This window comes from Nicotiana tabacum, chromosome 23 (genome assembly GCF_000715075.1).
Source record: "Nicotiana tabacum cultivar K326 chromosome 23, ASM71507v2, whole genome shotgun sequence".
In the NCBI taxonomy this organism is placed as follows: domain Eukaryota; kingdom Viridiplantae; phylum Streptophyta; class Magnoliopsida; order Solanales; family Solanaceae; genus Nicotiana; species Nicotiana tabacum.
The window spans coordinates 61807341-61879429 of record NC_134102.1 but is presented as its reverse complement, the minus strand read 5'-3'; the positions used below and the strand labels follow the sequence as shown (position 1 = coordinate 61879429).

Below are 72089 nucleotides of genomic sequence, written 5' to 3'. Positions count from 1 at the left end.
TGACGCGTATCTAGCTTATGTGAGAGCTGTCAGTATTGATACACCTACAGTTGAGTCGGTCCTAATAGTGAGGGATTTTCCAGATGTATTTCTAGCTGATCTACCGGGCATGCCGCCCGACAGAGATATTGACTTTGGCATTGATTTTTTGTCGGGCACTCAGCCCATCTCTATTCCTCCATATCGTATGGCTCCTCGTGAGTTGAAGGAGTTGAAGGAGCAGTTACAGGAGTTGCTTGATAAGGGCTTCATTCGGCCCAGTATGTCACCTTGGGGTGCTCTTGTCTTGTTTGTGAAGAAAAAGGATGGTTATAGGCATATGTTCATTGATTATAGCCAGCTGAACGAAGTTTCAGTGAAGAACATGTATCCATTGCCTCGTATTGATAACTTATTTGATCAATTACAGGGTGCCAGAGTGTTCTCCAAGATTGACTTATATTCAGGCTATCATCAGTTGAAGATTCGGGAACCAGATATCCCAAAGACTACTTTCAAGACTCGGTATGGTCACTACAAGTTCCTTGCGATGTCCTTTGGGTTGATCAATGCCCCAGCAACTTTTATGCAGTTGATGCACAGTGTGTTCCATCCCTATCTTGACTCTTTCATCATTGTGTTTATTGACAACATTCTGGTGTACTCCCGGACTCGGGAGGATCATGAGCAGCACCTGAGGACTGTGCTTCAGACCTTGAGAGAAAAGAAGTTATATGTGAAATTTTCAAAGTATGAGTTTTGGCTAGACTCAGTGGCATTCTTGGGTCATGTAGTATCTAGTGATGGGATCTAGGTGGATCCGAAGAAAATTAAAGCAGTGCAGAGTTGGCCCAGACCATCCTCAGCTACGGAGATCTAGAGTTTTCTTGGTTTGGCGGGGTATTACCGTCGATTTGTAGAGGATTTCTCATCTATTGCAGCACCTATGACCAGGCTGACCCAGAAGGGTGCTCCGTTCAGGTGGACAGAGGAGTGTGAGGAGAGTTTTCAGAAGCTCAAGACAGCTTTAACTACAGCCCCAGTATTGGTATTGCCTATAGGTTCGGGGTCTTGTACTGTATATTGTGATATGTCGCGGATTGGTCTCGGCGCGGCGTTGATGCAGGACGGTAGGGTGATTGCCTACGCGTCCAGACAGCTGAAGGTGCATGTAAAGAATTTTCATGTCCACGACCTTGAGTTAGCAGCTATTGTTCATGCCTTGAAGATTTGGCGGCACTATTTGTATGGCGTCCCTTGTGAGATTTACACCGATCATCGGAGTTTGTAGCATCTGTTCAAGCAAAAAGATCTTAACTTGCATCAGCGGAGGTGGTTGGAGCTACTTAAGGACTATGATATCACCATTTTGTACCATTCGGAGAAAGCCAATGTGGTGGCCGATGCTTTGAGTCACCGGGTAGAGAGTTTGGGGAGTTTAGCATATCTACCTGCAGCAAAATGCCATTGGTATTGGATGTTCAGGCCTTAGCCAGACGGTTTGTTATATGGGATATTTCTGAGCCAAGTCGAGTATTGGCTTGTGTGGTCTCACGATCTTCTCTTTATGATCGTATCAGGGAGTGTCAGTATGATGACCCCCATCTGCTTGTCCTTAAGAACACGGTCCAGCACCGTGACGCTAAAGAGGTCACCATTGGGGATGATGGTGCATTGAGGATGCAGGGCAGGCTGTGTGTGCCCAATGTAGATGGGTTGCGTGAGTTGATTCTCCAGGAGGCTCACATCTCGCGGTACTCCATTCATCCGGGTGCCGCGAAGATGAATCAGGACTTGAGGCAGCAATACTAGTGGAGGAGAATGAAGAAGGACATAGCTCAGTCTCTAAATTGCCAGCAGGTGAAGTATGAGCATCAACGGCCAGCTTGGTTTCTTCAGAAGTTAGAGATTCCGGAGTGGAAATGGGAGCGAATCACTATGGATTTCGTTGTTGGGCTTCCACGGACTCAGTGGAAGTTTGATGCAGTTTGGGTGATTTTGGATAGGCTGACCAAGTCAGCTCATTTCATTCCTGTGATGACTACCTATTCCTCCGAGCAGCTGGCTCAAGTTTATATCCGCGATATTATCAGGCTTCATGGGGTACCGGTATCTATCATCTCTGACCGGGGTACGCAGTTTATATCACAGTTCTGGAGGGTCGTATAGCATGAGTTGGGTACTCGAGTGGAGCTGAGCACATCATTTCACCCTCAGACGGACGGACAGTACGAGCACACTATTCAGATATTAGAGGATATGCTTCATGCGTGTGTGATGGAGTTTGGAGTTTCGTGGGATCAGTTTTTGCCACTTGTGGAGTTCGCCTACAACAACAGTTATCAGTCGATCATCTAGATGGCACTGTATGAGGCTCTGTATGGTAGGCAGTGTCGGCCTCCAGTGGGTTGGTTCGAGTCGGGCGAGGCTAGATTATTGGGTACAGACTTGGTTCAGGATGCCCTGGAGAAGGTTAAGTTGATTTAGGATTGACTTTGCTCAACCTAGTCCAGACACAAGAGTTTTGCAGATCGGAAGGTTCGCGATGTGGCATTAATGGTCGGAGAGCGGGTCCTGCTCTGGGTGTCACCCATTAAGGGTGTTATGAGGTTCATAAAAAAGGGCAAGCTGAGCCCAAGGTTTATTAGTGCCTTTGAGGTGTTACGACGTGTTGGGGAGGTTGCTTATGAGCTTGCCTTGCCTCCCAGTCGTGCAGGGGTTCATCCAGTATTCCATGTTTCTATGCTCTGGAAGTATCACGGCGATCCATCCCACGTGTTAGATTTCAGCTCTGTCCAGTTGAACAAGGATTTGACTTACGAGGAGGAGCCGGTGGCTATTCTAACCCGGCAGGTTCGTCAATTGAGGTCGAAGAGTTATTCTTCAGTTCGAGTGCTGTGGAGAGGTCAGCCCATCGAGGCAGCTACTTGGGAATCCGAGTCGGACATGCGGAGTAGATATCCCTACCTTTTCACCAGCCCAGGTACTTTTCTATGTCCGTTCGAGGACGAACGTTTGTTTTAGAGGTGGAGAATGTGATGACCCAATAGGTCATCTTATGTTTTAGAACCTAATTCTGTGCTTTGAAGCCTTAAATACCTCATTTTTAGCTTCCTCGATTTGCGTGCACAGTCCAGGTGTTTTTCCGAAAAACTTTTATGTTAAAAAGTGAGAAAATATGAAAGTTTTGCCTTAAAATCCATTTGAGTTGACTTCGGTCAACGTTTTGAGCAAATGGACTCGGATTCATATTTTGACGGTCCCGGTGGGCCCGTATCGTGATTTGAGACTTGGGCGTATGCCCGGAATCGAATTCGAAAGTCCCTAACCCGAGTTACGCATTTTGTTGGAATTTGAAAGTTAAAAGATTAATGACTTTGAAATGTTTGACCAATGTTTGACTTTTTGGATATCGGGTCCGTATTTTAGTTTCGGAACCCGGTATAGGTCCAATACTATATTTATGACTTGTCTGTCAAATTTGGTGAGAAACAGAGTTGGTTTGACGTGATTCGGACGTTCGGATGTAAAAATAGATGTTTCAAAGTTTTCTTGAAAATTTTATTTGATTTGGTGTTCAATTCATAGTTCTAGGTGTTATTTTGGCGATTGGATCACCCGAGCAAGTTCCTATGATGCTTTTAGACTTATGTGCATGTTTGGTTTGGAGCCCTGAGGGCTCGGGTGAGTTTCGGATAGGCTACGGAGTGGTTTGGACTTAGAAAACTCAGCTGGTTCTGCAATTTCTGGTAACTAGTGTCTGATCTCGCAATTGCAAGATCAGTGTTCACATTTGCGAACATTCCCCAATCCTGACAGGCTCGTATTTGCGAGAAAATTTTTTGCATTTGCGAAGAGTACCTGGGTCAGCATGAGTTCGCATTTGCGATCAAGAGGTTGCAATTGCGTGGAGGCCAAAGTTCGCATTTGCGAATAATACTTCGCATTTGCGAAGTGGGGCGAAGATCAATGTTCGCAATTGCGATGAAAGCAGAGATGTGAAGGTCTTCGCATTTGCGAACCCCAGGTCACAAATGCGACATGTGCAACTGATCAAAATGGGACTTAGACGGGATTTTGGTTCATTACATTTCCTAAGATTTCAACCAAGAATCTTGTGTTTTCATGGTGGAAATTGGGGGTTTTGGGTAGAATTAAGGATTTTTGTAAAATGGGGATTTAGACCTCAAAATGAGGTCGGATCCCAAAACAAATTACATAATCAGTCTCGTGAGTGAATGGGTGTTCATATTTGTGACTTTTACCTGATTCCGAGAGTTGGGACCGAGTCAACTTTTTGGGGAAACATTCTAATTTCTTGTCTTAGCTTTGATTTCATTAACTAGATTAATTTCTTATTATTGTAATTATGGTATGTTATTTTATTTTGGCTAGCTTTGGGTCATTCGAAGTCGGATATTCGTGGAAAAGGCATTGTTACCGATTGATTGAGCTTGGTTCGAGGTAATTGGCTTGCCTAACCTTGTGTGGGGAAAATCCCCTTAGGATTTGGTACTGTTGTGATATGTGAGTGCCGTGTACGTGAGGTGATGAGTACGTAAACGGGCTATTTGTTGTAAAACCCGATTTTACTGAGTAATAACCTGTTTTCTTTTTATTTGGGTTATACCAGTTTTCTGAGTAGTAATCTATTTCTCATTATTAAATTGCGTTATACCAACCTGTGTAGCTATCCTATTTAGTCTAATATCGCATGCATACGTGCTTTAACTACTTATTTGAACTCTGTGAAGCATGCCTAGTTGATTTTCCTGCTTTTCCATGTTCTTTATGTAACACTCCGAAGAATTTCGAAGTACTTAAGCACTATTAAGAAAGTAGATGTGCGCTAATTATATTATTTTATGTGCAGACAAGGACTATTATATTAATGATATCAATTAACCATGATAATATGTATGAGGTGCATTAATAATGGTTTATGGTCTAAGAAGAGCCCCAAGGCTAAGTCAAGTTGAAAATTTTATGATGGGATAAAGTTTCAAGTGAGTTCGCACAAGACCTAATTTCAAACGAGCCTAACTCTCTTGATATGAAAATTTATATGGTCTATTACCTATCAAAAGAAAGGTCTACATGTCTAGTTTCTAATTCTTCAAACCGTTTATTATTTGGAAATTCCTACAAGATGTTATGACCAAATTACCAAAGGCTGGCAAAATGCGATTCTGCGACCATTATGCGATCGCAGAAGTGGTTATGCGACCGCAAACTGATCGCAGAATGGACCAGTACAGCCCAATGTTTGGCACCAATTTTGCGGTGCATTTTGCGACCCGCATAGCCATTCTGCGATCCATTATGCGACCGCAGACCTGATTTCAGAGGGTTAATTTTTCTATTTTTATAACCCAACCCCATTTTGATAAATAGGCTTTGGGGCTTATTTTGGGGCAATCATCTGAGGTTTTTTAGAGAGAAGTGAGAGTGTTCTAGAGAGAGAAAGTAGATGAAGTGTTTTGTTCATCAAGATCTTTCCCAAGCTTTGAAATCCAACAACGAAATCTCACAAGATCTTCATGTAAGAGGTAAGATTCAAAACCCTAGTCTTCAATTTCAAGTTTGGGGTAAAAGATGGGTGATTGGGAGTATGATTCTTGGGTGTAAGAGTATTATTTATACATGCATGTACTAATAAGATTTGTGGGAAGATTGTTGAGCTTAAATAAGTAAATATTGGGTTGTGGAGTGAAGGAAATCTTGTAGAAGAACCTTGTAGTTAAATTTGCACACCTAGTATTTGATAAAATTCTCAAATGAGCTGAGACCATGAATATCTTCCTAATAATGGTACCATTTTCTTATGTCTCAAAATAAATTGGGATTGCTAGAATTTCCAGAACGTTGTAGTAATTTAAGAAAAACTCAAAGCAAGGTATGTTGGCTAAACTACTTTCTTAGAATTGAATTCAATGATGTTCTCATAAGTTTCAAGTATGGTTGTCTCAAGTTCCTTATTCTATGTTCCGAGTTATTCCCAATAAATTTGATTGTCCTGAATAAGCAAAGTGTCGAGAATTAAGTATTCAAAACGTGTTCCGAATGTTCCTAATACATTATGTTATCCTTTGGGAATGTGTTTAAGAATGATATGTGTATTAAAATGCTATGTCTTTGAGTTGTGTTTCAAACGAAGGTTATGATTCCAAATTATGTGAGAAAACTCAATATGCTTAAGACTCTTAATTGCTCATATGTATACCTAAAGTCTTGATTGGAAATATCTTACTGTTGATAACCTATAAAGATGGTTGGATGTGAAATAAGTGAATTGGGATATAAAGTGTGGCCTGCAAGAGTGAAAGTTATACTTGTGGCTAATGGCGCCAATGGAATTAAAAGATGTGAAAGAAGTATGAAATGCGATGATTGATATAAGTGAAAGTTATACTTGTAGCCAATGGTGCCAATGAAATGAAATGATGTGAGAAAGGTTATGAAATGAGCCTCGATTCAACTATTCCGAATTGACTTCGAAAATAGAATTGCCTAAAAGCTTATAAACTCAAGTCATGCCTATATGTGGTTGTTTTAACATACGCTATGATTTGTGAGTATTTTCAATGTGTTTTGCGTTCTTACATATTCGTGAGTGAAAATTGTGTATTGCCCTTTTTGGGGAAAAATATGTCAATAATAAATGGTGTGTTATTTGTTGATGATTTTAACTTGCGCATCAATTGCCAATTATTTTACTCCATTTCTCGGAAAGAAATCTATTGTGCTTAAATTGTTCATTTCTAATGAACTTAAAGTTGTGATTTCTGGAATATTATATGTATATTGATATTTATGATGATGATACGTGAGAGGAAAGAAATAAAAGTGTGGAATAACAAATATGACCACAGTGCCTTGAATAAAGAATATTGTGAATGGGCAAAAGAGCCAAGAAAATATTATTATTGTTATTGGTTGAAAATACTAGTGGAGATTTATATAATGTGGAAGATGATGAGGTAAATAAATTTGTACCTATGTTATATTTGTTAATTATTCCCCTTATTTGGGATGAGATTGATGTGATAAAATTATTCCTCTTATTTGGGATGAGATTGATGTGATAACATTATTCCTCTTAATTGGGATAAGATTGATTGATATAAAAGGGTTGATGTCTCGAATAAGACAGCCTAGCCGATCGGGTCGTGATCGGACACCATGCCGCACACATGGTGGTGATTGTGCTGGAAATTGTAATTGAAATTGTGATTTTGGTTGATGTCATCAAATAAGACAACCTAACCGATCGGGTCGTGATCGGACTCCGTGCTAGATTCACAGTGGTATAGTTGCACAAAGATTTTGATTGAGATTGTGGTTGATGTCTTCAAATAAGATGGCCTAGCCTATCGGGTCGTGATCGGACTCCGTGCTAAAAGTACGGTGGTATTGGTATTGATAGTGATTGTGGTTGATATCTCTAATGAGATAGCCTAGCCGATCGGGTCGTGATCGGACTCCATGCTAAAAGTACGGTGGTATTGCAATTGTGAATATTGGTATTGTAAACGGTGGTATTGGTATTGTGAATATTGGTATTGTAAAAGGTGAAATTGTAAACAGTGATATATCGGTGCTAAAGATCTCCCAACAAAAACAAATAATATTATCATCATATTTTGATTATCACTTCACAATGTTATCTTCATATTTTGGAAATTATTCTGTTTTAACTTGGCATTTGAATATCATTGATTGTTGATTGTTGTTTACACGATTTTCCCTTTCTTACATTGGCATTCTATTTTGAAAGAGGACAGTTAGCTTTACATACTAATACTATTCCATATGTACTAATGTCCCTTTTTCCGGGGGCGCTGCATCTTCAATGGATGTAGGTGATTAAGCAGCGGGCAACTTTGGTCCTCGTTAGCAATTACTCCCTATTCAGCACATTTTGGTGAGCCTACTCTATTCTGGGCCCGATGTCACTTGATGTTACACTTTGTATCTTGAGGTATAGCCGGGGCCTTGTTGCCGACACTTCCATATTATTCTTCTGTCATATTTAGAGGCTTCGTAGACAGGGTGTGGGTGGTGTATGATGTTGGGAATTGAACTAGAAATGTTGCTATTTGGCAAACATGTTTCTCATTATATCTATAAACTTGTAATACTTTGAAAATTATGAATGAAGTTGCTAATGGAATGAAATGGGAGTTGTTAATAAAATATTTTCAGTGTCTGATTAATGGAGTGCATCTCCTCTTTATTCATGGATGAGTTTGGGTAGAAGGAAATCAAATAGTCTTGCTCGGCCGGGTTCACTCGGTTGAGCACCGGTCGCGCTCCCCGAGTTTGGGGCGTGACACTTTATCAGTATTAACTGTAGAAATCTTGATGTTAACTGTTGTATTTATCGGTTTGAGCTGTATATTTACTTTTGAGACTACGAGGCGGTTCCTTGGGAGTTCTCCCTGTACATTTACTTTTGAGACTATGAGGCGGTTCCTCGAGAGTCCTCCCAGCACATTTACTTTTGAGACTACGAGGCGGTACCTCGGGAGTTCTCCCTATATATTTACTTTTGAGACTACGAGGCGGTACCTCGGGAGTTCTCCCTGTATATTTATTTTGGGACTACGAGACGGTATCTCGGGAGATCCCCTATTATTTACCCCTGAGTGTTATACTGTTGCCTTGTTGTGTTTCCTTTTGTTAAATTCTAGTCTCTTATTATATTGTATATTCTCCTGCCTTATTTATTATTTACCAGTGGGCCTGACCTGACCTCGTCACTACTCGAGAGGTTAGTCTTGGCACTTACTGGGTACCGTTGTGGTGTACTCATGCTACTCTTCTGCACATATTTTGTGTGTAGATCCAGGTACTTCTTATCATCCCTGCTATTAGCTGAGAGTGCTTGTTGTTGTACGGAGACTTCAAGGTATACCTGCCGCGTCCGCAGACCTCGGAGTCCCCTTCTATTCTCTCCTGTGTCATTTAACTTCCGTACTTCTTTTATTAGACTCTGGTGTATGGAGATATTAGTTTCCTTCTGTAGCTTGTGACTTATGATGTCCCGGGTTTTGGGAATACTGTATATTAGTGGAGTGATGGTTATTGTACATGCCAAGCAGCATTTTTACCAGTTATTTAGTTATATGTTGCAGTTAGTTGTTAAGTTTTACTTCCATTTTGTTATTTTCGCATTTTGTTCGGCTTACCTAGCCGTAGAGACTAGGTACCGTCACGACGTCTTACGGAGGGAGAATTGGGTCGTGATAGTAACATGGGAGTTATGGAATATAAGAAACACAAATAGAGATGGTGGATCAGTATCGGTTAGTAGAGTGATTCATGAGATCAACTAGACCTTATATTTCTTAGCAAAAACAAGATACAATTGGTGTAACGACCCGGGCGGTCATTTCGGAAGTTATAGTCCCATTTTCCCCATTTTTGTTTCCTTTATGCTCTTAAGAAATATTATGATATATCGGGTTAGTTGGTTCGGGTCCGGAGTAGTTTCGGAGTGGAATGAGACACTTAGTCTCTTATTTAGAACCTTAAGTTGGAAAAGTCAACCGGATGTTGACCTATGTGTAAACGATCTCGGATTTGAATTATGATGGTTTAGTTAGCTCCGTTAGGTGATTTTGGACTTAGCAGCGCGTCCGAAATGTGATTTGGAGGTCCGTAGTAGAATTAGGCTTGAATTGGCGAAATTGGGAATTTGGCGATTTTTGGTCGGCAGTGGAAAATTTGATATCGGGGTCGGAATGGAATTTCGGAAGTTGGACTAGGTTTGTAGTGTCATTTGTGACGTGTGTGCATAATTTGAGGTCATTCGGACGTGATTTGGTTGGTTTCGGCATCGGTTGCCGAATTTGGAAATTTAGAAGTTCTTAGGCTTGAATCCGAGGGTAATTTGGTGTTTGGATGTTGTTTTAAGTGATTCGAAGGTTCGACTAAGTTTGTATGTTGATATATGACTTGTTGGTATTTTTGGTTGAGGTCCCGAGGGCCTCGGGGTGATTTCGGGTGGTTAACAGATTTGTGAAAGTTGGCAAATGCAATTGAAGTTGCTGCTACATTTATTTCCGCACCTGCGGAAGGAGGAGTCGCAGGTGCGAGGTCGCTGGAGCGTTTGGGGAAGCCGCAGATGCGGAAATGGAAGGCCAAGGCTGGGAACGCAGGTGCAAAGAATTGGCCGCATCTGCGAGCCCGCAGGTGCAAGGCCTTGAGCGCAGATGCGGAAAGGAAGAGTTGGGCCGGTTCCGTAGAAGCGGAAGTATTACACAGGTGCGCGCCCGTAGGTGCGGAATTGAGGGCTTAAGTGGTTCTCGCAGGTGCGAGGATTCAACCGCAGGTGCGGTTCCGCAGGAGTGGACATATGGCTGCAGGTGCGACAGTGCTGGGTAGAAAAGCCCCAGCTCGTGTGTTTTGTCTTCATTTTCCATTTTTGGATTTGAGAAACTCGGGAGAGAGGCGATTTTTCGAAGGTTTTCAAGGAGCAATGTTGGGGTAAGTGATTCTAACCCATAATGGTATACATTTCGTGAATCTATGGCCTTGTTCATCATTAATTAGTAGGATTTTGGAGTGAAAGTAGGGGGTTAGGGCTTGGAATTTTTAAGAGTTTAATTTAAGTATTTGAGGGACCAAATGATGTCGGATTTGGATAAATTTTTTATGTATGGACTCGTGAGTGAATGAGCTTTCTAGTTTTATAAATTTTGTCAGTTTTCAAGACGTGGGCTCGGGGCCCGGGTTTGAGCCAATTTCTGGTTTTGGTCTAATTTTGTAGCTTTTCTTGTGGAATTCATTCCATTAGCGCATATTGATGGTATTGTACTGATTTTGAATAGATTCGGAGTATTTGGAGGCCGAGTCCATAGGCAAGAGCATTGCAGGGTAGAGATTTGACCGGTTTGAGGTAAGTAACGATTGTAAATCTAGTCCTGAGGGTACGAAAATCCGGATTTTGTGTCATTTTACTATTATGAGGTGACGCATATGCTAAGTGACGGGCGTGTGTGCGTGCACTGTTGGGGATTATGACTTGGTCCGTCCCGTAGCAATTGTAGAGTTGCATATTTTGTTGAAATTATATGATACTTATGTGTTTTAGAAAGAGTTTCTGTAAATTGGGCTGAATGTCATGTTTGGGCCTTGTGCCAGTGCTGTTTTGACCCTTAGGGGGCTGTTTGGACCCTTAGGGGCTTTTTCTTACTATCCTCTCATTGTCTTCGATTGAAAATCTATAACTCAGTTTTATGACTCTATTTTGATGCATATAAATATTTTGGGCCGAATGCCCTGTTTTACTGAAATGCCTGAGTGGCTTGAGAGATTTATGACTGAGTGAGGACGAGGGCCTGATTTGTGAGGATATTTATGGGATTGGGCTGCACGCCGCAGCATGTTGATATCGGCCGAGGGACTGATTGTGAGGATGAGTGTGGATCAGGGCTGCCTGCCTGCAGCATACTTTATGAAGTCTGTACACACCCCCAGTGAGCGCAGGTACCTACTGAGTGCGAGTGCCGAGTGCTGAGTGACTAGGAGGCATGAGTGATTGTGAGGTATGCCCGAGTGGCAAGAGTAATTGTGAGGTATGCCCGAGTGGCAAGAGTGATTGTGAGGTTTGCCCAATGGGCTGTATATGAGTAATGCATTGCCCGAGGGTTTGTTTATGATTTCATCATTTTTGCTCACCTTTGCATTTTTCCTCTGCTTGAAAACTGTTGAAAAATATCCTTAAATGATTTTTACTGGAACTAGGTTTAAACGAGATATTTTGATTCAAATCTTGATTTTAAAAGCATGAGGTATTTTACTGAGATTTCATGATATGAACGTTATATGCTTTATTGCTCGTCACTACAGCTCAGTATTTATTTATTATTGTTACTTACTGAGTTGGCGTACTCACATTACTCCCTGCACCTTGTGTGGAGATCCAGGTTGAGCTGGACATAGTATCGGTTGTTGATTGTTCTAGTTGCAGATTTTCTCGGAGATAGCAAGGTAGCTGTTTGGCGATCGCAGCCCCTGCTCTTCTCCCTCATATCTTCCTCTAGTTGTATTTAGCTATTTTCCAGGCTGAGTTAGCCTTGATATTATTAGATAGATTGTAGTAGATGCTCATGACTAGTGACACCCCGATGTCGGGCTTTTCTTTCCGCACTTTTATTTTGATTTGAACTCCTTTACGAAGGTTTTTATGTTACATAACATTGAAATTATCTTTGAAATGAAAATATCGGTTTGTTTTGGAAATGAGTCGGCTTCCCTAGTTCCATGATAGGCGACATCATGAGAGGGGTTAGTTTGGGTCGTGACAAATTGTTATCAGAGCCTAGGTTACATAGGTGTCACGAGTCATGAGCGAGTTTAGTAGAGTCTTGCGGATCGGTACGGAGACGTCTGTACTTATCTTCGAGAGGCTGCAGAACCTTTAGGAAGATTCCACATTCTTGAATTCTTGTCGTGTGAATATGTTGATTCTAATAACTAAACATCTATTGTTTCATTCTCTCACAGATGGTGAGGATTCGTACTACCGGTCAGGAGGGCCAGCCACCAGTACCATCAACCAGGGCTGCGAGAGATCGAGGCCGCGATAGAGGCCGTGGTAGGGGCAGAGGTGCAGCCCGTACAGCAGCTGGGGCAGTACCTGCAGATCCACCGGTTGTCCCAGATCAGGACCAGGTTCCAGTTGTTGATGCACCAGCTCAGGCACCACATGTGCCTATTGTGATTCCAGGCCTTCAGGAGGCCCTAGCTCAAATTCTGATAGCGTGTACCGGCCTTGCTCAAGCGGTGTCTATCTCGACGGCCGCAGCCACTTCTTCGGCCGGGGGAGGCACTCAGACTCCCGTCGCTCGAACACCCGAGCAGGTTGTTCAGGGACTTCAGACACCGAAGGCACCACCAGCCCAACCGGTTATAGCTGCACAGGATTATGTGGTTCCTACTATGCCTGAGGATGATCAGCATAGGTTGGAGAGGTTTGGGAGACTCCAGCCACCACCTTTCAGTGGCACAGAGAGAGAGGATGCTCATGAATTCTTGGACAGATGTCAGAGGATACTCCGTACTGGTGGTATTCTGGAGACTTTTGGGGTCTCATTCACTACCTTTCAATTTTCTAGGGCTGTACTCAGATGGTGGGAGACTTACGAGAGGCGTAGGCCTGTGGGCGCAGCACCCCTTACTTAGCAGCAGTTCTCCGTGGTCTTTTTGAAGAAGTTCGTGCCTCGATCCCGTAGAGAGGAGCTGCGCAGCCAGTTTGAGCGGCTTCGCCAGGGTGATATGTCTGTGACATAGTATGAGATGCGGTTCTCTGAGTTGGCCCGTCATGCGCTCTGGTTGGTTCCCACGGACAGGGAGAGGATCATGATGTTTATTGATGGTCTCACTTATCAGCTACAGTTGCTCATGACCAGAGAGAGGGTTTCGGGTGCTACTTTTGATGAGGTGTTCGATATTACTCGGTAGATTGAGATGGTTTGTGGTCAGGAAAGGGTTGAGAGGGAGGCCAAGAGGCCTCATGGTCAGGGTAGATTCAGCGGTGCTCCTTTTGGGGGTCAGTCCCAGCATGGTATAGGTCGTCATTTCAGACAGGCTCAGTCAGCTCGGCCATTTCATCGTGGTGCATCATCTGGCCATGGTTCTCACAGTTCTCATCAGGGCCACTCATCACTTAGTGCCCTTCCAACTTAGAGTTTGTCCCGTGCTTCACCTATTCAAGGCTCTTCCACACCAGGTTCTTCTACCAGTCATCCTGATGCTAGGGGTTCCCTTTATTTCCCGCCACCAGCACCAGGGAATTATTTTGAGTGTGGGGAGTTTGGACATATGTGGAGGCATTGTCCTTGTCGCCATGGAGGTCTATCTCAGCAGAGGAGTCAGCTTCCGACTTCAGCACTAGTTACCTCACCACCCACCCAGTCAGCTCGGGGTGGAGGTCAGTCAGCTAGGGGTCGCCCTAGAGGGGGAGGCAGATCAAGGGGTAGCCAGGCCCGTTTCTATGCCTTCCCTGCCAAACCAAACGCTATTGCTTCAGATGTTGTGATTACAGGTATTGTCTCAGTTTGTCACCGAGATGCCTCAGTATTATTTGACCATGGTTCCACGTATTCATATATTTCCTCATATTTCGCCCATTTTCTAGATATGCCCTATGAGTTTTTAGTTTCATCTGTACATGTATCTACTCCTGTGGGCGATACTATTATTGTGGACCACGTATATCGGTCATGTGTGGTGACTATTGGGGGTCTGGAGACCCAAGTGGACCTTTTGCTGCTCAGTATGGTCGACTTTGATGTGATATTGGGTATGGATTGGTTATCTCCATGTCATGTTGTTCTAGATTGTCACGCTAAGACGGTGATGTTGGCTTTGCCAGGAATTCCGAGGGTTGAGTGGAGCTGTTCTGTAGATTATGTACCAAGTAGGGTGATTTCATATTTTAAGGCTCAGCGCATGGTTGAGAAGGGTTGCCTATCTTATTTGGCTTTTGTGAGGGATGTTAGTGCAGAAACTCCTGTCATTGATTATGTTCCGGTGGTACGTTATTTTCCGGATGTGTTTCCTGTAGACCTGTCGGGCATGTTGCCTGACAGGGATATTGACTTTGGTATTGATTTGGTGCCGGGTACTCAGCCCATTTCTATTCCACCGTATCATATGGCACCGGCAGAGTTGAAGGAATTGAAAGAACAGCTTCAGGAACTCCTTGATAATGGGTTTATTCAGCCTAGTGTGTCACCTTGGGGTGCACCAGTTCTATTTGTGAAGAAGAAGGATGGTTCCATGAGAATGTGTATTGAATACAGGCAGCTGAACAATGTCACAGTCAAGAACAAGTATCCTTTGCCTCGTATTGATGATTTATTCGACCAGCTTCAGGGAGCGAGGGTGTTCTCCAAGATTGATTTGAGGTCTGGTTATCATCAGCTGAAGATTCGGGATTTAGATATTCTTAAGACAGCGTTCAGGACCCGATATGGCCATTATGAGTTCTTGGTGATGTCTTTTGGGCTGACCAATGCCCTAGCATCATTCATGCATTTGATGAACAGTGTATTCCAGCCCTATTTGGACTCATTCATTATTGTATTCATTGATGACATCCTGGAGTACTCTCGTAGCCAGGAGGAGCACGCTCAGCATTTGAAGATTGTATTACAGAGATTGAGGGAGGAGAAGCTTTATGCAAAGTTCTCCAAATGTGAGTTTTGGCTCAGTTCAGTAGCATTCTTGGGGCACGTGGTGTCCAGTGAGGGTATTCAAGTGGATCCGAAGAAAATAGAGGCGGTGCAGAGTTGGCCCAGACCGTCCTCAGCCACGGAGATCAGGAGCTTTCTTGGTTTGGCGGGCTATTACCGTCATTTTGTGGAGAGTTTTTCATCTATTGCATTGCCTTAACCAAATTGACCCAAAAGGGTGCTCCATTCAGGTGGTCGGATGAGTGTGAGGAGAGCTTTTAGAAGCTCAAGACTGCTTTGACCACAGCTCCAGTGTTAGTTCTGCCATCAACTTCGGGATCTTACACCGTGTATTGTGATGCCTCAAGGATAGGCATTGGTTGTGTTTTGATGTAGGAGGGTAGGGTGATCGCCTATGCCTCGCGCCAGTTGATGACCCATGAGAAGAATTATCCTGTCCAAGATCTTGAGTTAGCAGCCATTGTTCACGCCTTGAAGATTTGGCGTCATTAATTGTATGGGGTTCATTATGAGATCTATACTGATCACTGGAGTCTGCAGCATCTGTTCAAGCAGAAGGATCTTAATTTTTGTCAGCGGAGATGGTTGGAGCTTCTTAAGGACTATGATATCACTATCCTGTACCATCCGGGGAATGCCAATGTGGTGGACGATGCTTTGAGTCACCGGGCAGAGAGTTTGGGCAGTTTATCATATCTTCCAGCAGTACAGAGACCTTTGGCATTGGATGTTCAGGCCTTAGTGGGCCAGCTTGTTAGATTGGATATTTCGGAGCCTAGACGGGTATTGGCTTGTGTGGTCTCCAGGTCTTCCCTTTATGACCATATCAGCGTCAGTATGATGACCCCCACTTGCTCGTTCTTCAGGACAGGGTTCGGAGAGGTGATGCTAGGGATGTCACTATTGGTGATGACGGCGTGTTGAGAATGCATGGCCGGATATGTGTGCCTAATGTAGATGGGCTTCGAGAGTTGATTCTTGAACATGCCCACTGCTCGCAGTATTCCATCCATCCGGGTGCCGCAAAGATGTACCGGGATTTGAGACAATACTATTGGTGGAAGAGGATGAAGAAGGATATAGTTGGATTTGTGGCTCGGTGTCTCAACTGTCAGCAGGTTAAGTATGAGCATCAGAGACCGAGTGGCTTGCTTCAGAGGATTAGAGATCCCAGAGTGGAAGTGGGAGCGGATCACCATGGACTTTGTAGTTGGGCTCCCATGGACTTCGAGGAAGTTCGATGCTATTTGGGTTATTGTGGATCGGTTGACCAAGTCCGCGCACTTCATTCCAGTTGGTACTACTTATTCTTCAGAGCGGTTGGCTGAGATTTACATCCGAGAGATCGTTCGCCTGCATGGTGTCCCAGTTTCCATCATTTCAGATAGGGGTATTCAGTTCACATCGCAGTTTAGAGGGTCGTGTAGCAAGAGTTTGGTACTAAGGTTGAGTTGAGCATAGCTTTTCACCCTCAGACAGACGGGCAGTCCGAGCGCACTATTCAAATATTGGAGGACATGTTTCTTGCTTGTGTCATTGATTTTGGGGGTTCATGGGACCAGTTTCTGCCACTCACAGAATTTGCATATAACAACAGTTATCAATCGAGTATTCAGATGGCTCCATACGAGGCTTTATATGGGAGTAGGTGTAGATCTCCGATTGGATGGTTTGAGCCGGGTGAGGCTAGGCACTTAGGTACAGACTTGGTCCAGGACGCGTTAGATAAGGTGAAATTGATTCAGGAGCGGCTTCGCACGGCGCAGTCTAGGCAGAAGAGCTACGAAGATAAGAAGGTCTGTGATGTGTCTTTTATGGTTGGGGAGAAGGTTTTGCTGAAGGTATCACCCATGAAGGGTGTTATGAGGTGCTTCAGAGGATAGGGGAGGTGGCTTATAAGCTTGCCTTGCCACCCAGTTTGTCGAGTGTGTATCCAGTATTTCATATTTCCATGCTCCGAAAGTATATTGGAGATCCGTCCCATATTTTGGATTTCAGCACGGTTCAGTTGGAGGGTGATATGACTTATGATGTGGAGCCGGTGGCTATTTTGGATTGGCAGGTTCGAAGGTTGAGGTCAAAGGATATAGCATCAGTGAAGGTGCAGTAGAGAGGTCAGCCTGTGGAGGAGGCCACTTGGGAGACCGAGCAGGATATGCGAAGCAGATATCCTCGCCTATTCGACACTCCAGGTATATTTCTAAACTCGTTCGAGGACGAACGGTTGTTTAAGTGGGGGAGGATGTAACGACCCGGCCGGTCGTTTCGGGAGTTATAGCCCCGTTTTCCCCATTTCTGTTTCCTTTATGCTCTTAAGCTATATTATAATATACCGGGTTAGTTGGTTCGGGTCCGGAGTAGTTTTGGACTGGAATGAGACACCTAGTCTCTTATTTAGAAACTTAAGTTGGAAAAGTCAATTGGATGTTGACCTATGTGTAAACGATCTCGGATTTGAATTTTGATTATTCTGTTAGCTCCGTTAGGTGATTTTGGACTTAGGACTGCGTCAGGAATGTAATTTGGAGCTCCGTAGTAGAATTAGGCTTGAATTGGCGAAATTGGGAATTTGGCGATTTTTGGTCGGCAGTGGAAAATTTGATATCGGGGTCAGAGTGGAATTTCGGAAGTTGGAGTAGGTTCATAGTGTCATTTGTGACGTGCGTTCAAAATTTGAGGTTATTCGGACGTGGTTTGGTTGGTTTCGGCATCGGTTGCCGAATTTGAAAATTTAGAAGTTCTTAGGCTTGAATCCGAGGGTAATTTGGTGTTTGGATGTTGTTTTGAGTGATTCGAAGGTTCGACTAAGTTTTTATGTTGATATATGACTTGTTGGTATTTTTGGTTGAGGTCCCGAGGGCCTCAGGGTGATTCCGGGTGGTTAACGGATTTGTGAAAGTTGGAAAATGCAGCTGAAGCTGCTGCTACTGCTATTTCCGCACCTGCGGAAGGAGGAGTCGCAGGTGCGAGTTCTCTGGTGCGTTTGGGGAAGCCGTAGATGCGGAAATGGAAGGCCAAGGCTGGGAATGCAGGTGCGAAGAATTGGCCGCATCTGCGAGCATGCAGGTGCAAGGCCTTGAGCGTAGATGCGGAAAGGAAGAGTTGGGCCGGTTCCGCAGAAGCGGAAGTGTTACGCAGGTGCGTGCCAGCAGGTGCGGAACCTGGGGTCGCAGGCGCGGAATTAAGGGTTTAAGTGGTTCTCGCAGGTGCGAGGATTCGACCGCAGGTGCGGTTCCGCAGGAGCGGACATATGGCCGTAGGTGCGACGGTGCTGGGCAGAAAAGCCCCAACTCGTGTGTTTTGTCTTCATTTTCCATTTTTGGATTTGAGAAACTCGGGAGAGAGGCAATTTTTTGAAGGTTTTCAAGGAGCAACGTTGGGGTAAGTGATTTTAACCCATAATGTTATAAATTTTGTGAATCTATGGCCTTGTTCATCATTAATTAGCAGGATTTTGGAGTGAAAGTAGGGGGTTAGGGCTTGGAATTTTTAAGAGTTTAATTTAAGGATTTGAGGGACCAAATGATGTCGGATTTGGATAAATTTTTTATGTATGGACTCGTGAGTGAATGAGCTTTCTAGTTTTGTAAATTTTGTCAGATTTCAAGACGTGGGCACGGGAGCTGGGTTTGAGCCAATTTTGGGTTTTGGTCTAATTTTGTAGCTTTTCTTGTGGAATTCATTCCATTAGCGTGTATTGATGGTATTGTACTGATTTTGAATAGATTCGGAGCATTTGGAGGTCGAGTCCAGAGGCAAGAGCATTACGGGGTAGAGATTTGACCGGTTTGAGGTAAGTAACGATTGTAAATCTAGTCCTGAGGGTATGAAAACCCAGATTTCGTGTCATTTTACTATTTTAAGGTGACGCACATGCTAGGTGACGGGCGTGTGGGCGTGCACTATTGGGGATTGTGACTTGGTCCTTCCGTAGCAACTGTAGAGTTGCATATTTTGTTGAAATTATATGATACTTATGTGTTTTAGAAAGAGTTTCTGTAAATTGGGTTGAATGCCATGTTTGGGCCTTGTGCCAATGCTGTTTGGACCCTTAGGGGCCTTTTCTTACTATCCTCTAACTGTTTTCAATTAAAAATCTATACTCAGTCATGGTTATACTCGTTTACTGCATAACTCAGTTTTATGACTCTATTTTGATGCACATAAATGTTGTTTTGGGCCGAATGCCCTGTTTTTACTGAAATGCCCGAGTGGCTTGAGAGATTTATGACTGAGTGAGGCCGAGAGCCTGATTTGTGAGGATATTTTTGGGATCGGGCTGCACGCCGCAGCATGTTTGATATTGGTCGAGGGCCTGAGTGATTTATGCCATGATTTGGCTTGATAAAGCGCTTGGGATGAAGGAGCCCCTCCGGAGTCTGTACACACCGCTAGTGAGTGCAGGTACCTACTGAGTGCGAGTGCCGAGTGCTGCGTGACTGGGAGGCATGAGTGATTGTGAGGTATGCCCGAGTGGCAAGAGTGATTGTGAGGTATGCCAGAGTGGCAAGAGTGAATGTGAGGTTTGCCCGAGGGGCTGTATATGAGTGATGCTTTGCCCGAGGGGCTGTTTATGATTTTATCATTTTTGCTCACCTTTGCATTTTTCCTCTGCTTGAAAACTGTTGAAAAATATCCTTAAATGATTTTTACTGGAACTAGGTTTAAACGAGATATTTTGATTCAAATCCTGATTTTAAAAGCATGAGGTATTTTACTGAGATTTCATGATATGAACGTTATATGCTTTATTGCTCGTCACTACTGCTCAGTCTTTATTTATTGTTGTTACTTACTGAGTTGGCGTACTCACGTTACTCCCTGCACCTTGTGTGCAGATCCAGGTGTAGCTGGGTACGGTAGCGGTTGTTGATTGTTCTGATTGTCGATTTTCTCGGAGATAGCAAGGTAGCTGTTTGGCGATCGCAGCCCCTGCTCTTCTCTCTCTTATCTTCCTCTAGTTGTATTTAGCTATTTTCCAGGCTGAGTTAGCCTTGATATTGTTAGACAGATTGTAGTAAATGCTCATGACTAGTGACACCCCGATGTCGGGCTTTTCTTTCCGCACTTTTATTTTGATTTGAACTCCTTTACGAAGGTTTTTATGTTAAATAACATTGAAAGTATTTTTGAAATGAAAATATCGGTTTGTTTTGGAAATGAGTCGGCTTGCCTAGTTCCACGATAGGCGCCATCACGACAAGGGTTAGTTTGGGTTGTGACAATTGGCTCCCAGTTATTCCTTATCTTTGGCTAGACATAAATTCTTTGAGGGATACAAGCCAGTTTTGGTGACTAGAAGGGTAACTTGGTAGCTGCCTCATAGTGGATGGTATAAGTGCAATACTGATGGAGCTTCAAGGGGTAATCTTGGACCTAGTTCAATAGGATTCTGTGTGAGGGATGGTCAAGGTGACTTGGTGTATGCACGGGAAAAACTACTAGAGGATACAACAAATATTGTTGCTTAGGCTAAGGCCATTGAAGGAGGCTTAGCATATTGTGTGGCTCATGACCTACACCTTCTCATATTGGAAACAGATTCATTGGGGATAAGAAGATTATTGAAGGGGAAGGGGATCTACCATGGTGTATTATAGCTGAAGTTAGGAGGATACAGGAGATGAAGAAGCACTTCAATGTACTATTCCAGCATGTTCTAATGGAAGGCAACATTGTGGCAGACCTTTTAACTAACCTTGTGTTTTTTTTTTGTAGGTACAACTGAGTTTCACTCTTTCTCTGAACTGCCAAGTGCAGGGAGGAGACTACTCAACATTGACAAGGCTCAAATACCTAAACTTAGGGTTAGGTTAGCAAAAAGAAAAGCACCAGACTGATGTTAGCTACTACTGCAACACTGCCTGCCTATGTTATCTTCACTAGTCTTTGTATGTTGTTGAGTTGCTTGCCAATGGTATTAGCATGGTTACATGCTCAGTCTGGTGGTGGCTCTACAATTTATGAAATAATCATAGCAGGCAGGAGGCTTTCTATTGCATATATGAGTACATAAAGTCATATATTGGTATCTTTACTTCTTCACATCTGGAATCACTCAAGAGACACTCATGATAACTGGACATTCATTGTTGCGTATTGGTACAAGTCATGGCTAATTTCTGGATGTCTTGGACTGTGGTTGGTACTGGTTTGTGTTGTGATTGTCAATTGTATGGTGGCATTCTCCTTTCTAGTGGTATTAGCATGTTACCATGCTCATTCTGAAGAGAGAATGGCACGGTATGGTCTCATGAGTAACAAGCTAGAGGTGTGGTTTGAGACAATTGCACATTATCAGATTGAGGAGAGGATAGTTCAAGCTTATTACCACGCGATCTCAAGAATGAAGGCTACATGCTGCACAAATACGTTCAGAGTCTATTGGATGGCTTCTAAGGAGTGGTGTATTTGTTGGAGTTTCACACTTGCCTTGTCCTTTGGAATGCAAAACCCGGTGCCTGGTGAGAGATTTATAGGTGCTGCTGTGGGGTGTTTGTGCTTGGCTTGTGAAGTTACATACACCATTTTCCTATTGAAGTATTCATATGCTGATTATGTAATAGCTAGCTTAGTTGTCTTCATATTTCTGCCTTATATTAGCTTACTTCAATTAGTAGTAGTTGAACAAATTGTAAGACATGGACCCTATTTGGGATTGTTTATATATATATATATATATATATATATATATATATATATATATATATATTAGCCACTAGGCAGCATGCCTAGTGGCATATTTGCTAAAATAAAATAAAAAGATTCTTAACTAAATGTATAAAGATTTAAACTCTAAAGCATAAATTTTAAAGCTATTAGAAGATTAAGATATTTCAAGATTGATGAAAAAATTCTGTAATTGTAGCTTGTTTTGTAGCTTCCGGTCTCTTACTAGCGGTATAACTCTTGAATTAGCGAAGATTTGTGTCCAAACTTTCGGCAAAAAAAATATCTAGTAGCTTTCCCTTGGAAGCAATCGAAGAGGTTAACAATTAAATCTTCTATCTCGGTTCAATTAGCAGTTGATTGATGTCAAAATCTTTAAACTTATTATTAGTGATCTTATTAGAGATTCTACATGGATGTTATAGAGAGATAATTTTATAAAGAGCGTACTGCTATAAATATGGATGTTACTTTTATAGGTAAAAAGTTATTATAGAAAGGTAAAATATAACATAAAAATTAGTTCAGAGAAAAATTTAGCTTTTATAGTGAATGACTGTTATATGAGGATGTTGTTATAGAGAGATCTGACTGTATATGATCAAGGAAGAATAAAGTTGTAGCAAGAAAAAGAGTCCGAGAACTTTACAAGGCAACAAAGCTATCCAAAGAAATATGTGTTACAAGGCAGTCAATGGCGAGATAGAATCCATATTAAATAATCATACTTGGAAGTTAGTTGATCTTTCTCCAGAGAACAAAGTAACGTTGGGCTCCGAATAGATTTTCAAGAGGAAAATGAAATATGATGGCAATATTGACAAGTATAAGGCATAACTTGTTGTCAAAGGACATATACAACGAGAAGACCTTGACTATTTTGGCGCATACTTGCCGATTACGAGAACGACGTACATATGGATGTTAGTAGCATTGGCTTTAATGTATGGTCTTAAAATACACAAATGGATGTGAAGAAGCCTTCTTAAATGGAGATCTGGAAGAAATATACATGGAACAACACAAAAGGTTTGTGATTTTTGGAAAGAAAAAGAATGTATGTAGACTTATTAAATCACTTCAGACTAAAACAAGCACCCAAACAATGGCATATGAATTTAACCAAATAATATTGTCAAATAGTTTCAAATTGACGAGTGTAAATAAATGTGTTTACATTAAGAATACTCCATATAATATAGTCATTTGTTTATATGTTGATAATGAATAATAGAAAAGACACATAAAATATTTGAAATATGGGGACGTTTATCTTATGCATGACAAAATTCAATATTAGACGTAATCTCTATATTATTTAAAAGAAATAGATGATATGACTTTTGAACACCACGAATCCTTAATGGATATGGATATGGTAGTTGGTGGAATTCATTACTTGGTCATTTTTTAGTGATAATTAGTTGATGAAACTACAAATTCGAAAGTTTTTCACGTGCCTTTCTAGAAAGTGACACTGCCCCAATTTCTCTCCATAGGATATCGTGATGGTACCTAATCTCTACGACTAGGTAAGCCTAACAGTTAATAACAACTTGACAGAAATAATTAACAAAATACTAAAATAAGGCTGAATAACTGATATAAACTCCTGAAATAGAGTCTCAACAAATACTTTCCCAAAACCGATGGAATTGAGTCATAAGCTCTACAGAGTAAGCTAAAGTGTCTAGTACATCACTGTTTGAATGAAAAGAAATACAACAGTAGTAAAAAACAAAAGAAGGTGACTTTGAGGCATGCAGACGCCAAGCAGACATACCTTGCAATCTTCGTAAGGTAGCTACAAATGATCTCTAACAACCGGCACAATAATACGTACCTGGATCTGCACAAAAGGATGTGCAGAAGCATAGTATGAGTATACCACAATGGTACCCAGTAAGTATCAAGCATAACCTCGGTAGAGTAGTGATGAGGCCAGGTCAAGACACCTACTAGGATGTAAATAAACAGAATGAAACCATATGAACGAATAATAATGGAAAGCGGAGAAGTAACTGATACAAAACAAGATAATAGCATGAACTGATACCGAAAATTAAACATGGAAGTAACATAAAAGAAGCAGCTAAAGAGAACCAAATGATCACTTACGGGCAACAATTGCTAAACAAGGAAGAACAAAATAACAGAAACGTTCCCACCACAACTATTTGCAAAATGAGATAAACAACAAGAATCATAACGAGCTACCGCCTCGTGTACAATACGAATAACCACCGAGGTACCGACTCGTATAAATCAAGAATCACAACCGAGGTACCGCCTCGTGTTCACAATTCACAATCTCAATCACAATATTTCCTTATACCGCCACGTGAGCCTTACATTTGAAATAGGTTTTAAAAATAGTTTTCTCAAAATAGCTACACGCACTTTAGCCCACCTTATGACGCCGCGTGGCTTCACGTAGTTCCCCTACAAGCAACACGCACATGAGTCCCACCTTATACCGCTGCATGCGCGTTAATATCACATCACAATAACAACTCGCACAACAAGTGCCCATATATCACAACTGGCCAACAATTAACAATATCAATATTTTCACAATAATAGCGCATGGCTCCACCACATTGGGTACATGAATAGCAACAACAACAACAATGAATATAAAATGCTCAACAAGAAGATGTTTCAACAATGACAATTTTGCCTCTACGTGATAACGGCTTTCAGAACTTCAACACCAATAACTCAACAATGAGAGATAATGTATAACCACATTATAAAATAAGAATAACTCACAATGGAAGAGATAACATGTAACAATGACTTCAAATAATGGAAAAACAACAAGAAAGAGATAACATGATCAATAACTTCAAGTAATGACAATCAATAATGGAAGAGATAACACGAACAATAACTTCAAATAATGATAATCAACAATGGAAGCGATAACATGTAACAATAATAGAGGCAACAAGTTCAACTAAAGCGTGAGAGCAATTTATCACTTAGAGTGTAGAACAAGTGTTAACGAAATTATTTAAGGCATGTAAGGATAGACTAACACAAGTAAGAATAGATTGACTATGAGAATTTAGAACATGATACTACAATTCAATTAAAGCATGGAAAGAGCCTAAGTAGCCTAAACCAGTCAAATACCATGTATAACCCGTGTACCCACTCGTCACCTTGCGTACACAGTTTTCACATAGCACAAATGAATCAAATCAATACCAATCCTAAGGGGTAGTTCCCCCACACAAAATTAGGCAAGACACTTACCTCAACTAGGCCAATTCAACACTTAAAAATAGTTTTTTCCTTAAATTTTGCCTCCACACGGCTCAAATCTAACCAAAATTGACTTAGTATCAGCAAACAATGCTAGAAAAATCAATTGCAATAGATAAAGCTAAGATCTTTACACTTTTCCCAAAAAGTCAACAAAAGTCAACCCGTGGTTGGCCCGGTCAAAACCCGAGTCCAATGGTAGATTTCGTCTACCCATGACCCCACGAGTTCATATATGTGATTAGTTTCAAAATTCGAGTCCAAATCGACTCTCAAAACTCAATTTCTTATTTTTTTAAAAAAACTTGATAAAGTTTCATAATTTTTCACTTTGATTCACATGATTTTGATGCTAAAATCTAAGATATGTTGATGGAATATGATTTGAAATAGATTAGAATCACTTACCCGAGGTTTGTAGGTGAAAATCCCCTCTCCAGATTGCCTCCTACCGAGTCTAGGGTTCAAAAATGAGAGAATGTGTTCAAAAATCCCGTCTCCCAGCCCGTTAACCAACTGCAGATATCGCATTTGCGACACAGGGTTCGCATTTGCAAACCCTCACAATTGCGGACCAGGACTCATATTTGCGAACCCTGACAGCCTCATGCAACCTCGCAACTGCGAGAACAGGCTTCACAATTGCGAACTGGCCTTCATCGCAAAAGCGAACGTCTGTTCGCAAATGCGAATAGTGTTAATATCCTGCAGCCTTCGTAATTGCGTAGGAGAAGTCGCAAATGCGACAACTGACCCCCTACTATCACCTTCGCAATTGCGAAGCTGGTGCTCGCAATTGCGACATTAGAGCACGAGCATACCAGCAATTCATTTTAAGTTCAAAACCATTCTGATACATGTCCGGAACTCATCCGAGCCCTCGGGGCTCCAAACCAAATATCCACACAAGTCTAAAAAACATACGAACTCACTTGCGTGATCAAAACACAAAAACAAAAACAACTAAAACTACGAATCGAACACTAAAACGCATGAATTTCAAAGTAAAATTCAAGAATTTCTAAAGTTACAACTAAACGTTCGAATCCTATCAAATCAACTCCAAATGATACCACATTTTGCAAACAAGTTCTGAATACCATGACGGACCTATTCCAAGTCCCAAAGTCAAATTCCGAGCTCGATAGCTAAAAGTCAACCTACGGTCAAACTTTTCAACTTCAAATTACCAAATTTTGGCAAATCAATATAAATCAACCTACGGACTTCTAAAATCAATCCTGGGCATACTCCCAAGTCCGAAATTACGATACGAAGCTATCGGAGCCATAAAAATACAGTTCCGGGATCATTTTCAAAAAAGTCAAAGTTTGGTCAACATTTCTAATTTAACCTTCTAAGTCATGAATCCAAGAGTCCAAATCAACCCGAAAGCTTCTCGGAATGAAACTAACCAACCCCGCAAGTCATAAAACTATAAATACACATGAGTGAAGCATAAAAAGGAGTAACGGGGCGTAATTACATAAAATGACCGATCGGGTTGTCACAAAAAGATTGTATTTTTCTTGAACATTTATAAAATTTAGATCTTTTATGAAAGGATGTCACGAGGAAGGTTGTGATTTTTCTTAAAAAGATGATGTATCTATACATTTTTTATAGACATGATAGTTTATGAACGAATGTATTAATGCATTAGTCTATAATGTGGTAAACCAACTAATGAAAATGACAAAAATCCATAGCAACTTGGATTTGTTTCATGAATGAGGTCTATTTGCATATCATATAGACTTGTACTCCATTTAGGAATAAGCATAAATAGAATACAAATATTAGAAAAAAGCTAAATGGTTGCCAAATGTGTTATATATTAAAAGATTGTGATCACAACTGATGCCAATCATTTAAGATATTATTATAATATAATATTGCTAATTATAATGTAATCAATAACCGGATATGTAATGTAATAGACATATTAGTCAATGACATAATAAAATTTACATTGAACTATCATGACAATGAAACAAGTCTTGAGATATTTGAAAATATACTCAAAATTATGATTTACACTATAATAAGTGTCCCGCGGTTATTGAGGGGTATAATGATGCAAATTAGATTACCAGATCAATTGAGCCTACATTCACAAGTGGATAATATTTTTACCATTGGTGGAGGAGTGGTGTCTTTAAAATTGTCCAAATAAACATGCATTGCCCGCTCTACAATAAAGGCCGAGTTTATAGCCTTAGACAAGGCTGGCGAAGAAGTTGAGTGGCTCCGAAATTTCTAGAAAAATATTCCATTTTAGCCTAAAATGTTGGACCTAATATGTATACATTGAGAAATGGCAATAAAAAGGGTTGGGAGCGTTATGTAAAATAGGAAATTTTGTCGTATATAATGAAGACATAAAACCATTAGACAACTAATCTCTAGGGGAATTATCATAATTGACTACGTGAAGTGAAGCGATAATGTGTCGGATCCACTTATAAAAGGCCTAACTAGAGAGGTAGTTGAGTGACCATCGAGGGAAATGGGACTATGACTGCGGACAAGTTGTTGTGGTGGGTAAATCTACCTAGAAGACTAGAGATTCCAAGATATAGGTTCAAAGAGATCAAACAAAATGACATTTCAGCATTGTCAAATAAAATTTTGGTCCATTCTCGTGATGAGACAATGTCCAGTACCAAGGATAAAACATTAAGATTTTTTAATAGTTTCTAAGTTTGATACGGGAATTATCAAATGGTGTATCTACGGGATGACACATTTAGGAATTACATTTGTAAGTGTGAAGTGTAATCCGCTTCATGGAGAATTCTGTAGAGCCAGTTCTCTATGCACTTATAAAACCAGGCGGTGTTCATGGCTGAAACAAATACAATAATGAGAATCAAAGACGATTAAGGGTTGATTATGTAACTTACGATTGTCTAGATATACACCAAAGTACGACGGTTCAAAGACATTAAATCTACCGATTGACCGAGTATATCCGACATAAGTTCACTCCGGAAAGTTTAAAAGGAAACCTACTTATCTAGATGCAATCAGTCCTTACTTGTGAATCACACAATGTTTTGCATGTTTATATGACCATTCCCTATTCATGTTGGGGATTATTGGGGTTTGAGAATGTCACGACCCCAAATCACAAGTGTCGTGATGGTGCCTGTGATGATACTAGGCAAGCTGGCAGCTCACAAAATACCAGCTTCTTTAATTCAAAATATACATAAATAGGTTTAAGAAAATAAAATCTCAAAAAACTGAATGAAAAACGCCACAACTCAATATAGAACTTCCCAAAAGATCTGGGTGTCACGGAGTACAAGAGCATCTATACAATAACATAGTCTGATACACTGTCTAAGAAAGTAGAACAGAATAAGTAAAACTAAGAGATAGGAGAGGAGAGTCAAGGTCTGCGGATGCCAAGGCAGCTACCTCAAAAATCTCTGAATGGCTGAAACTCCACGATCAACAACCACCGTGCCCGGAAACACCTGGATCTGCACACGAAGTGTAGGGTGTAGCGTGAGTAAAACCAACTCAATAAGTAACAAGTCTGACCTTTGGACTGAAAGTAGTGACGAGCTCGAACAATACCCTACAAATACAGAATTAAAAAATATGGAAATCAACAGAAAAGTATGACAATAGTATCTCAGAGAAACTCATAATTTGGAGGTACAGTACAGAAAGTAGACATACTTCCAAGTTTAACAGTTAAGCTCAATAAAGATAAAATATGCCGAGTCTGAATGATAAGAAGAATATGACATTTCTATATCTACATGCCAATATGCATGTCGTATGTGATGCAACACAATGAAAGCCTCGCGTACTCACACTCTCGGAGTACTTAACCCGCCTGTTTTAATTCTCACTCATCACACTCAATTACTCAGCACTGTACAGGGCAGTTGCGGCGTGCAGTCCAATCCCATCATGAATCAATAGCAACTGCGCTCACTATGGGTGTGAAGACTCCGGAGGGGCAGATCCAGCCCAAGCGCTAATAAATCTTGAAGCGGCGCGCAGCCCGATCCCATCGTGAATCAATAATACCTGCTGCGGCGTATAGCTCGATCCCATCATGAGTCAATAGTACCCCCTGCGGTGTGCAGCCCGATCCCATCAATATCACTCACAAACGGGCCCTCGGCCTCACTTAGTCATTAAATGTCTCTAGTCTCTCGGGCTCACAACACTCATGCTAAGCATCCCAAATCAATGATACATGATGTGACAATGTATGATAATAGAGATTGAGATATGATAAGTAATGATGAATGCGACTGAGAACATAACTGCAATTAAGCAAATAACTCAACAGCGAAGAACGGCCACTGTGGGTCCCGATAGTACCAGCTCATCGCCTAAACATGATTTCTAACATAATTCACATCTCAAGTGCTCTAACACATAGTACAATAATAATATTCAGATAAGGTGACTACACAGTCCCAAAATCGACTAAGTCATAATTACTACGGTGCACGCCCACACTCCCGTCACCCAGCATGTGCGTCACCTCAACACTGATCACATAACACAAAGTTCAGGGATTCATACCCTCAGAACCAAGTTTAGAAGTGTTACTTACCTCAAACCGTGCAAATCACTACTCCAATAAGCCCTTGTCTCATGAATCGGCCTCTGAACGCCTCGAATCTAGCCACAAACAATTCGATACAATCAACTCAAGCTATTGGAATCAATTCCATATGAAAATGCTAAGTTCTTAATCAAAAGTCAAAAAGTCAACTCAAAAGTCAACCCCAGACCATTTCTCGGAATCTAACAAAAGTTACAAAATCTGAACACCCATTCAACCACGAGTCCAACCATACCAAAATTACTCAAATCCGACACCAAAACGCCAAAATTTGGCCTAGAAAGTTCCACCACTTTTCCCCAATGATTCAACCCAAAACACTAATTAAATGATGAAAATAATGATATATTCATGTAATTTAACCAAAACCGAGTTAGACTCACTTACTCCAATCACTCCCTTGATATCTCTCCAAGAATCGCCTCAATCCGAGGTCCCAAAATCAAATTGTGAAATTTTACTATAACCCTCATTTTTGAAATATTTAAGTCTGCCCATATGTCCTTCTTTGCGATCGCGGGAAATGCTCCGCGATCGCGAATTACAAATCCTAAGCTGCCAAACTTTACCCTACGCGAACGCGGATAAGCCCACGCGAACGCGATGCACTGCCTTCCTAGAACTACGCGACCGCAAACATCACGCTATCGCGATTAACAAATCCGCGTGAACCCAGTCTCCTCTTTTCCTCTTCGCGAACGCGACTAGACCCACGCGTTCGCGATTCACTGCCTGACCAACCTACTTGATCGTAGACTCTTGCTCACGAACGCATAGAGCAAAAACCCCAGCTGCCCAAATAAGCCTTTGCGATCGCGGACCAACCCACGCGATCGCGAATAAGGAAATCAGACCTGCAACATCAGAAATTTTTAAGTCCCAATTCCAACCTGTTAACCATCTGAAATCCACCCGAGGTCCCCGGGACCTCAACCAAACATACCAACAAGTCCTAAAACATCATAAGAACTCGCCCAAAGCGTCAAATCACATCAAAAAACACTAAAACCTACGAATCATGCATCGATTCAAGCCTAATGGATTTATGAATTTCTAACTTCTACATTCGATACCGAAACCTATCAAATCAACTCCAATTGACCTCAAATTTTGTACACAAGTCATAAATGACACAACATACCTATTCCAACTTCCGGAACCAAAATTTGAGCCGGTAACCACACATTCAACTCTCAGTCAAACCTCTCAACTTCCAAAACTCTTAATTTTCCAACTTTCGCCATTTCAAGTCAAAATCAACTGCGGACCTCCAAATCACTAGCAGGACACACTCCTAAGTCCAAAATCACTATACGGATTTATCGGAACCATTAAAACTCCATTCCGGAGTCAGTTACACATAAGTCAGCATCCGGTCAACTCTTTTTACTTAAGCTTCCAACCTTGGGACTAAGTGTCCCAATTCACTCCGAAACATCCCCGGAACAAAATCAAATACCCCGGCAAGTCACATATCAACAATAGGGCATAGAATAAGTAGTAAATCGGGGAACATGGCTACAACACTCAAAACGAATTGTCGGGTCGTTACATCCTCCCCCTTTTAAACAAACGTTCTCCTCGAACGAGTCTAGAAACATACCTGGAGTCCCAAATAGGTGTGGATATCTGATTCGCATCTCCCACTCGCAAGTAGCCTCCTCAACTGGCTGGCCTCTCTACTGCACCTTCACTGAAGCTATGTCCTTTGACCTCAGCTTTTGAACCTGCCGGTCCAGAATGGCCACCGGCTCCACATCATAAGTCAATTCACCACCTAACTGAACCCTGCTGAAATCCAAAACATGAGACGGACCGCCGATATACTTCCGGAGCATAGAAACATGAAACACTAGGTAAACACTCGACAGACTAGGAGGCAATACAAGCTTCTAAGTTGCCTCTTCAATCCTCTCAAGTACCTCAAACGGGCCAATGTACCGAGGGCTCAACTTGCCCTTCTTCCCGAACCTCATAACACCCTTCATGGGTGAAACCTTGAGCACTACCTTCTTTCCCACCATGTAAGCAACATCATGAACCTTCCTATCGACGTAACTCTTCTGCCTAGACTGCGTCATGCAAAGTCGATCCTGAATCAATTTATCCTTGTCCAAAGCATCCTGAACTAAGTCAGTACCCAATAGCCTAGCCTCACCCAGCTCAAACCAACCCATCGGAGACTGGCACCATCTCCCATACAAAGCCTCATACGGAGCCATCTGAATGCTCGATTGGTAGTTGTTGTTGTATGCAAACTCGGCAAACGGCAGAAACTGATCCCAAGAACCCCTGAAATCTATGATACAAGCGCATAGCATATCCTCCAATATCTGAATAGTGCGCTCGGACTGTCCGTCCGTCTGAGGGTGGAATATTGTACTCAACTCAACCTGTGTGCCTAACTCTCGCAACACTTCTCTCCAAAACAGTGATGTAAACTTCTTGCCCCGATCTGAAATGATGGACACCGGCACACCGTCAAGGCAAAAAATCTCACGGATGTAGATCTCAGCCAACCACTATGAAGAATAAGTAGTCCCAACTGGAATGAAATGCACGAACTTGGACAACCGATCAACAATCACCCAAATAGCAAACTTCCTCGAAGTCCATGGGAGCCCAACTACGAAATCCATGGTGATACGCTCCCATTTCCACTCCGGAATCTCAAGCCTCTGAAGCAATCCACCCGGTCTCTGATGCTCATACTTCACCTGCTGATAATATAGGCACCAACTACAAAGCCCAATATGTCTTTCTCCATTCTCTTCTACCAATAGTGCTACCTCAAGTCCTGATACATCTTTGCAGCACCCGGATGAATGGAATACCGCGAACTGTGGGTCTCCTCAAGAATCAACTCACGTAGCCCATCTACATTAGGTACACAAATCCAACCTTGTATCCTTAACACCCCATCATCCCTAGTAGTAACATCTTTGGCATCACCATGCTAAATCGTGTCCTTAAGGACAAGAAAATGGGGATCATCATACTGACGCTCACTGATGCGATCATATAAGGAAGACCGAGAAACCATACAAGATAGAACCCGACTGGGCTCCGAAACATCTAATCTCACGAACTGGTTAGCCAAGGCCTGAACATCAACTGCAAGCAGTCTCTCACCAATAGGAATAAATGCAAGGCTACCCATACTCACCGTCTTTCTACTCAAGGCATCGGCCACCATATTGGCCTTCCCGGGATGATATAGAATGGTGATATCACAGTCCTTAGCAGCTCCAACTATCTCTGCTACCTCAAATTTAGATACTTTTGTTTGAATAAGTGCTGGAAACTCCGATGATTCGAAAATCTTTCACAAGACACACCGTAGAGATAGTGCCTCCAAATCTTCAATGCATGAACGATGGCTGCCAACTCCAAATCATGAACAGGGTAGTTCTTCTCATGAGGCTTCAAGTGACGCGAAGCATAAGCAATCACTCTACACTCCGGCATCAAGACATACCCAATACTAATCCAAGAAGCATCATAATACATTGTATAAGAGCCTGACGTTGAAGGCAAAACTAGAACTGGAGATGTGGTCAAGGCAGTCTTAAGCTTCTGAAAGCTCTCATCACACTCATCCGACCACCTGAATGGAGCACCCTTCTGGGTCAATTTGGTCAAAGGCGCTGCAATGGACGAGAAACCCTCCACGAAGCGATGATAATATCCGAGCAAGCTGAGAAAGCTCTGAATCTCAGTAGCTGAAGACAGTCTGGGTCAACTCTGAACCGCCTCTATCTTCTTTGGATCCACCTTAATCCCCTCACTGAACACCACGTGCCCCACGAACTCCACCGAACTAAGCCAAAACTCACACTTGGAGAACTTGCCATAAAGATTCTCCTCCCTCAACCTCTTTAGTACAATCCTCAAATGCTGGGCATGCTCCTCCTAGCTACGTGAGTTCACCAGGATATCATCAATGAATACTATGACAAACAAATCAAGATATGGCTGAAATACACTGTTCATCAGATGCATGAATGATGTTGGGCAGTTGGTGTCACACCCTCAAACTCGGAGAGCGCGACCGGCGCTCAACCGAGAGAACCCGGCCGAGCAAGCCTGTTAGATTTCCTTCTACCCAAACTTATCCATGAATAAAGAGGACACGTACTCCATTAATCAAACACTGGAAAAATTTTATTAACAACTTCCTTTTCATTCCCATTAGAAGCTTCATTCATAATTTCTAAAATATTATGAATTTATAGAATTAATAAAAAAATATAATTTCCAAATACCAACATTTCTAGTTCAATTCCCCAACATCAACCACAATCCACAACCTGTCTACGGAGCCTCTAAGTATAATAGAAGAGTAATATGGAAATGCTGGAAACAAAACCTCGGCTATACCTCAAAATACAGTACATGAAAAACAAAAGATAAATGACCCCGAAATGAAGTGGGGCTCACCAAATCAGCTGAAAAGGGTGCACTGCTACCACTAATCAATGCCGTCTGTTGTAGAACCACCTGCATCCATTAAAGATGTAGCGCCCCCAGCAAAAGGGACGTCAGTACTGTCGAATAGTACTAGTATGCATATCTAAAAGTCCTCTTTCAAAATAGAATGCCCATATGATCTTTACTTGGAACACCTAATATAATGTAATGGAAACAACCTGTACAAACAAGGACAGCGAAAGTGGCACCTATTGTCTTATTAATAATGTGTCTCATTAGACCGTCCTTAGTGTTCACATATCATATTATACACTTATGCGTTTCATAGACCGTTCATAGTGTTTATTCATACCCTACACCCATACTTCTCATACACAATGCACCTATGTGTTTCATAGACTGTCCACAAGATTTCATAACACAATATACCTATGCGTTTCATAGACCGTCCACAGGATTTTATAACACAATATACATATGCATTTCATAGACCGTCCACAGGATTTTATAACACAATTTACCAATGCGTTTCATAGACCATCCATAGGATTTCTGATCACAATATACCTATGCGTTTTATAGACTGTCCACAGGATTTCATAACACAATATACCTATGTGTTTTATAGACCGTCCATAGGGTTTCATAACACCATATACCTATGCGTTTCATAGACCGTCCATAGGTTTTCATAACACATTGGAAACAAAAGTACACATACATACATCTCATAATCGTTTACACCACATATCACTTAATCCATACTTTCAACCACTTACAACATTATTATTTTATTGGCTCTCTTGGCCATACATATGATTCTTTATTCATGGCGCAATGACCGCATTCCATATTCCACACTTTCATTTCTTCCCTTTCATAGATTATCATCATAATTATCAACAAGTAAAATATTCCGGAAATCATAATTTTACGTTCATTAGTAATGAAGGCTTTAAACACAATAGATTTCCTTTCCAATAAATGGAGTAAAATGATTGGCAATCAAAGAACAAGTTAAAATCATACACAATTTCCACTCATGAATATGTAAGAATGCAAAACACATTGAAAAATACTTACAAAGCATATCATTAGCTAGAACAGCCACATATGGGCATCACTTGAGTTCATAAGCTTTTAGCCAATTATTTTATCAAAGTCAATTTTGGAACAGTTGAGTCAAAGCTCATTTCATAATCTTTCTCACATTTATTTCATTTCATTGGCACCATTGGCCACAAGTATAACTTTAACCATTGGCACGTTGGCCACACTTTATATCTCCAATTCACTTATTTTACTTCCAGTTATCTTTATAGGTTATCAACAATAAGACATTTTCAATCAAGACTTTAGGTACACATATGAGCAATTAAGAGTCTTAAGAATATGGAGATTTTCTCACACAATTTGGCATACTAGCTTTCATTTAAAATATGATTCAAAGCCATAACATTTTAATACGCAACCCATACTTTGAAACTCATGGGAACATTAAGGAGTTCGATTCTAAGAGAGAAAGTTTAGCCAACATACCTTGATGGAGCTCTTTAGTGCTACTAAAACCACCTACTACTCTTACAACTTCAATCTACATCAGCATAATTCAATTGGGCCAATATTAGTAACAAATTCCATAATTTAGGCCATTTAGGATTTTATCAAACACCTAGTAGGCATGAATCTTTACATCTCTTACCCATAGAATTAGTTCATCCAACTACTACCATTCACCAACAATTTATCCCACCATCATTCTTAAATAATTCATAACCTCCAACATCACATACATGACCATCCATCTACACTCAACCAACAAAATTCCATCAAACAATCACCTTTCAATCTCTACAATGGATATGTATTTAAATTGGGAACTTATGGCTTCCAATCACCATACCATAAGTTCCAATACTTAATTCATACTTATATTCCCATAATATATCCATACATGTAAGTCTAAGGGTGTAGGATTACCTTTTGGAAGAAATCTTGCAAAACCCTCCTTTGAGTTCTTGAGGAACTTTCTTGAAGATCTATGTATTTTATGGAGGATTGAGTTAGTTTTAAGGTGGAATTTATGGAATGAAACATAAAATTAGTAGGGATTACTCACCTTGAAGATGGGAGAGTTGGAGGTCTTGAGAGAATGGAGGAAAACCCCAAAGTTCGACCAATAAAAATAGGGTAAAATGACCCCCGAATGAGTATATAGCGTTTCGGGCGTCACAGGCAGCGTGGGGCACTACCTGTGGCCCAATTTCCAGAACCTCAAAAATCCCAGTGCCAGGGCTAGCGCCCTACGCTACCCTGGGCGCTGGCGATGGGAAAGCTTTTCTATTTCGCCCGAAAATGGGCATAACTCTCTCATACGATGTCCGAATTCGACGATTCTTTTTGCTACGGCTCCGTAATTTCAATATGGATCTAATGCTTTAATCAAAACTAAATTTGGAGCTCATTTGTTTATTATGATACCACATATACTCGAAGAAGCGACGTCGAAACATCCTAGAAATATCCAATTTAAATTCCGGGCATACTCCCGAGTCTAAAATCACCATCCGGACCTAACGGAGTTATCAAAACTCTGATTCAAGGTCGAATACAAAAGAAAACTCAAACTTGATCATAAATCCCATGGATCTCCTTTAATACTAGAATATGTTATTCCCGAATACCGTTGTCACAATTTAAAAATCTTAAATCATTAGAAAATTTTAACGTGGCCTTACAAATTCATTTGCGAAATTTTGCGAGGTTTTACACTTAAGTACTTCGAAATTTTCCGGGGTGTTACATTCTCCCCCGCTTAGGATCATTCGTCCTCGAATGAGGGTCAAAATCCATCATTAGCATTCAGTGTTGCCCAACTGTAGTTCACACACACCAGGAGTTTCAAAATTTGGCTAACTCCCTAAATTTCCAAAAATTTCGTCAGAGTCTCCCCTGTAACTGGGCCTATCCACCTGTCAGAGTAACACCAAAACAACTCCTAATAACGCATCCATTACTCGACAAGGCATCACAACATATATAGCAATAACACTAATCTCGGCATTGCAGGCACTGCATTATCAAAATGATATCTGGACATGAACTCCATATTTTTAAATCATAACACCTAGAAAGTATCTTTCAAATCACAATCATTTGACTATACGTTCGAGTGAGAACATTTTATTTCCTTAACACTTTTATCCCTCAAGGTGGCCTTCTCGACTTATAGACTTCGCCATTACACCTTAACATAGGAAATCCCAACTTCCAGTATCGTCTAACAAGGATAACAATTAGGTACCTCTCATGAGTTAACTATCCATTAACTTTTCCTTCAATAACCTTCACCGGAACAATATACAAAGGATTTTCAATTATCTCCTTAGACATAGACACATGAAACACCGGGTACACGGAGGACAATAATAGGGAAACATCATACTCATAGTTTGGCATGTTTCCTTCAATATTCCATAAGGCCTAATATGACTACATATACTTTACCTTCCTTAACAATTCACCCAACATATTCATAACGAAAATCTTGAGAATAACCTATTCACTTTCTTCAACTCTAAACCCCTATGCCGAACACCCAAACTAAACCTTTGGTGACCTCCAACAATTACTCTAAGATGTGCTAGCTTGAATATGACCATAAAACTTCCTATCCATTATATTTGATCATTGGATGATGATGCTTCTTTGACACGTTTGAACCTTCAATCCCCATAGGTCACTATAAATATTATCCAAGAATCCATCAAAATGTGCCGAGTAGGGCATTTTCGGAGGTTATATCCTAAGAGACATGAAGGTCACTACCAATAGTGCTAAAATGACGATTTGTTGTGGTGACATCATTGATTAAACAAAAGAGTCATAGAGTTGCCTAGTAGGCATTGATAATGTGGGAACCATGTATATGATCCTAAGGTGTAACAAAAATGAGTCATTTTAGACATGTGATATATGGGAGGCATAATCGGAAGGATAAAGACATTAGCGTCAGTTATTCTTGGAAGACTATGAGCCATGAAAAGGACATCAACAATTGTTTCATTCCATACGGGCCTTGTTCGTCAATAGTAATTCTCAAAGAGAGATAGCCAAGTATGTGATACCAGTCGCCTCTTGTAATGTAGGGAAAATCAGTTTAACTCGAAATGAGAATATTTTGGCACCCTGAATGTGATATGGGTTTCAAAATGCATGAAATTGCATTACGCTCTTAACATTAACTGACACAAAGAATAGATATGCCACAAGCCCATATGAAGTTGAACACTGGTGAGATTATTATCATTCTCACAACTTAACCTTTTGCCAATAGTTGATCCTATATGAGAGGACTAGAGATACGACGAATCTGTCTTTCAATTCAATATGCTCATGATATGTGCCAAAATATGAAAGCATCTAATTTCAACCTTTCACGAGTGCTAGGACATCGTAATATTGGGGTGAAATCATGTATTGGTTAGAGAGAATGAACACTTTGCTATGAGCTAGACATGTTTCTACCATAACAACTCTCAAGCTGCCATATCAGGCCAATTCACGGGAAACTACAATACTAGGAACAAAGTCAGCTACTCACTGAGGCATGCTCTAGGTGGACATGAAAGTCATATTGAGATGGGCGAACAAAAAGATCTTCTTGTGACGAATTTTTGAAAATTTCAAATTTCCTAGAAACTTTATGTAAAGAAGTCACCCCTTTCAATTTACAGGTACACTAATGATAGGTGTTGAGATATGCTCTCATGTTACTAGACAGTAAAAAGGGTTCATAATACTATTCATAAAGGAGTAAAGTGATTGTTCCAATCATAAGAGCCACATACACAGAAGAAAAAATTGCTCGAGAATGATCTCAACACTAGGTTGTCTTACATTGGATTTGATACCAAATAGGTAAACCTTATGACTGTGCATGCATAAACACAAGTGAGCAGATGTTATCCATTTGAATCAAAAGGTTCTGTAAGAAATTAATCAAGTATAGTCCCTTGTTGAGAATTTAGGGAAGCAAGTGGGAAGTATTAGCTCAGGGTTATAACTCAATTCATGGAAATACTTATAGAGCTCAATTCCACACGAGGTTGTAAATAAGAGAATTTGTGATAGAGTGGCTTCATAAATAATGAGTCTCATTCAGAAAGTAAGTACATACAATGTTTTGTGATTCAACGTTTTGGTTAAGATCATATTTTTGTAGGCCTCTTCAATATGGATGTACATATACAACAAGGAAAATAATGCGATGTTCATAATGATGTACTAAGGAGTGCCTTACTTGATGACTTTAGATTGACAGGGCAGTACCTTAATTGATGCCCCTCTATTCCATATCCAAAACATACATTAGTACCATAGTGACATACCCCAGAATGACATCTCATACATTTCACACAACGAGGATGGGGTCCGCTAAACTGACTCGCCCCACTCACCTGATATTTACCCTTTTTGCATACATCATAAGTATTCCCCTTAGTCTTCCTCCAAGCCTTCATGGCGGGAGTAACAATCTATGCAACTGCTAGTTGTATGGACTTTTGGAATTGCCCAAATCTACCACCCCTATCACGCTTCTGAGCATACTCACCACATGATGCAAAATAATTTTGCCCGCATATCGGGCAGACCGGGATGTATGTATCCAACCTAAGGGCATTTGTTCTTCTTGTTCCCCCTCTTTCCACAACCATAACATATTTAAAGAATCATCCAACATAAACCCGAGTGGCTCTTCTTTCATATCAAACATTTTGGCTCATTGATGCCAATAATTCTCTTTCATTTCTTAGGAGCTCTCACCACATATTCCGGCGGCACGGTAACATTAATAGGGACAACGACGCTTCCCCTAGAAACTGGTTCTTTCAATACCTCCTTGATGCCTCGAACCCATGGGTTACTCATATGGAAAAGAAGACATGACGAGGAATTTAGCTTCATATCTTGAGCTCTGTCGCACGATCTGGAGTATCAAAGAAGTGTGAAATTCCTAAATGTCCAAGTAGCCTCCTCATTATAGATGTGGTCGACAACACACCAATAAGAAGGACTCTACTAGACACGGCTCCGAGACATCCTAGGACACTTTAAAACCTTAGGCTCTGATACTAACTTTGTCACGACCCAAATTTGAGGAGCGCGACCGGCGCTCAACTAAGAGAACCCAGCCGAGCAAGCCTGTTAGATTTCCTTCTACCCAAACTTATCCATGAATAAAGAGGAGATGTACTCCATTAATCAAACACTGGAAAGATTTTATTAACAACTTCCTTTTCATTCCCATTAGCAGCTTCATTCATAATTTCCAAAATATTACGAGTTTATATAATTAATAAAAAAACATGATTTCCAAATACCAACATTTCTAGTTCAATTCCTCAACATCAACCACAACCCACAACCTGTCTACGGAGACTCTAAGTACAATAGAAGAGTAATATGGAAATGCCGGAAACAAAGCCTCGGCTATACCTCAAAACACAGTACATGAAAAATAAAAGATAAATGACCCCGAAATGAAGTGGGGCTCACCAAATCAGCTGAAAAGAGTGCACTGCTATCACTGATCAATGCCGCCTGTTGTAGAACCACCTGCATCCATTAAAGATGTAGCGCCCCCAGCAAAAGGGACGTTAGTACTGTCGAATAGTACTAGTATGCATAGCTAAAAGTCCTCTTTCAAAATAGAATGCCCATATGATCTTTACTTGGAACACCTAATATAATGTAATGGAAACAACCTGTACAAACAAGGACAGCGAAAGTGGCACCTATTGTCTTATTAATAATGTGTCTCATTAGACCGTCCTTAGTGTTCACATATCATATTATACACTTATGCGTTTCATAGACCGTTCATAGTGTTTATTCATACCCTACACCCATACTTCTCATACACAATGCACCTATGTGTTTCATAGACTGTCCACAAGATTTCATAACACAATATACCTATGCGTTTCATAGACCGTCCACAGGATTTTATAACACAATATACATATGCATTTCATAGACCGTCCACAGGATTTTATAACACAATTTACCAATGCGTTTCATAGACCATCCATAGGATTTCTGATCACAATATACCTATGCGTTTTATAGACTGTCCACAGGATTTCATAACACAATATACCTATGTGTTTTATAGACCGTCCATAGGGTTTCATAACACCATATACCTATGCGTTTCATAGACCGTCCATAAGTTTTCATAACACATTGGAAACAAAAGTACACATACATACATCTCATAATCGTTTACACCACATATCACTTAATCCATACTTTCAACCACTTACAACATTATTATTTTATTGGCTCTCTTGGCCATACATATGATTCTTTATTCATGGCGCAATGACCGCATTCCATATTCCACACTTTCATTTCTTCCCTTTCATAGATTATCATCATAATTATCAACAAGTAAAATATTCCGGAAATCATAATTTTACGTTCATTAGTAATGAAGGCTTTAAACACAATAGATTTCCTTTCAATAAATGGAGTAAAATGATTGGCAATCAAAGAACAAGTTAAAATCATACACAATTTCCACTCATGAATATGTAAGAATGCAAAACACATTGAAAAATACTTACAAAGCATATCATTAGCTAGAACAGCCACATATGGGCATCACTTGAGTTCATAAGCTTTTAGCCAATTATTTTATCAAAGTCAATTTTGGAACAGTTGAGTAAAAGCTAATTTCATAATCTTTCACACATTTATTTCATTTCATTGGCACCATTGGCCACAAGTATAACTTTCACTATTGGCACGTTGGCCACACTTTATATCTCCAATTCACTTATTTCACTTCCAGTTATCTTTATAGGTTATCAACAATAAGACATTTCCAATCAAGACTTTAGGTACACATATGAGCAATTAAGAGTCTTAAGAATATGGAGATTTTCTCACACAATTTGGCATACTAGCTTTCATTTGAAATACGATTCAAAGCCACAATATTTTAATAGGCAACCCATACTTTGAAACTCATGGGAACATTATGGAGTTCGATTCCAAGAGTGAAAGTTTAGTCAACATACCTTGATGGAGCTCTTTTGTGCTACTAAAACCACCTACTACTCTTACAACTTCAATCTACATCAACATAATTCAATTGGACCAATATTAGTAACAAATTCCATAATTTAGGCCATTTAGGCATTTTATCAAACACTTAGTAGGCATGAATCTTTACATCTCTTACCCATAGAATTAATTCATCCAACTACTACCATTCACCAACAGTTTATCCCACCATCATTCTTAAACAATTCATAACTTCCAACATCACATACATGACTATCCATGCACACCCAACCAACAAAATTCCATCAAACAATCACCTTTCAATCTCTACAATGGATATGTATTTAAATTGGGAACTTATGGCTTCCAATCACCATACCATAAGCTCCAATACTTAATTCATACTCATATTCCCATAATATATCCATACATGTAAGTCTAAGGGTGTAGGATTACCTTTTGGAAGAAATCTTGCAAAACCCTCCTTTGAGTTCTTGAGGAACTTTCTTGAAGATCTATGTATTTTATGGAGGATTGAGTTAGTTTTAGGGTGGAATTAATGGAATGAAACATAAAATTAGTAGGGATTACTCACCTTGAAGATGGGGGGAGTTGGAGGTCTTGATAGAATGGAGAAAAACCCCAAAGTTCGGCCAAGAAAAATGGGGTAAAATGACCCCCGAATGAGTATATAGCGTTTCGGGCGTCACATGCAGCATGGGGCGCTACCTGTGGCCCAATTTCCAGAACCTCAAAAATCCCAGCGCCAGGTCTAGCGCCCCACGCTACCTTGGGCGCTGGCGATGGGAAAGCTTTTCTATTTCGCTCGAAAATGGGCATAACTCTCTCATACGATGTCCGAATTCGACGATTCCTTTTGCTACGGCTCCGTAATTTCAATTCGGATCTAAGGCTTCAATTAAAACTGAATTTGGAGCACATTTGTTTATTGTGATACCAGATATACTCGAAGAAGCGACGTTGAAACATCCTAGAAATATCCAATTTAAATTCCGGGCATACTCCCGAGTCTAAAATCACCATCCGGACCTAACGGAATTATCAAAACTCTGATTCGAGGTCGAATACAAAAGAAAACTCAAACTTGAACATAAATCCCATGGGTCTCCTTTAATACTAGAATACGTTATTCCCGAATACTGTTGTTGCACTTTAAAAATCTTAAATCATTAGAAAATTTTAACGGGGCCTTACAAATTCATTTGAAAAATTTTACGAGGTTTTACACTTAAGTACTTCGAAATTTTTCGGGGTGTTACAGTTGGTCAGCCCGAAATACATCACATGAAACTCATAGTGAACATAGCGGGCCCTAAATATTGTCTTCAGAATATCCGAGTCCCGAATCTTCAACTGGTGATACCCAGAGCTCAAATCAATCTTAGAGAACACCCTCGCTCCCTGAAGCTGGTCAAATAGATCATCAATGCGCGACAAAGGATACTTGTTCTTGATTGTGACTTTGTTCAACTGTCTATAATCGATGCATATCCGCATAGTACCATACTTCTTCTTCACAAACAGAACCGATGCACCCCAAGGCGACACAGTAGGCCTAATAAAGCCCTTATCAAGAAGCTCCGGAAGTTGCTCTTTCAATTTCTTCAACTCAGTTGGTGCCATACGATACGGAGGAATAGAAATGGGCTGAGTGTCCGACACCGAGTCAATACCAAAGTCAATATCCCTGTCGGGTGGCATGCCCGGCAGGTCTGCAGGAAACACATCTGGAAAATCTCGCGCAACCGGAATAGAATCAATAGTAGGGGTATCAGCACCAACATCCCTCACAAAGGCCAAAAATGACAGACACCCCTTCCCAACCATCTGTTGGGCCTTCAAATATGAAATCACCCTGCTGGGAACATAATCTAGAGAACCTCTCCAGTCGATCCTTGGCAACCCTAACATCACCAACGTCACGATCTTAGCATGACAATCCAGAATAGCATGACATGGAGACAACCAATTCATACCCAAAATCACGTCAAAATCGACCATACTAAGCAATAAGAGATCAATTCTAGTCTCCAATCCCCCAATAGTCACTACACATGACCGATATACACGGTCCACAACAACAGTATCGCCCACCGGCATAGATACATGAACAGGTGAAACTAAGGACTCACGGGGCATATCCAAACAACGAGCAAAATACGATGATACATACAAATAAGTGGAACCAGAGTCAAATAATATAGAAGCATCCCTGTGGCATACTGAGACAATATCTGTGATCACTGTGTCTAAAGCAACGGCCTCTGGCCTGGCAGGAATAGCATAGAATCGAGCCTGACTGCCAACTGATTGGCCTCCCCCTCTAGGGCGACCTCTAGCTGCCTGAGCCCCACCCCGAGCTGGCTGAGCGGGTGGTGAAGTAACTGGTGCGGAATTCAAAGCCTGACTTCTCTGCTAAACTGGACCTCCCGAAAAGCGGGGACAATGCCTCTTCACTTGGCCAAACTCTCCACACTCAAAACAACCCCTCTCTGATATTGGCGACAAGTATTGAGGCTGACCCCGAGAACCAGAATAACCACTAGAGGAACCTGGTGCAGATGAACCCTAAACTGAAGGAGCACAAGATGAACTCTGAGCTGGGAGTGCACAGAGAGATGACTGACCCGGTCGAGCACTGTATGAACCATGGCTAGCTAATGCGCCACGATGAAGTGGACGAGCCATCTGAGCGGGCCTATAAGGACGACCCCTGCTATGGTGGAACTGACCCCCAGAAGAAGCACCGCTGAAACCACCCGAACTACCAGGCCTCTTGGCCTCCCTCTCCTCACGCTCCTGACTAGAACATTTGAAGAATACTACGTAGTTAGCCAAAAAGAACATATAATTGACTGTAAATATACAATAGATAGCTATCAAGATATTAAAAATATTTGAAGATACCCATCTAGCTATAGAAACTATAGAACTGGTTTTTGTCTTATTTGTTCCTTTTTCGACCGGTTTAGCTATCTGGTATCTCTCTAAACTATACCTTCTCTCTCTAAAATATAACTAAGTCTTTAGCTATATTTCTGGAACCGGTCTTCTTCATATAATTACCCAATACCCAACAAGATATTAAAAATAAGACAAATCCAAGGATATGACTACTTTAGTAAATTTGACTGTAAATCAGGATTTTACCATCTAAAACTAGAAGATGAATCTAAAAAACTAACAGCATTTACAGTACCACAAGGATTTTATGAATGGAATATTTTACCATTTGGATATAAAAATGCACCAGGAAGATACCAACATTTTATGGATAATTATTTTAACCAACTAGAAAATTATAGCAGATATAGTAGACTAAACATCATCTATTAAGTAAGTGTGTAAAAACCTTACTTAATAGACTCAAAAGGCTTACTTAATAGCTATCTTCTATCTTATTAAGTATATATAGTATAAGTATCTTATAACTAAGATCATCATCTATTAAGTAAGTGTTCATTTTATCATATGATTTGCTAAACATATTCCTTTCAATCTCTATGTCTATTATCCTTATTCATCATATCATAATAAGTTATTTTAATCATCTTTTCTGGTCACTACCATGACTTTCTGCTTCAATCAGTTACCCTAACAGCGCCTCAACTTTGTTTACTCCCCTAAACGGCCTTCCTGCCTACCGGTTTCAACCTTAGGATGCATAGTCTGGGCTTACCTACTCTTAGCATATTTTCATGGCAAACTTTCTCAAGATGATTTCTATAACAGTACTATTATATGATGGATAATTATAATTTACAAGAGATTATCAGGAATATAATAACTTAGCTATTCATAATTATAATATGATATACCTGTTCTTGTAGGTTCTTGATATCTTCTTGTTGATCCATAGCTTTTCTGTGTTTTTATCTTGGAGTATATTTTAGAGAGAGAAGTATTTGGATGCCTGAAGATGCAGCCTGTTTTTTATTCATAATCGTAAGGCTATTTAAAGATTACATAAATGACTCTTACTATTCATGAACGACCTTTACTGTTCATGAAACTGACTCTTACTATTCATGAACGACCTTTACTGTTCATGAAACTGACTCTTACTTTTACAAAGTAAAGACCTATTTACTTTACGACTTTTACAAAAAATAAAATAACATTATTTTACAAAAAGAAAAGAATCTAATAACTCTTTTACTTTATCTTGTCTGCCATAGTTTATTTTGTCGTTTCCTTCTCGATTATTCCAGTTGTACGTCTGGAATAATATTGTCGTCTCCTTTGCATTTTGAGCATATGTGATCTGGATATTTGTGACTGATTAGCTTGCAATATCTTGTTAACAGATCTGGAGAGATAAAATTTGTCCTTATAGCTCTTGTGGTTGTAGGTTGTTCTGGCTTTAAAAGACTTAAGACCCATTGTCTTAATTCTTCCATATTTGCTTCTCGTATATCTCTGCAATTTGAATATATCATTGTTTGTTCTCTTGAATAATAACTCCAAATCGCATTCTGATTTAAGTAGTTGTTTGCTAGCTCATTTAGTATAGTGGATATTCCAATAATCCTTTTATTTGCATAAAAGTCTGGAATATTTATTTTTTCTATCTCTTCTTGTTCTTCTATTTTTTCTGGTACGAGCATTTCTCTTGTAAGCCCGATCTTGATAACTTGTATGATAGGCTTTATCTCTTCGTATAATATCTCTGCTGTAGCTGAATAAAATCGTATATAGAATAATGTTCCTTTAGTTATTCTTTTGTATTGCATAAATGCTTTGTGTAATTCTGGTATAGTAGCTATCTCCTGTCCTGTTTGTGTATATACAGTATCCAATAGTCCATAATTGTAGCAAGTAGCTATTAGTTTTGCATTTGTATTTGGTAGGGCTACTAATTTATTATATCCTGTTAGATAATGGGTAATGTAATCTTCATTTGGATTCTGGGTAGTTTGGGATCTTGGGTTTTTGTTTAAAAAGTTTTGTATTTTGTGTATATTGTCTATATATGTACGGGTTATATGGTTGTATGTCTTTTTGGCTTGGTTCAAACTTTCTTTGTAGGTATTTATCTGAGGTGGTAGGAATATTTCTTTCTGGGTATTTTGGATATTTTTCTGTACGAATGGTTTTGAAAATAAATTGTTCATATTTATATTTGTGTATCTAGGTTTAATTTCTTCCTTCTTCTTTGCAGATGAAATGCTAGCTGTGCTGCTTCCTGCAATTGTATTTAACAAACTGTTATGAGTTTTTAGGTGTTTCTCAACGTCACCTTCTAGCTCTGGAATTTTAGAGACTTCCGATCGTCTTATCTCCGTATTTTTTGAGTCATGCTGCTGACTACTAGCTATTTTTCTTATTATCTGTATCTCTTCATCCATACTTTTCACTTTCTTACAAAGTGTAGTCATGGCTAAGAGTAGATTTTCCATTGTATTATCTGGGTCAGTTTGGGTAGCTTTGTCTTGACAAGTAATCTGCAACAACATTCTTGTTAGTAGTAATTACTTCAATTGTAAATGTAAAGTTTAATATATTTAATACCAGTCTGCGTATTTCTTTTGTTGTAACTGAATCTTGTACTTTTCTGGTTATCCACCATTTTACTTGGGTATTATCTGTTCTTACAATAAATCTGTTGTAAACTATATATGGTTCAAATGCTAATAAACATTTATATAATGCAAATAATTCTTTTCTATTTATCTCCCATTTTTCTGTGGTTCCGTATATGATCCTGAATAATACCTGCAATGATGTTCTATTTTTTCTTTATCATATTTATATTTAAGAACTCCTCCATAACTATGATTACTCGAATCTGTTTCTACAATATAAGTAAATTTCTTGTTTTCATCTGGGAAGTATAATTTTGGTAGTTTTTTACACAATATTTTAATCTTTCTTATTTGTTCCTTGTCTTTTTCATCGAACTCATATTCTACATCCTTTTTTAGTTTTTTCTGTAAAGGTTTTAGGTTTTTTGCTAATTTAGGTATATATTCTCTTACTTGGTTTACTAATCCTAAAAATGATTGTAATTTCTTTTTTGTATCTATGTTTTCATCAAGATTGATTATTTTTTGTACTATATGTGTTTGCATTTTTATTCCATTTTTATCTATTTGTATTCCTAAAAATTCTATCTGATTCTTCATAATTTCTGCTTTGGTTTTGCTTAAGCTTATACCAGAGTTTTCTATAATATGTATGAATTTTTCTAATAATTTTATATGATCATCTTGTGTTCTTGAATATAGTAATATATCATCTATATATACTATACAATTTTCTAGTTGGTTAAAATAATTATCCATAAAATGTTGGTATCTTCCTGGTGCATTTTTATATCCAAATGGTAAAATATTCCATTCATAAAATCCTTGTGGTACTTTAAATGCTGTTAGTTTTTTAGATTCATCTTCTAGTTTTAGATGATAAATTCTTGATTTACAGTCAAATTTACTAAAGTAGTTATATCCTTGGATTTGTCTTATTTTTAATATCTTGTTGGGTATTGGGTAATTATATGTTTTAGTTTTTGCATTTAAATTTCGGTAATCTATAACCATTCTGCTTTTTCCTCTTTTTTGTTCACTATGTTTATTTACTATAAATGCTGAACTTGTATGTTTACTATTACTTTCTTGTATATACTTGTTATCTAATAATTCTTTTATATGCATTTTAAATTATGTTAGGTCATCAAAGTTATATTTTAAGGGTTTTTGTGTTATTATACTATTTTCTTCGATTAGTTCTATTTTTATTTTTGTCTTATGTTTATTCCATCCTTGTAGAGGGTTATCATTATATAATTTTTCTAATTCTTTCTGGATTATTTTTACTTTGTCTATTGTAAATATAATAATTTCTAATTGAGTAGTTGTATTTTTATTTATATTTTCTAATTTTTGTGTGATTTTTTCATTTCCTCGTATCCGTTCTGTATTTTTTCGTTGTTTATTATTTACTCTTTTTGCTCCTACTTTATTTTTACATGGTGTGGTAAACCACCAGTGTGTTTTTGTTATTATGTGTGGGTATAATTTCTCTAAGAATGGCATTCCTAGTAACATATCTTTCGTAGTGAATTCAAAGTTATATATTTCTTCTATAGTTAGTATTTTATCCCATATTTGTATTTTTACGTTCTTGGCTTTGTAGTTAATCATACTTCCTTCATTATTAAATCCTGTTACTACCATAGGTGTTTTTAATTTTTCCTATTTATCCGTTGGTAAACAATTATATTTACATATATTAGCTTCTGCTCCTGTATCTATCATTGGTGTATAGTATCTATTATAATATCCTTCTACTATGATTTTTGCGAGTATATATATTTTCATTCTTCTGCTCTTTTTATTACTATTTTCTTATCTTTGTATGTTATGGTTAATTGTTTATCTCCTAGACTGTATGGTTTTACCTTTTCTAACCATTTTATTCCTAGTGTAATATTTTCGTTTTCATTTTCTTGACATATTTTAAATTGTATTATTAAAGGTATTCCTCCAATAATTATTTCTTTTTCTGTTATTTCTTCATTTATTATTAATTCTTTAGGTAATTCAGGGCATAATTGTTCAGTAGTTATTATTTCAGTTTCTGTTACTAATTCTCTTGTGATATAGTTTTCTGCTCGTACCTCGGCCTCGACCGTGGCCTCAAACTCTCGTGGCCCTAGCTGGTGGTACTGGTGGGATTATTGTCACGACCCAACTGGAGGGTCATGACTAGCACCCGGGCCATACTTGTCGAGCACCAACGTACATTTTATCTAACCTTCCTTATTATCTTTAAGGGCCGACAAGATCAATATAAATGGTAGACATGGATCATGAACATCCAACAATGAAAGATAATGTCATGAACATACATAACATGGGACGACAAGACTGTCAAGAAACTATATATAAGGTACGAGCTACCATGGTGCCATGAAAGACTATACAACAAAAATCAGCCGACAAGGCATTCCAAACCATACATGAGTCGACACCTGTCTATGAGCCTCTAAAGGAATATAAGTGCTACAACATTGCCGGAATAGGGCCCCGACATACCCATAATGTCTATACGAAAAATGCATACCAAGACCACGGCAAGTCCGAAGAAGGGATCTCGCCAATAACCGCTGAACTGGACAGCCTACTGTGGTGGGGGAGCTGCGTCTACCCGTGTATCAGGACCTGCAGCACGACATGCAGCGTCCACAAATAAAAAGGACGTCAGTACGAATAAAGTACTGAGTATGTAAGGCAAGAAAGTATAAGTAAGAACAGTAATGTAAACAGGGATAGAAAATATACAACCTATGACATCTGGGTACCTATGAGGGCTACTGACATGAAATACATGATACATACATATATATACATAAACTTTTAAAACATACGCCTTTGTGGGCATCACCATCATTATATCGTACCCGGCCATAATAGGCTCGGTAAAACGTACCCGGCCATCATAGGGCTCAGTAAAATCGTACCCGGCCACGTGGATCTTGGTAAAACCCAACTGATCAGTGGTTTCACAATAGGTGTCGTACCCGGCCGACTATAGCGCGGCTCGATAGAGTAAAATAGATACATATATATGATGCATGCTGGACTCATTGGAATCACATTTTGAACCTTTCGGAGTGACGTAAGGTCGGTATCCTTCGTACACGTTATTAGGATTAACTCTTCATCAAGAATCTTATAAGAATCAGAAACTACCAACAACATTGATAATATAAGAATAAAAGAAGTAACATCAATATCAATCGTTTCATAAGAAGGGCAGCAATGTAAGTACTGCTAGCTTCTAAGAGTAGAGTATCTTTGGGAGCTCGTTCATTATATTATGTACAATCGGAGTCGTGCAAAAGAATGAAGGGGATAGCCTCACATACCTTGTATATACTGCCCAACCTCAAGCTATGCAAATGTCACGACTCCTTAGTCTACAATAAGAGAAATGACACTATCATTATTTAAGCGTCGTAACTATTATGTATCGACCGCAACCTATTTTACGATGAAAAGGACAGCACCTCCCCTATTTATATGACTTCACACAAGTCAATAGAATCACCAAACAACATCATTAATAATCATATTGAGCCTCCCAAAATAGTCCACCAACCAACAACATTACTACCAAGCCTTTCGATATATATTTCACAAGTTCTAGCTTCAACGACTTAGCCGCAACTTGGATAATCTTAAATATATATAGAGTAAGAGGTTCCTTACCTTTAAACAGAAATAAAAACTCCAATTTGACCTTAATTTTCCACGAAATATCCCTCCAATTCTGCCACAAGAACAAGGAAGCGAAACTAGCAATTAATTCGGGTTTTTCGGCACTAGAATTACTTTAGAAGACTTGAAATCACCTAGGGTTGATATTAAAAACTTGAAGGAGTATTTACAGAACATAAAACACTTAAAACAACCTCCCACACGAGCTGGAACAACTCAAAAATCAGCAACAACAAGAAGAACAAGAAACTTACTAGCGCCACGGGATTCCCGACACTTGATTTGTGTTGTTTGCCCTTTGTTTGGGTCTTGGATCATGAGAGAACCTTGAGAGAGTGTTTTTAGGGTTCTAAGGTCTGAATATACTGAAAAATAATGACTTAAAACGGGGTTGAGATATCTTATATATATCCATATGTCTTAAATCGCCTATATGGGCCCCATAGAGAGCTGCTTGGCGCACTCTCGCGAAAACGCGAATATTTCTGTATTTCGAGATCGTATCAACGAACGGTTTAATGCGTTGGAAACTAGACTTATAGATCTTCAATTTGATAGATAGATCACCCCATAATTCCAAGTACATTGGGACAAAAATGTAGTAACATTTGACCTAAAGTTTAAGTAAACTTATAAACGTAAGTTGCGACAACTTTTATCGACTTTGTTTCATAACTCGCTTGACTTCAAGACTTATGATACGAATATTATATGATTCAAATACATTAAAACACGACCTCTTGGGACAATTAATCACCTCTAGTGTTATCAGAAAATACGGGTTACAACATCCTTGATTCGTTTAACTTCTAATACTTGTTAACCACTCTTATACACCCTTGTATCGTTTAAGACCAATAGGATTAACTTCTTATCATCTCAAAGATAATCTCTTCTTGGATTTACGTCGACTAACTTACAGCGTGATCTAAGGTACGTGAATTTGGGTTGTAACACATCCGCCTGATCCGGTAGCACGTGTCCTCACCATCTGTGAGAGAACAAAATAACAGAAGTTTAGTTCTCAGAATTAACAAATGCGCACGACAAGAATGCAAGGAAGTGAAGTTTCTAAGGGTTCGGCAGCCTCTCGAATATAAGTACAGACGTCTCTGTACCGATCCGCAAGACTCTACTAAACCTGCTCATGACTCGTGAGACCTATGTAACCTAGGCTCTGATACCAACTTGTCATGACCCCAAATCACAAGTGTCGTGATGGCGCTTATCATGATACTAGGCAAGCCGACAACTCACAAAATACCAGCTTCTTTAAATAAAAATATGCATAAATAGGTTTAAGTAAATAAAATCACATAAAAACTGAATAAAAAATGCCACAACTCAATACAGAACTTTCCAAAAGATTCGGGTGTCACGGAGTACATGAGCATCTATACAATAACATAGTCGGATACACTGTCTAAGAAAGTAGAACAGAATAAGTAAAACTGAGAGATAGGGGAGGAGAGTCAAGGTCTGTGGACGCCAAGGCAGCTACCTCGAAAATCTCCGAACGGCTGAAACTCCAAGATCAACAACCATCATGCCCGGAAACACCTGGATCTGCACACGAAGTGCAGGGTGTAGCGTGAGTACAACCAACTCAATAAGTAATAAGTCTAACCTTTGGGCTGAAAGCAGTGACAAGCTCGAACAATACCATACAAATAGATAATTAAACAGTATGAAAATTAACAGAAAAGTATGATAATAGTATCTCAGAGAAACTCATAATTTGCAGGTACAGTACAGGAAAGTAGACATGCTTCCAGGTTTAACAGTTAAGCTCAATACAGATAAAATATGCCGAGTCTGAATGATAAGAGGAATATGACATCTCTATATCTACATGCCAATATGCATGTCGTATGTGATGCAACACAATGAAAGCCTCGCGTACTCACACTCTCAGAGTACTCAACCAGACTGTCTAAGTTCTCACTCATCATACTCAATCACTCAGCACTATACAGTACTCGCTGCGGTGTACAGCCCGATACCATCATGAATCAATAGCAACTGTGCTCAATATGGGTGTGCACACTCCGAAGGGGTGGATCCAGCCCAAGCGCTAATAAATCATGTTGCAGCGCGTAGTCCGATCCCATCGTGAATCAATAATACTTGCTGCGGCATGCGGCCCGATCCCATCATGAGTAAATAGTTCCTGCTGCGGCGTGCAGCGTATCCCATCAATATCACTCATAAACGGGCCCTCGGCCTCACTCAGACATTAAATCTCTCCGGTCTCTCGGGCTCACAACATTCATGCTAAGCAGCCCAAATCAATAATACATGATGTGACAATGTATGATAACAGGGACTGAGATACGATATGTAATGATAAATGCGACTGAGTATATAATTGCAATTAAGCAAATAACTCAATTGCAAAGAACGACCACTGTGGGTCCCAATAGTACCAGCTCATCGCCTAACTATGACTTCTAACATAATTCATAGCTCAAGTGCTCTAACACATAGTATAGTAATAATATTCAGATAAGGTGACTACACAGTCCCACAAAATCGACTAAGTCATAATTACTACGGTGCACGCCCGCACGCCCGTCACCCAGTATGTGTGTCACCTCAATACTAATTACATAACACGAAGTTCAGGGATTCATACCCTCAGAACCAAGTTTAGAAGTGTTACTTACCTCAAACCGTGCAAATCTCTATTCCAATAAGCCCTTGCCTCGCGAAACGGCCTCCGAACGCCTCGAATCTTGCCACAAACAATTCGATACAATCAACTCAAGCTATTGGAATTAATTCTATATGAAAATGCTAAGTTCTTAATTAAAAGTCAAAAAGTCAACTCAAAAATCAACTCACGAGCCCACATCTCGAACAAAAGTTATAAAATCCGAATACACATTCAACCACGAGTCCAACCATACCAAAATTACTCAAATCCTATACCAAAACGCCCTCAAATCCCCAAAATTTGGCCTAAGAAGTTCCATCATTTTTCCCCAATTTTTCAACCCAAAACACTAATTAAATGATGAAAACAATGATATATTCATGAAATTTAACCAAAATCGAGTTAGAATCACTTACCCCAAGCACTCCCTTGAAAATCTCTCCAAGAATCGCCTCAATCCGAGCTTTCAAAACCAAATTGTGAAATTTTACTCTAACCCTCGTTTTTGAAATATTTAAGTCTACCCAGATGTCCTTCTTCGCGATTGCGGGAAATGCTCCGCGATCGCGAAGCACAAATCCTAAGCTGCCAAACTTTAACCTACGCGAACGCGGATAAGCCCACACGAATGTGATGCACTGCCTTCCCAGAACTACGCGACCGCAAACAACATCACGCGATCGCGATTAACAAATCTGCGTGAACCGAGTCTCCTCTTTTCCTCTTCGCGAATGCGACTAGACCCACGCGTTCGCGAGTGGCCTGGCCAAACTCTTACTCGCGAACGCATAGAGAAAAAATCTCAGCTGTCCAAATAAGCCTTCGCGATCGCGGACCAACCCACACGATCACGAATAAGGAAACCAAACCTGCAACATCAGAAATCCACCCGAGACCCCCGGGACCTCAACCAAACATATCAACAAGTCCTAAAACATAATATGAACGCGCTCAAAGCATCAAATCACATCAAATAACACTAAAACCTACGAATCACTCATCGATTCAAGCCTAATGAACTTATGAACTTCTAATTTCTACATTCGATGCCGAAACCTATCAAATCAACTCCGATTGACCTCAAATTTTGCACACAAGTCATAAATGACACAACAGACCTATTTCAATTTTCGGAACCAAAATCCAAACCCGTTAACCACAAAGTCAACTCTTGGTCAAACCTCTCAACTTCCAAAACTCCTAATTTTTCAACTTTCGCCATTTCAAGCCAAAATCAACTACGGACCTCCAAATCACTATTCGAACACACTTCTAAGTCCAAAATCATACGAAGCTATCGGAACCATCAAAATTCCATTCCGGAGTCGTTTACATATAAGTCAATATCTGGTCAACTCTTTCAACTTAAGCTTCCAACCTTGGGACTAAGTGTCCCAATTCACTCCGAAACATCCCGGGAAGCAAACCAACTACCCCGACAAGTCACATATCAATAATTGGGCGTAGAATAAGCAGTAAATGGGGGAACGAGGCTACAACACTCAAAACGACCGGCCGGATCGTTACAGTGAATAGGTGAATGAAAAATGGGAGACACCTTTTGGATTGTACCTCTCCATTTCACCCTTTCATTGTATATAAATTTAGAGGTTTGGCCTCATTTTTCATACATTGAAAATTTTGAAATTTTGTCTCCTTTTCTTTGCATTATGTTTTTCAAAACAAATATAACTGTCATGTGCGATTTGCTCCGACTTAGTACGTTCGCTGAAGCACTAGGATTTAAAGTAGTGCTACACCAGTGTGGATAATCTGTTCTATCATGGGAGAAAATAATCCTAAACCTCGGGTATTAGGAGGGGATTAAGTTCTTTAAGAACGTACACACTGAGAATTCAGTGAACTCAGATTTAATTTTGTTTTTCCTATGCATTTTTGTTTCTGTTTTACTTTGTAGAATTTCCTTTTCGAAAACAATTTTACTAACAACGACCAATTAGGCATGGACTATATATGCATATAATCTCAAGAAAGAAAATATCAAAAAATAAAAATCGCCAGAATGGTCATAATTGTTACACAGACCAAGTCTAGTTGGTCCAATATAGTATTAATCATTATAGTTCACAGAAAAGAGTCATTGAGAAGGAAATACCAGTACAAGGTCCGCAAACCCACTGAATACTCACTCTGTCATAATATTTTTGTGGCTGTGCTTTAATCCTTCTCCTCTTAGCACCGAAATTTGGTTTCCCTTTTACTCAACTTGAAGCAGCCATTTCCACCATTTTTTAAGTTAGTGCTTCGAAATAGGATTTTCCTGATGGACACATTTATAATTTGTTGCCCAATTCACCAGATAAACTTAGAATTCTGTCCCTGTGCTGTCCACCTGATTTCTTTGGAGGAGAAAAGGGCAGTGTGTGAGGTAATTCATTAATTAATGACAAAATAGTTAGAGACCCCTGAACTTGGCAACTTTTATTTAGTTCCTTCTTAATTTTCACGTGGTCTTTAATATTCCTCTAAACTTGGCAATTTTATAGACTCACCCATCTGAATGTTGACAATCCATGGGAGTGTGTCACACGCGGTGTCACATGAATTTTTTGTCCATATGGTTTTTTTTACAATAAAATTATATATTTTTATCTTTTAAGTCCACCAACTATGTAATTCATTTTTTGTGCTAAAATATGTATTTAAAAAAAAACTTGAAACAATATTATTTTGACTATAAGTTTTTCTTTAGCTAAAGATAGTAATATTTTAATCAAGTTACTTTTACATATTTGGTGAGGAAAAGAAGGAATGCACAGTTAGAACATATTATCATTGCATCTAAAAAATACATGGTTGGAACTCTATAAATTGTCTAAATAAAATTTTTAGCTAAGAATAGTAAAATTCCGACCAAATATTTGTGAATTTTACTCGAAAAAAAAAATGCATAGTTTAAATAAATAATCATTGCATGAAAATAAAAATAAAAATACACAGTACTATTTTTTGTAAAAAGTATACCATTTGAACTTCATTACTTTGGCTAAATTTTCTTCTTATGTGGCTAAAATAAATGGAGTTTCAACTAAATTTTGTAGATTGGAACCGGAAGAAAGATAAGAAATACATCGTTAAAACATATATTTATTGTAGGAAATTTTACATGTTATAACAAAATAATGCACCCTATTTATTATAAACCAAAACACTTTAAAAATATTATTATTTATAGCCATTTTTTATATTTTATAGCAAAGTACAAATAAATACATACAACTGGACCCTCAACTTTTCCCTCAACCCTCTTTCTCTTCTACCTCAACTTTCTCGCTCTTTCTCTCTCCTCTCTCTTTCTGAAACCATAGATCTAGTTCGCCGGCGGAGGCCCACTAAAACCGTTGACCAACATTCCGATTTACTCAAAGCGAAGCTTTTTTCCATCTGGTTTTGCTGCTCAAAATATATCCAACTTTGGTATTTGGGTTCTTCTTCTTTGAAGTCCATAACTTCTTCTCCGGAATCTATGGTTTCTTCTCCTTCTTTGTTTGTCCGTTGACCCAGATTCCTATCTCAAAACGAAGCCTTTTTCCATATGGTTTTGTCGCTCAAAATTCAGATATATTCGTTCCATAAAAATGAATCCATGGCGCGGTGGAAGATTTGATACAATATTCAATATACTCAAAACCAAAAGTTTCAGATATATGTATCATTTGAAAAGTCGGAGGCACGATGAAAGATTTGAGGATCGGTTTTTTGTTCGTCTCCATTTTTAGTTTTAATACAATGTATATAGCATTTTGCTTGGGCGAAAGATGCCATCTCCTGTAAACTTTCTTCTCTTCTTTGCCATTGAGTCACATACAATGATACAAATGCATTTGTACTCTGTATAAATACACTCAAATATATTATATTTTTGCTTGTATTTATGTATTCTGAAAGTTATTTTTTGTGGCAGATCCCTGTTTTTTTTGCTTGAATACAACCGAATTAAATACAGTGTAAAAGCACTACGCATGAATATTGTGAATTGAATACAAATGAATATCACTGTTTTATGATATATTTTTTTATTTTTTGAATACATCCCTCTATTGAATAGGGTGAATTGAATATAGGTGAATTAAATACAGTGTATACAGCTGAATTGAATAGAGCAGTGTATACCTTATTTCTTAATTTTTTGTTGTTTGAGTACAACTTAATTCAATATAGTGAAATTGAATACAATGTAAAATAAATAACAATGAATACATCCGAATTAAATACAGTGTATACAATCGAATTGATACACACTAATTTATTGTGCTTTTCGTTATTAAATAGTTGTAATCCCTATTTTTTAGGCGAATTATCTCACTGTATTTATAAATACAGTCGCGTGAATACATGCTATTCAAGCACAATAGCAACAAAATTATAGCTATGGCCAATAAATATGAATATTGTAGCTATAGCACGCTAATAGCCACTTAACTACAGTGGTTTCTGAAAATCCCTCTTTATTGTATATAAAAAATACAATTGAGAAAAAATATGCAGTGTAGATTAAGAAAAAATAATAAGAAATAGAATTGGAATAAATAAATTATTATATTTAATTATGTGGCAAATAATATTTAAAAAATACCACATTTGGAAGCTAATATTTTGATTTTTCTTTCCTCCAACGCGTCTAAAAGTGAGTATATTCATGCTCTTTACCAAGACAATATCTAAGAAGATCAAGACTATCAAATTTTTAAGTTCAAGGAGTATTAAAAATTAAATGAAGTTTTAAGAAGGAACTAAACAAAAGTTATACAATTCTAGGAGTCCGAAGGAAAGCACAACTTGCTACTAAAATAGACATTTCCTCTTTTCAAATAAACCACGTGCCACAAAGCCATGGAAGAGTATTTGGGGATCTCCAAAAGGCTGGCCAATTAAGTGATTGGGGATTTCGAGAAGGTTGGCCACGTGCACAAAACTATGAAAGAGGTTTTTTTCCTCAGTAACAGTGTTAATGTCTCAAACATAACGGCATTACTAATCTAGATATTAATTATTTGATCCATTACCTTAATTTTGTCAAACTACAGTTCTTTTTCCCATACTCTTCTTTGGTCAAGTAGGTTGTGCTAATCCACCCCCATCGACTCCTCCATTTCTCAAATGGTTCTTTCATAGATTATAATATCTTAAATTTCGTTACTCTCATATCAAGCAAGTTGCCTACTATATGCACGCTTACTTTATTCATAGATGACAAATTATCCATTGCGACTTACTAAATCATAGTGTTTGTTTCCATCAATACGTATGAAGCGGAACAGTAACATTAAAATTCTTTCTTAACCAACCATTATGGAATATTTACATTTTACTGTTTCATTTTTGCCTCTAATTGCTTTGGACGATTCGACTAATCTTCTCTTGCACGCCCTCGAATTATTTATCCAGAACGGACAAGACAATAAAAACAAAAGATATGTACAAACAGGTTAAACTGCAATTTTATCGTGTAATTTCCATTTTATTATGTTCAACTTACTTGAAAAATATATAAAATCAAAGCATAGTGGATCAAAGAATTGACACTAATTAGGAAATGAATTGTAAATTTACCATGATTAGTTTTTGTGGTCAAATTGAGTTTGCAAATTAATTTAGGAAACTAAACTTGTTCCACCTAAAATAGTACAAGAAAAATTTGTAAGAAAAAAAATGGAATTTAGGTTCTATTTTAGGCCTGCGGTGGCCACGTTCACACAACATAAGGACTCAAATTGAAGTGGAGAATAAGTGTGGATCACACTCCCTTATCTTCTACTTTGTGTTCGTTTAATCAGCCAAATTTATGTGATGCAATATACCGTCCTTTTTTTTATTGGGTCCAAAATATGAATAAATAAGTAGGTCTTATATTACTATGTATATATTCAAGAAATAGATGTACTCATATTTCAGCACTTAAGTATGTGATTTAGCAATTAATGAAATATGTGAAATTACATGTTCCAAATTCTAATAAAGACAAGTTGCAACATGATTGTTTTTTTTAAAATTTAAATCTTTGTGGGCAACTTTATTCATTATCTGTATTGGTGGGAAGTGACATATGAAAAAATAAATTAAAAAAGAAAGAATGTATTGCTTATCATTCCGATATTGGGGAAAGCAAGGTACAAATAATGTGCACGACTATGTAGTAGTAGAATAATACTCAAGTTTAATTTTTCTAATAGAGTTGACAAATAAATTCAAGTACAAACATATACGGGTAGCAAGTATATCAATCAATACGAATATGACAAGGTAAAATAATCAAATACACGAGACACCAATATTTACGTGACAGCAAAAAAGATTGGGAGTCTACATATAAGGTGTAGAGATCTCTTAATGATATGAGACCTTTTGAAAAAAATTGTGATGGCTCGGCCCAAAGCGAATAATATCACACAGTAATAATAGTATCTTTGAGCCGGTTTAGCCCATCGAACTAAGTTCTATGTAGGCCCTTACCACGATTCATGGGTCAATTTTCGAGATTCACTGTGTGCCACCCACATTGTTAGAGTATTATGGCAACCGAAGCCCGCAACTAGCTTTTTATTGTGTGCGTGCCGCCCCGCACCATCACTCTACCATCTCCATACTCGTTTCGCGAACATAGAATCTGATACATGTTGTGCCGGGCTAAATCAGTCCAAAAATACTCTTAATATGGTGTGATAATTGTTCGTTTTGGGCCAAACTCACATGATTTTCCCCAAAAGGCCCTACACATTAAGAGATCGCTACACTTTATATGTAGGCTCCTAATCTTTTGAGCTACCAATGTGGGACTTTGTTCGCCCACCAACTATATGATTCCTTTAGAGACGCTCTGTTCATATTTGTCCCTCTAAGATTTAAGAAATGCATATTAAATGAAGTCAAGTTGCCTAAGCCAAGATGTCACTTAAGTTTACTAGACTCTATTATATGATGTGCAGATTTTATAAAGCAGAGAAAAGGGGCAATTTTCATGGCTATTGCCTACACGGCTACACCACAGCTGATGCTTCTGTTCACTATCATCCATTTGTGGACCCTATATGAATGTGATTGGTTAAGGTAATGGTAAAGTGTTCTACCAATTCACCTACATTACCTGCTTTGGTATTATAAGAATTAATTCATTCAGTACCAATTAGTCTATTGTTCTTAATGAAACATCTAGTTTCTTGTATACCAAACTGGTCGTTTTTCTATGAAGAATTAATTTTAAATGTTGTAATGTTTTAATAGGAGGGTTTCGTCTCTTAACTTCAGCCTCATAATTTGAAAATAAAGGCAACAGCAATTAGTTAATTACCAAAAGTACTAGTGATTAGAGACCAAATATTCTAACTAGAGTTCCATGAACCTTAAGACCGTTAGACGCATTAAAGTTCTTATATATAGACTACTTAATTATGTGACAAATAAAGTGTAATCATTAAACTAATTTTAGTCATACCATCTTCTATAACTCTTTAAGGGAGTCGAATTTACACATTGTATGAGAGATTCTTCTTAGACAGGCAAAGGCAAAGGTTATAAGTCTGAGTCTCGCGTCATTTCTTTGTAATCTCTATGCTCGTTCTCAGTGGCGGATCCAGAATTTTCATCAAGAGGTGTCAAAATATAAATAATTAGATACATCGAAAAGTCAAGGGGAATCAACGTATAATAAATATACATAAAAAAAAATTATCTAACAAAATAGTGTAATTTTTCGGCGAAGGGGTATCGCTTGACACCCCTTGCTTCAATGTGGCTCCGCCACTACTCATCCTGTCAAAACATTGACTCTAATATTAGTAACGGCTAAACTATCTGAAAAATATTCTTAAAATATCTAACACCTTATAAATATTTTTTTTCTTTTTTTACTTTGCATATCAAACTTTATTCACAGATCCAATAAACAATGTTTAGATAGTCTTGTGATTCTTTGACAAAGTAAAGTGGAGTAAAACATTATCGGTTAAAGCAAAAGCCAAAACTAAGAACACTTAGTATCACATCCTATAATTCACTATGATGGTCTCTTTTTTAAAAGTGCCTAGGGAAACGGAAGAAAAGAAAAATAACCAAACATTAGGGGTGTGTTTGCTAGGTAGAAAAATGTTTTCTTAGAAAATATTTTCATTTCCCTTGTTTGGTTGGTGAGTATAAAATTTTTTTCGAAAAATATCTTTTAGTATTCGGTTAGAGAATAAATCATACAGCATTTAATTCACGCATTAAGGCTAGCGCATTTCTTAGATATCGCGGGGTTCTCTTATTGCCGGAGGTAGGCCTAAATAGTAGATATTTGACAAACATTTAGACTTGACACATTTAGATCCGAAGCAAGTTTGTTTTCATTGATAATTTGGACTGATATAAGGGGAATAATGGTACAAAGAGGGAAAGAAGGGGAAATAAACTAACCCTAATAACCATCCCCGGAGTCGTTTTCCATCTCCTACTTCTTCTTATGGATCTTCTTCCGGATTCTAATCCAAAGAAGAAAAACAAGGTGGTTGATATGTTGTACTTCCTCTCTTAGGGACGCCATTTCTTGGGCCATCCTGGCCACGTGTTCATTATTCCTGGTATCGTTCTTCTCCCTTGATCACCCAGGGTTGTCGGCTATGACCAGAGCATGTTTCGTCGGGTTTTCTGTAGTTGACATGCTTCCTTTTGATCTTAGATTGTACGGTGGTTATGCCAGTTTCGGTCGACACAAACCAACTTTCTTTTTATTTTGGGGATAATAATGAAGCAACAGAAAAAATAAGAAGAAAGAAAAAGAAAAAAAAATGGGAGTCTGTTTCTTCATTTATATAAGCAGGAAATCACATAGAGCATTAAATTCATGCATTAAGGCTAGCGCATTTCTTAGATATCGTGGGGTCCTCTCATTGCCGGAAGTAGGCCTAAATAGTAGATATTTGACAAACAATTAGACTTGACAAATTTAGATCCGAAGCAAGTATGTTTTCATTGATAATTTGGACTGATATAAGGGGAATAAGGGTACAAAGCGGGAAAGAAGGGGAAATAAACCAACTCTAATAACCATCCCCGGAGTCGTTTCCCATCTCCTACTTCTTCTTATGGATCTTCTTCCGGATTCCAATCCAAAGAAGGAAAACAAGGTGGTTGATATGTTGTACTTCCTCTCTTAGGGACGCCATTTCTTGGGCCATCCTGGCCACATGTTCATTATTCCTGGTATCATCCTTCTCCCTTGATCACCCAGGGTTGTCAGCTATGACCAGAGTATGTTCAGTCGGGTTTTCTGTAGCTGACATATTTCCTTTTGATCTTAGATTGTACAGTGGTTCTGCCAGTTTCGGTCGACACAAACCTCTTTTTATTTTGGGGGTAATAATGAAGCAACAGAAAAAATAAGAAGAAAGAAAAAGAAAAAGAAATGGTAGTCTGTTTCTTCATTTATATAAGCAGAAAATCACACAGAGCATTTAATTCACGCATTAAGGCTAGCGCATTTCTTAGATATCGTGGGTCCTTTCATTGCCAGAGGTAGACCTAAATAGCAGATATTTGACAAACATTTAGACTTGACACATTTGGATCCGAAGCAAGTTTGTTTTCATTGATAATTTGGACTGATATAAGGGGAATAAGGGTACAAAGCGAGAAAGAAGGGGAAATAAACCAACTCTAATAACCATCCCCGGAGTCGTTTCCCATCTCCTACTTCTTCTTATGGATCTTCTTCCGAATTCTAATCCAAAGAAGGAAAACAAGGTGGTTGATATGTTGTACTTTCTTCTCTTAGGGACGCCATTTCTCGGGCCATCCTGGCCACGTGTTCATTATTCCTGGTATCATCCTTCTCCCTTGATCACCCAGGGTTGTCGGCTATGACCAGAGCATATTTAGTCGGATTTTCTGTAGCTGACATATTTCCTTTTGATCTTAGATTGTATGGTGGTTCTGCCAGTTTCGGTCGACACAAACCAACTTTCTTTTTATTTTGGGGGTAATAATGAAGCAACAGAAAAAATAAGAAGAAAGAAAAAGAAAAAGAAATGGGAGTCTGTTTCTTCATTTATATAAGCAAGAAATCACACAGAGCATTTAATTCACGCATTAAGGCGGGGAAGGTTATTAGAGTTGGTTTATTTCCCCTTCTTTCCCGCTTTGTACCCTTATTCCCCTTATATCAGTCTAAATTATCAATGAAAATAAACTTGCTTCTGATCGAAATGTGTCAAGTCTAACTGTTTGTCAAATATCTACTATTTAGGCCTACCTCCGGTAATGAGAAGACCCCACGATATCTAAGAAATGCGCTAGTATTAATTCGTGAATTAAATGCTTTGTGTGATTTCCTGCTTATATAAATGAAGAAATAGACTCCCATTTCTTTTTCTTTTTCTTTCTTCTTATTTTTTCTGTTGCTTTATTATTACCCCCAAAATAAAAAGAGGTTTGTGTCGACCGAAACTGGAAGAACCACTGTACAATCAAAGATCAAAAGGAAATATGTCAGCTACAGAAAACCCGACAAAACATGCTCTGGTCATAGCCGAAAAACCTAGGTGATCAAGGGAGAAGGATGATACCAGGAATAATGAACACGTGGCCAGTATGGCCCAAGAAATGGCGTCCCTAAGAGAGGAAGTACAACATATGAACCACCTTGTTTTTCTTCTTTGGATTAGAATTCGGAAGAAGATCCATAAGAAGAAGAAGAGATGGGAAACGACTCCAGGGATGGTTATTAGAGTTGGTTGATTTCCCCTTCTTTTCCTCTTTTCTCCCTTATTCCCCTTATATTATTCCAAATTATCAATGAAAACAAACTTGCTTCGGATCTCAATGGGTCAAATCTAAATGTTTGTCAAATATCTACTATTTAGGCCTACCTCCGGCAATAAGAGGACCCCACGATATCTAGGAAATGTGCTAGCCTTAATACGTGAATTAAATGCTCTGTGTGATTTCCGGCTTATATAAATGAAGAAACATACGCCCATTTTTTTATTTTTCTTTCTTCTTATTTTTTTCTTTTGCTTCACTACTACCCCCAATAGAAAAAGAAAGTTGGTTTGCGTCGACCGAAACTGGCAGAACCACCGTACAATCTAAGACCAAAGGGAAAGATGTCAGCTACAGAAAACCCGACTGAACATGCTCTGGTCAAAACCGAAACCCTAGGCAATCAAGGGAGAAGGATAATACCAGGAATAATGAATGCGTGGCTAGGATGGCCCAAAAAATGGAGTCTCTAGGGGAGGAAGTACAACTTATCAACAACCTCATTTTTCTTCTTTGGATTTGAATCCGGATGAAGATCCATAAGAAGAAGAGGAGATGGAAAACGTCACTGGAGATGGTTATTAGCATTGGTTGATTTCCCCTTCTTTCCCTCTTTGTACCCATATTCCCTTTATATCATTCCAAATTATCAATGAAAACAAACTTGCTTCGGATCGAAATGTGTCAAGTCTAAATGTTTGTCAAATATCTACTATTTAGACCTACCTCCGGCAATGAGAGGACCCCACGTTATCTAAGAAATGCGCTAGCCTTAACGCGTAAATTAAATTCTCTGTGTGATTTCCTGTTTATATTAATGAAGAAACAGACTCCCATTTCTTTTTATTTTTCTTTCTTCTTATTTTTTCTGTTGCTTCATTATTACCCCCAAAATAAAAAGAAAGTTGGTTTGTGTCGACCGAAACTGGCATAACCACCGTACAATCTAAGATCAAAAGAAAACATGTCAGCTACAGAAAACCCGACTGAACATGCTTTGGTCATAGCCGACAACCCTGGGTGATCAAGGGAGAAGGACGATACCAGGAATAATGAACACGTGGCCAGGATGGCCCAAGAAATGGCGTCCCTAAGAGAGGAAATACAACATATCAACCACCTTGTTTTCCTTCTTTGGATTAGAATCCGGAAGAAGATCCATAAGAAGAAGAGGAGATGGGAAACGTCTCCGGGGATGGGTATTAGAGTTGGTTGATTTTCCCTTCTTTCCCGCTTTGTACCCTTATTCCCCTTATATGAGTCCAAATTATCAATGAAAATAAACTTGCTTCGGATCTAAATGTGTCAGGTCTAAATGTTTGTCAAATATCTAATATTTAGGCCTACCTCCAGCAATGAGAGGACCCCACGATAACTAGAAAATGCGCTAGCGTTAAATGCATGAATTTAATGCTCTGTATGATTTCCTGCTTATATAAATGAAGAAACAGACTCCCATTTCTTTTTCTTTTACTTTCTTCTTATTTTTTCTTTTGCTTCATTATTACCCCCAAAAGAAAAAGAAAGTTGGTTTGTGTCGACCGAAACTGGTAGAACAACCATACAATCTAAGACCAAAGGGAAAGATGTCAGCTACAGAAAACCCGACTGAACATGCTCTGGTCATATCCGACAACCCTAGGTGATCAAGGGAGAAGGACGATACCAGAAATAATGAACACGTGGCCAGGATGGCCCAAGAAATGACGTCCCTAAGAGAGGAAGTACAACATATCAATCACTTTGTTTTCCTTCTTTGGATTAGAATTCGGAAGAAGATCCATAAGAAGAAGAGGAGATGGGAAACTACTCCGGGGATGGTTATTATAGTTGGTTGATTTCCCCTTCTTTCCCTCTTTGTACCCTTATTCCCCTTATATCAGTCCAAATTATGAATGAAAACAAACTTGCTTTGGATCTAAATGTGTCAAGTCGTAATGTTTGTCAAATATCTACTATTTCGGCCTACCTCCGGCAATGAGAGGACCCCACAATATCTAGGAAATGCGCTAGCCTTAATGCGTGAATTAAATGCTATGTGTGATTTCCTGCTTATATAAATAAAGAAACAGACTCCCATTTCTTTTTCTTTTTCTTTCTTCTTATTTTTTCTATTGCTTCATTATTACCCCCAAAAGAAAAGGAAAGTTGGTTTGTGTCGACCGAAACCGGCAGAACCACCGTACAATCAAGACCAAAGGGAAAGATGTGAGCTACAGAAAACCCGACTGAATATGCGCTGGTCATAACCGACAACCCTAGGCGATCAAGGGAGAAGGATGATACCAGGAATAATGAACACATGGCCAGGATGGCCCAAGTAATGTAGTCTCTAAGCGAGGAAGTACAACATATCAACCACCTCATTTTCCTTCTTTGGATTTGAAACCGGAAGAAGATCCATAATAAGAAGAGGAGGTGGGAATCGACACTAGGGATGGTTATTAGAGTTGGTTGATTTCCCCTTCTTTCCCTCTATGTACCCTTATTCCCCTTATATCATTCAAAATTATCAATGAAAACAAACTAGCTTCGGATCTAAATTTGTCAAGTCTAAATGTTTGTCAAATATCTACTATTTAGGCCTACGTCCGGCAATGAGAAGACCCCACAAATTCTAGGAAATACACTATCCGTAATATGTGAATTAAATGCTCTGTTTGATTTCCTGCTTGTATAAATGAATAAACAGACTCCCGTTTCTTTCTCTTTTTCTTTCTTTTTATTTTTTCTTTTGCTTCATTATTTCGAACAAAAGAAAAAGAAAGTTGGTTTGTGTCGACCGAAACTGGCAGAACTACCGTACAATCTAAGATCAAAAGGAAACATGTCAGCTACAGAAAACCCGACTGAACATCTTCTGGTCATAGCCGACAACCCTGGGTGATCAAGGGAGAAGGACGATACCAGAAATAATGAACACATGGCTAGGATGGCCCAAGAAATGGCGTCCCTAAGTGAGGAAGTACGACATATCAACCACCTTATTTTACTTCTTTGGATAAGAATCCGGAAGAAGATCCATATGAAGAAGAGGAGATGGGAAACGACTCCGGGGATGGTTATTAGAGTTGGTTGATTTCCCCTTCTTTCCCGCTTTGTACCCTTATTCCCCTTATATCAGTACAAATTATCAATGAAAACAAACTTGCTTCGGATCTAAATATGTCAAGTCTAAATGTTTGTCAAATATCTACTATTTAGGCCTACCTCCAGCAACGAGAGGACCCCGCGATAACTAAGAAATGCGCTAGCCTTAATGCGTGAATCAAATTCTCTGTGTGATTTCCTATTTATATAAATGAAGAAACAGACTCCCATTTCTTTTTATTTTTCTTTCTTCTTATTTTTTCTATTGCTTCATTATTACCCCCAAAATAAAAAGAAAGTTGGTTTGTATCGACCAAAACTGGCAGAACCACCGTACAATCTAAGATCAAAAGGAAAGATGTCAGCTACAGAAAACCCGACTGAACATGCTCTGGTCAAAACCGAAACCCTAGGCAATCAAGGGAGAAGGACAATACCAGGAATAATGAATGCGTGGCTAGGATGGCCCAAAAAATGGAGTCTCCAGGGGAGGAAGTACAACTTATCAACAACCTCATTTTTCTTCTTTGGATTTGAATCCGGATGAAGATCCATAAGAAGAAGAGGAGATGGAAAACGTCACTGGAGATGGTTATTAGCATTGGTTGATTTCCCTTTCTTTCCCTCTTTGTACCCATATTCCCTTTATATCATTCCAAATTATCAATGAAAACAAACTTGCTTCGGATCGAAATGTGTCAAGTCTAAATGTTTGTCAAATATCTACTATTTAGACCTACATCCGGCAATGAGAGGACCCTACGTTATCTAAGAAATGCGCTAGCCTTAACGCGTAAATTAAATTCTCTGTGTGATTTCCTATTTATATAAATGAAGAAACAGACTCCCATTTCTTTTTATTTTTCTTTCTTCTTATTTTTTCTGTTGCTTCATTATTACCCCCAAAATAAAAAGAAAGTTGGTTTGTGTCGACCGAAACTGGCATAACCACCGTACAATCTAAGATCAAAAGGAAACATGTCAGCTACAGAAAACCCGACTGAACATACTTTGGTCATAGCCGACAACCCTGGGTGATCAAGGGAGAAGGACGATACCAGGAATAATGAACACGTGGCCAGGATAGTCCAAGAAATGGCGTCCCTAAGAGAGGAAATACAACATATCAACCACCTTGTTTTCCTTCTTTGGATTAGAATCCGGAAGAAGATCCATAAGAAGAAGAGGAGATGGGAAACGTCTCTGGGGATGGTTATTAGAGTTGGTTAATTTTTCCTTCTTTCCCGCTTTGTACCCTTATTCCCCTTATATGAGTCCAAATTATCAATGAAAATAAACTTGCTTCGGATCTAAATGTGTTAGGTCTAAATGTTTGTCAAATATCTAATATTTAGGCCTACCTCCAGCAATGAGAGGACCCCACGATAACTAGAAAATGCGCTAGCGTTAAATGCATGAATTTAATGCTCTGTATGATTTCCTGCTTATATAAATGAAGAAACAGACTCCCATTTCTTTTTCTTTTACTTTCTTCTTATTTTTTCTTTTGCTTCATTATTACCCCCAAAAGAAAAAGAAAGTTGGTTTGTGTCGACCGAAACTGGTAGAACAACCATACAATCTAAGACCAAAGGGAAAGATGTCAGCTACAGAAAACCCGACTGAACATGCTCTGGTCATATCCGACAACCCTAGGTGATCAAGGGATAAGGACGATACCAGGAATAATGAATACGTGGCCAGGATGGCCCAAGAAATGACGTCCCTAAGAGAGGAAGTACAACATATCAACCACTTTGTTTTCCTTCTTTGGATTAGAATTCGGAAAAAGATCCATAAGAAGAAGAGGAGATGGGAAACTACTCCGGGGATGGTTATTATAGTTGGTTGATTTCCCCTTCTTTCCCTCTTTGTACCCTTATTCCCCTTATATCAGTCCAAATTATGAATGAAAACAAACTTGCTTTGGATCTAAATGTGTCAAGTCGTAATGTTTGTCAAATATCTACTATTTCGGCCTACCTCCGGCAATGAGAGGACCCCACAATATCTAGGAAATGCGCTAGCCTTAATGCGTGAATTAAATGCTATGTGTGATTTCCTGCTTATATAAATGAAGAAACAGACTCCCATTTCTTTTTCTTTTTCTTTCTTCTTATTTTTTCTATTGCTTCATTATTACCCCCAAAAGAAAAGGAAAGTTGGTTTGTGTCGACCAAAACCGGCAGAACCACCGTACAATCAAGACCAAAGGGAAAGATGAGAGCTACAGAAAACCCGACTGAATATGCGCTGGTCATAACCGACAACCCTAGGCGATCAAGGGAGAAGGATGATACCAGGAATAATGAACACATGGCCAGGATGGCCCAAGTAATGTAGTCTCTAAGCGAGGAAGTACAACATATCAACTACCTCATTTTCCTTCTTTGGATTTGAAACCGGAAGAAGATCCATAATAAGAAGAGGAGGTGGGAATCGACACTGGGGATGGTTATTAGAGTTGGTTGATTTCCCCTTCTTTCCCTCTATGTACCCTTATTCCCCTTATATCATTCAAAATTATCAATGAAAACAAACTTGCTTCGGATCTAAATTTGTCAAGTCTAAATGTTTGTCAAATATCTACTATTTAGGCCTACGTCCGGCAATGAGAAGACCCCACAAATTCTAGGAAATACACTATCCGTAATATGTGAATTAAATGCTCTGTTTGATTTCCTGCTTGTATAAATGAAGAAACAGACTCCCGTTTCTTTCTCTTTTTCTTTCTTTTTATTTTTTCTTTTGCTTCATTATTTCGAACAAAAGAAAAAGAAAGTTGGTTTGTGTCGACCGAAACTGGTAGAACTACCGTACAATCTAAGATCAAAAGGAAACATGTCAGCTACAGAAAACCCGACTAAACATCTTCTGGTCATAGCCGACAACCCTGGGTGATCAAGGGAGAAGGACGGTACCAGAAATAATGAACACATGGCTAGGATGGCCCAAGAAATGGCGTCCCTAAGTGAGGAAGTACGACATATCAACCACCTTATTTTACTTCTTTGGATAAGAATCCGGAAGAAGATCCATAAGAAGAAGAGGAGATGGGAAACGACTCCGGGGATGGTTATTAGAGTTGGTTGATTTCCCCTTCTTTCCCGCTTTGTACCCTTATTCCCCTTATATCAGTACAAATTATCAATGAAAACAAACTTGCTTCGGATCTAAATATGTCAAGTCTAAATGTTTGTCAAATATCTACTATTTAGGCCTACCTCCAGCAACGAGAGGACCCCGCGATAACTAAGAAATGCGCTAGCCTTAATGCGTGAATCAAATTCTCTGTGTGATTTCCTACTTATATAAATGAAGAAACAGACTCCCATTTCTTTTTATTTTTCTTTCTTCTTATTTTTTCTATTGCTTCATTATTACCCCCAAAATAAAAAGAAAGTTGGTTTGTATCGACCGAAACTGGCAGAACCACCGTACAATCTAAGATCAAAAGGAAACATGTCAGCAACAGAATACCCGACTGAACATGCTCTGGTCATTGCCGACAACCCTGGGTGATCAAAGGAGAAGGACGATACCAGTAACAATGAACACGTGGCCAGGATGGCTGAAGAAATGGCATCCCTAAGAGAGGAAGTAAAACATATCAACCACCTTGTTTTCCTTCTTTGGATTAGAATCAGGAAGAAGATCCATAAGAAGAAGAGGGGATGGGAAATGACTCCGGGGAAGGTTATTAGAGTTTGTTTAATTCCCCTTCTTTCCCGCTTTGTACCTTTATTCCACTTATATCAGTCCAAATTATCAATGAAAACAAACTTGCCTCGGATCTAAATGTGTCAAGTCTAAATATTTGTCAAATATCTACTATTTAGGCCTACCTCCGGCAATGGGAGGACCCCACGATATCTAGGAAATGCGCTAGCCTTAATGCGTGAATTAAATGCTCTTTGTGATTTCCTGCTTATATAAATGAAGAAACAGACTCCAATTTCTTTTTCTTTTTCTTTCTTCTTATTTTTTCTTTTGCTTCATTATTACCCCCAAAAGAAAAGAAAAGTTGGTTTGTGTCGACCGAAACTGGCAGAACCACCGTACAGTATAAGACCAAAGGGAAAGATGTCAGCTACAGAAAACACGACTGAACATGCGCT

General features: G+C 39.1%; 1 protein-coding gene across 1 annotated transcript; it reads right to left on the bottom strand.

Annotated features, from left to right (window-relative positions):
• Window positions 1-46451: 46451 nt before the first annotated feature.
• LOC107762706 (uncharacterized) lies at window positions 46452-47705 on the bottom strand. Its single transcript, XM_016581086.2, has one exon. The coding sequence runs from the start codon at window positions 47703-47705 to the stop codon at window positions 46452-46454; it is 1254 nt and encodes a 417-aa protein (XP_016436572.2).
• Between the last annotated feature and the right edge of the window lie 24384 nt (window positions 47706-72089).

What these genes read in the sequence shown, in the direction of transcription:
- LOC107762706 (XM_016581086.2), bottom strand. Translation starts at nt 47,705, where the DNA reads ATGTTGTTGCAGATTACTTGTCAAGACAAAGCTACCCAAACTGACCCA.